A 64,315-nucleotide genomic window follows, 5' to 3' on the forward strand; every position below is an offset into this window, starting at 1 on the left:
GATATTGCATGTATTTTTATCCTTCCTCTCACTCTCTCATCCCTTTTCTCTATTTGAACTTGTTACTTTTGAAATTTACTTTTCTCTCCTTCAGTTCTGGTCTTTCCTCTCTATTTCTATTTCTATTTCACTCCCATCCCCTCTCTCTCATCTCCCTGTCTCTCTGTCTCTCTCTGCTCTCTCTGCCTCTTCCTCTTTCTCCCGTCGTCTCTACTTCATCCTCTCTGTTTATCTCTCTCACTTTTTGTCTCTCCCTCCTTCTCTCCAACTCTTTCTCTTCTGATGATGTTTCACAGTACAACATTCTTTAATTATCTGCCATTCTTACTGTCTAATGATTTCTATTTTGTTCATGTGCAATATGCTTATACGTGTACTGTATTCATGTCACACTTGTGATTACCACACTGCCAATATTCCAATTTTAATACTTTTTAATACTTGTTAATATTTATTACACCATCTGAATGAATTTTGTATTGCATTATATCACAGTTTTTCCTACGTTATATTTAATTGAATTCCCGTATCTGTATACATTTTATTTTATTTGTTTTGATTTAAACGTTTACCCAAGTTTGCTAGCAATATTTCATATCGTGTATTTGTTTTATTTTTTATTTTTTGTTTGGATACCGCTTCGATGTTTTGATGTACACATTTATTCATTTGTATATATTTTTTTGTTCCCATTTGCTGTTTTCTTTATATATATAAATATATGTTTTTGAATGCTTTTTTTTTTCTTTGGACTTTTTGACAAGTCGTGAATAAAACCTCATTTGAATCTTGAATGAATCTTGAATGACTTCAACCCCCCCCCCCCCCTCCCCGCCCCCATCCCAATATATCTATTCTTCTAGATTCACTCTGTAAAGAAATGAATGTGTGAGGAATTGTGAATGAACATTGTAAAGCGTGTTCACTAATCACACAACATAACTCTCTTTTTATTTTAGCTACGAGGAAACAAGGTTGCACTGACAATAAAATACATGAAAGAAAGTATTCCCTTTTCGTTAAGTTTATTGGGTGCTGATGAAGCTGACCGTACACTTGCAAAGTGAAGTCAAGCACAAGTCGATGACTCGGAATAAAAATGCATAGATGGTAAATGTGAATATTGCACGGAGTTACATTGGCCAATAGTAAATGAAATGCATGGTCATAATAAATGCGAAGGATGGACATGATTAATGCAATGAATAAATAGAGCTTACGACAGAGTGGAAATGGTGCCGAAAGTCCAATAAAGATGATGAGGATAGAGAACGAAGGAAGGGGCTCACGCGATGAAGATGCGGAGGCTTGATGGCGGAGATGTAGCTTCGTTGTCGAGGCTGAAGAGCCTTGAAGAAATCTCTACGCTGACGCTCATGATGAAGATGATGAAGAAGCTCTCAGGCGAGAAGAGAAGAGAAGAAATGTGGCGCTCGATGACGAAGCAGTGAATCACTTGATGTCGGAGGCCAAAGTTGAAAATGATGAAAACAAAGTCGGTGCCGATGCAAAGCAGTAAGTCGCTCGATGAGTCGGATGAGCCGAACTTTGTTTGATGTGAAGTTCATCAGAGCTGCGGTGAATCGAACTCGATGAACTGGCAGACGAACTACGGTGAGTCGAGCTCGTGTGTGGAAAGAGCTACCGGAACGAAGATACTGGCAGCTCCCAGCGAATAATCAAGCGCCATGTCGGGTCCTGATTTAAACGTTCCACTGGAAGGCTGCCAGCCCGTTGAAGACGGCAGAGAAAGAGTAGATGTGTCGTAAAATAGGCGAAAGGCACAGAACAATAAAGCCCGGAGAGGAAATCATGGAGACGTCTTGACTCGACCGATCGAGGTGGAAGCGGGAGTGAAGAAAAACCTCGTGGCGTTGAAAAACGCGGGTGAACGAGTGCGCGGAAACACGATGCGTGATTGGAAGGAATGAACACACGTAGTCCGAATAATGAATATAAATAAGTTCCGTCATGGAAAATTACTGGAACATGAATGTACAATAAAAGTAAGGCGAATGAATGAGTCGCTACAACTCGACCTCTATGAATAATGTTTACATAACTGTCATGACCACATATCAGTTGTCATCTCTACGCGTTTGGTATTAATAACATTGTTCTACTCATGCGCAGATAGTGTATACGGACTGGAAATGCCCCCCCCCCCCATCATACTCTGGATAAACTTTATTTATTACGTCATCCCTCCAATATGGGCAAGGGGGGATCCAATCCTCATTTTTATGACAGTAGAAAAATAAAACCAATGGGGCGAAAGTTTGAAATAATTCTAATCCATAATTCCTTAAAGAATCATTTGTTTTCCAGCCTCACCTTTTTGTCTTCCTTTTTTGTATCGTTGTTAACGCCGCATAAAAATCAACATCATATCATATTTAAATCATTAAATGAGTAAGATGTGTACTGTATTTGTGTGAATAACAAATGAAGCATTCTACTTCATCTATAGGGCAATCCCCATACATGATACAAGTGTCATCATAGATATATGATAGAAACAACTCGTATACACTCCAACAATGATCAACCATATATTTGTGTAAAATGCATATCAATACAAAATAAAATAATAAAAAGTAATAATGTTACTTGAGTTTCGTATGCACCTGTAAAGATGTACATAATGGAATTATCACTTACAAAAGCAATTACTATTACACGCAATTACTTAATCTTCCAATACATATATGCATCTTTTGTATGAGCTTCGTGAATTCTTTCTTCACACAAACCTATTTACAATAAATAGTGCTATTCTAGTAGCAATCTAAGGTGTAGATGTTAATATAATATATAATATAATGTGTGTATGTATATACATTTATACATATAAATAACATGTAAAACAAAAGTTGGTTCATAATAAAGAAATGTACATTTTCACAACAAGTAAATTAATTAGCTACATGCATTCCTTGGGACTCATTGGGTATATGTCTCACATTTAAATGGTGATGTGAATTACTGACATAATTTGCATTATTTTGATATAAATGTTCCGAGAATATAATGAATGATACCAAACGTAATACAAGGCCATTAACAAATGGAACGTTGTATTATGATATTATCCTAATCGAACAAGACCGAGTAAAATGAGACAAAACCGGGAAGACCTGTTGCCCTAAAATATACTACATGTATTATTTCACGTTCCGTTACCTTTTCCTTCATCTCTCCCCCAATCGAATGGGGGTGTGGGGGTACTCAGCGTTGAGGGCGTGTAAAATAACATATGTTTAAAGATCCACAATAGCTGTAAGCATGCATTTTCTGCAGTATTTCGCCATCAAAATAATCCCATATACAAGTATTATGTTTGTACAAAGATTAGGGAAATAGTACCTTTGCAGATTTAAGTTATTTTCACAAATCAAATAGCTTTCCCCCAAAATGGAAGAGGCAAAATAATTTTGTTTTAAAGGTAATTAATAAAAAGTATACCTAAAACCCAAATTCGTATGTTTCCAAACATTTCCAAAACAGCTGGGTTTTTTATGAATCTACATTGTCGATCATCATTACACTTAATTCATTAAAAGTGCAAACAACACATGATTTTTACAGAAGTGTTTCTATATCTAAATGTAAAACAACCTGCTGCTTAGATAATTTGAAACAAGGGAAACGCTCTTGGCGGTCTCGCCTGCATTACGCAATTCGATATGATGAAAAATTGAGGTTTGAACATTATTTATAGACAGGATGGCCCATTAGCAGACCCCAAAAAAGAAATCCTCTGAATATAATCAGCATTTTGAAGAGAATATTGACCAAGAATCATCAGAAGAATATTTACTATTAATTGTACCAGGATCGATAACTTGAATGAAATATGAACAACTTAATTTAAAAAAAGAGATTTAATTATTCTCATATTAAGATGTGAAAACATAATTCAAGTCTACTGACCTGAAATGACCTTTGACCTTGTGACCTGGAATTTGTGTCATATGATTTGTGATACTTGATAACCCTTGGGTGCAAGTTTCATGGAATTTGAACAAGCAATTTTGAAAATATGCTAACAATTCAAAATCTTGATGTTGATGCCACAACAAAGTCTAAGTTTGTTGACCTTAAATGACCTTTGACCTTAACTTAGTGACCTGAAATTCTACTCACATGATTGGGGATACTTGATAACCCTATAGTTTAAAATTCATTGACTTAGAACTTATACTTTCAAAATTATATCAAAAATTCAAAAACTTAACCCTAGGTCACCGGAAAAAGCGGCGCCTATGTCTCGCTTTTTGCTACGCAGGCGAGACAAAAACTGTAGTAAGAAGTGAAATTATTCCAAGTACGATGATGGAACTGAGACAAGAGTTACATTCAATAACATAATTACCAATGACAATGCATAAAGCTGGTTAGCAGGAGCCTATATTATCTAAACATGAAGATGAAATAAACTTAACTTCATTTATCCAGGAAGTTAACATGTTGACTACTGATTTAACATATTCTCCACAACACTAGCCCGGTTCCAGTAGGAAATGGGTTAATAAATACCAGGAAGTAGATCAGGTATATATCAGGTATGAGACAATGCAGCATGTCAACCTGACCGGGTAGAGTGTAGTCATCACTGGAACTCATCCAATGTGAGAATAAACAAATGATGTCAGGTACAAGGCAATGCACAATGTCAGCTGCAGCTGCACTGTGGCTCAATCAATTTGGGTAATGTAGTACTCATGAAACATACCGTTTTCCTGAACGAGAAAACATAATGAATTACGATAAGATTAATAACATTCAACGACATAGAAGCGCATTGTTTACAAATTCATTGGGTTATACATATAAATGATGAAATAAAGAGGGGGAGGAGGGGGGGGGGGAGCGAACACTTTTTTAAACTCAACATCCCCCCCCCCCTTGAGCACCGAAAAAAAGGGTAAATTTGTGGTAACCATCTTTTTCTTTAATTTTGTTTTTGCCAGGGATGGGGGCCCGTCTTTTGGGCCAAGGCCTACTCGACCCACCCCCTGGACCCGCGTCTGCTCCGACACAACAATAGGCTGAGATAGTCTAAGTGTAGAAATGAAAGATTCAGCAGTAGTGTCCTACCGTATCTGATGAGATCGATTTATCGTAATTGATGTAACCATTATTGTTAGCAGCATTAACATATACCCTGCGAAACAAATCTCATTTAATTTCGATAGAAATGGATACGATTGTATTTGATGCATAATGTATTTGATGCATCTATCTATATCTCACCCTCTGTGATTTTAATAACAAGGGTAATGAAAATAATGATAATAATAATATAAATAATAATAATGATAATAAAAGTCACATCTGTAGCGCTGAATATAACATTTATAATTGCATTTATAATTTACACTGTAATTATTATTAGCTCGCTATTGTATTAAATTGTTAATCCGCACATGAAAGTGCACACGCTCCGCTCCATGGGGATAATTCCAGCGCAGGCGCCATTTTACAAGCTCACATGAGCTACAACCACATTCACATTCGCTTTATACGGGCATGACCGTGTATCCATTTAGCACCTAGGTGGAGAGTGACAAATGTAGATTACTGCGGCAGCGAGACTTGAACCGATCCAAAGTCTGTTGCCGTAAACATTAGACCACTACACCTCTCCTCTCTCTCCCTCCTCTTTATCTTTCTCCCTCTCTCTCTCTTTATCTTTCTCCCCCCCCCCCTCTCTCTCTCTCTCTCTGCATGGAAGATTCGTGAACTTCGATTATCCTATATGTACTGTCATGGTCGCAAAATATATAATTGAAGATAATGTTTAAAAAAATACTCATCCAATTTTAATTCATTTACGGATTTAGAGTGATTTTCAGACGAATCGCATCGAAGAGATCCATCATGTCCCCAATCTTTCTTACTTTTATTTTTCCTCTTCCGTCCCCTTCCTATACCTCTCACTCTTCCTCTGTATCCTTCTAAATCTCTTCATATTCCTTTGCTAGTTTTTTCCTCTTCTCTCTCCACTTTCTTTGTTTCTCTCCTCTCCTTCTCCCAATCTATTTATTTAGTTATAATTCAATGTTACATTACGTCCACAAATTAATATATCTTTTTTTTAATATTCTTTGTATGAACAAAAATTATGAATGAATAATATTAATAACATGGCGAACTATTTATTCCTACGATATACCAATACTTCTTTCCTACAACTTTGTTTTTCTTTCTCTCTCTCGCTCTAGATTTATCTCCCTCGTCGCTTTCATCTTGATCTCATTCGATTCCTTTGCCAGTTTCCCCCTTTCCGCTTCTATCATTCCCGTTCTTACTTCACCCTATTATGTTAATTTCATTCCTATTTACTATTTAAGAAGAGTTGCAGTACCACACCTGCTATATACATGTATATCTATTCCATGTAAATAAAGACCTATATGTGATTTGTAAGAGCTTTGGCCAATGTATAAACCTATGGTGTACCTACCCTCTCCTATCAACCCTCTTTTACCTCTCTGGCTCTCCAATCTTTTTTCTTCCTCGGTCGGTCTGCTTAACTTTGTTCTCTACTCTTCTATTAATCTCTTCTCTCCTCTGACTTTCACTTCTTCTCTTTCTCATTAATATTGACAAATTGACATGGTTTATATATATTTTTTTTTACAATTTGCATATATTTTGTTTTAAACAAGTGCATGATTGTGTTTGTTATTCATGTCAATTTAGTTGTATGATTAAGATCATGGAATGTTCTCAATAAACCTATCAGCCAATCCTTACTTGTAAACAAGTCATTCACCAGAAATGAAAATGGGCAGTTATAAAAAACGGGGAAGAGGGAATTCATAAGAAAGGAAAAGGTTAATTTGTTAAAGTAAAAGGCACCTTGCAAATTTGATGAGGGGGAGATATAAAAAAGGAATGGAAACTTTTTGAAAAAGAACAACGGCACAACAAAAATGAACACTTTTCTTCCGTAAAAGGAAGCGCTTCGTGTGTACTTGACGGAAAAAGAGGGGGCATTGTGCCTCCCTCCCCGTGAGCGCCGACTCTGATGCACATAAAGAACGCCCCAAATATAGAGAAAGAGACAACCGGGGAGCAACATGTGGGGGGGGGGCAGTATTAAAAACCATACAACATTAAACACAGAAATAATCACTGGTACAATTAAGAAATGGTTTAAGAGTGGTAGCACAACTGAATATAACAATTTAATGGAAAACAAGAAGTAAAATGAACCAAAACACAGTAAAATAAGGATCAAGTGAATGACCTCATGTTATAACGATAGTAGCACTCTCTCCCCCCCCCCCCCAAAAAAAAAGAGCCAGCAATGAAGTGATTTAAGAAAGAAACTTCTCAATTTCATGCAAGGAACACAAATAATAAATCATACTAAAAATCGTACCATCGAAACAACACCGAAAACAAGGATAATATTTGATGAAATATTTGATTGAATGTTGAAGTGCAAATCCAGACAGAGGAAACAAAGCGAGGTACGTGTAAAAACGTAATAGGAACACATGGGAGAGAAGAAATATAAATTATGTCATTTAGCAACGTTTCGATATTCTGTTGAACATTTGGTGTCTAGGAAATGGGATAACAATCATCAACAACGATAAAGACAGAGACCCGGGACAGAGGCAAAAGAGTATGATACGAAAACTCAAAATATAAAACAGTTTGAAAAACTTACGAAGCAGAAGGGAATGATTTTACCAAAAAAAATATAACACTAAGGAAACGTTAACAAAGAAAATGGGCCAAAAATGGAAAGACAATTTAGAAATTGAATATTAAAAACGACAATACAGACCAATACTTGCATGATAGCGGTCATTATACAGATGAAAATAAGAAATAGTGAAAGTGTACAGTGCACACAACGTGGAGCGATACTTACATGAACAAGCGTGTTAACGATGTTGCCACTAAATGATTTTTGATCAAGACCTGCGAGATGAGATTGCAGTCTACCGCCCTCTTTAGATCCACAGCACTGAAACCTGTGTTCAGAAAACAGAGTGATGGAGGTAAGGGTGCGCTGGGTGTTAGACTAACGAAAAAGAAGCAGAGAGTGAGAGAGAGCGATAAAGGGGGGGGGGGATATATATATATATATATATATATATATATATATATAAGAACGAGGAATATATATAGTATAATGACATACAAAGAACAGAGAAATTAAGAAAAAGAAGCAGAGAGAGAGAGAGCGTTAAAGGGGGGGGGGGCATATATATATAGAAGAATGAGGAATATATATATAGTATAATGACATACAAAGAACAGAGAAATTAAGAAAAAGAAGCACAGAGAGAGAGAGAGCGTTAACGGGGGGGGGGTTGGGAGCAGCATATATATATATATATATATATATATATATATATATAAGAATTAGGAATATCTATAGTATAATGACATACAAAGAACAGAGAAATTAAGAAAGAAAAAAAAAAACAGACAGAGAACGCGTAAAACATGATACTATTAGTATTTTCATGTTCTGATTTTTTAAATCCCAGAGACTGTTTATTTCGGCAATAACAAATTAAAAAACGAGTATTTCAGCTTTCCTGCTTCAAATTTTGATTTGAAAGGAAGTATATTATATTTAATAAGCTGGTCAAATATCTAACAAATGTTTATACAATTATTCTGGTGTATAAAATTTAAAAACAAAACCATAAAAAGAATCCATGATATGATATGTGATATGTATTTAAACTTTGTTCAATTTCCTCTCAGTTTATTTGTACAGGGTTTCCCAGTAAACAGTTTTAAAACTGAGAGATTAACCCTCTTTAAATAAAAACTAATTAAAACGAAAAGCATCCCATTATTAATCCGATATGTTCAAGCATTGATTTGCTTGAAAGGCGTTATTGAAGGCCAACACTTTTCTTTAATATGTATCGGAGAATCGAGAATTTGGTACAAAATTAAAGGCCAATTTTTTGCCATTAATTTTCTATTTGTTGATAAATTTGTACCCTTATTCCATTCACATACTCTCTCTCTCTCTCTCTCTCTCTCTTTCTCTCATTAACACACAACCACACTGCTACCACAACTCTTTTCTGTTTTTGCTTTTTTAAGTGATTGTTTTGTTCTTTCACACCCCCCCCCCCCCAATAAAAAACAGTTTTAATAATAATAATAATAATAATAATAGTAATACTAAATAAATAAAGTAAAAAATATAAATAATAACCACTGGCTTCTAACAAAAGCATTGCTAGGTTATATTATCACACAAACAAACACACCATCATTGAATCACATATCATTGCCCTTTATCATCATTTCATAATTACTAGTTATGCGCTACTGCACAATCTCATCCATTCATTTTTTGCATAACCCCTTTTTTCTTATTAAATGACAAACAATACATTACTCAAATACAAAATAACATTAACATAAATTTGTCAAGCTTTAAGTCTTATAGCTATTCTTATGCTTTAAATGCATGCACATCTACATTTTATAAATGATGAGCAATAGCAATTAATTTCAAGGGATACAATAAGAACATTTTCAATGACACAAATGAAAGTACTGCTCTTTAAGTGACAACAGGTTGTTAAAACTATTGCAGCTAATATCTGCCACTGTCTAGTCGAGGTATTGGTGGAGATTAAAAGAGTAAGATTTGTCGTAATGATTGCTGTAACTAATATGGTTGTTAATATAAGGGTAATACACATTGTTATGTAAGGTCATGTAGTTGATGAAAATGGGTTTTTCTTGATACAACAGTTTGTCTATTGTCAAAATAAAATGCTTTGATTAATGGTTTTCCTAGCCGGGTGAATATTCATGCATAGCTTTCCATTTGCCCTCTGACCTCTCTAATTCTTATTCAGATGCGAAGTCTGGATGCGCGCATTCCTTTTCCTTTGTTCCGTCATAGGAATTTAGATATGCAAATTTAACACTAGCGCGCATGTGACTGGGTTACGTTTGGGAGAGTGTGAATGTGTACGTGTTATACGTTAGCGAGAGTGGTGGGAGAAGCCATTTTGTTGCGAGTAGAGAAGGACCTGCTGTGTCGCCCTTGGGGAGGGAGTACGTTTGACAGTGAAGGGAGGATTTTTGGGCTTGCTGTTCAGAGCGAGTGTGGTCCCCTTTTTATTGCTGCTTTTTCATTCTGCTGTTGAGAGCGGAAAGAGCAGACGACCGTCCTTCGGACACGATCCCTCCGGGAGGCAGGCAACGGGCTCTTCAATCTACAGAATAACTGTAAGTATTACCTCTAAGCTTATCTCTCGTTTTATTCACATTGATGACCCTGTTTTATGCCCTATAGTGTAAACGGATGCCTGGAGAAATGTTTCTAGATGTTGCATATGAATATTTGTCTTTAAGTAATTTAATTGGGATTTGTGTCATGTGAAACGACACAATACATGTTTGAAATATTTATTGTTTTTGTAAGTGCCTTTTTTTCGGCAGACACGGAAAGTCAGCCATTTTGAAAGTCAGCCATTTTGCATATTAAATGGCAGGTAGCCATCTTGAATTCTGATGCAAACAGAATGCATTAACTGTTTCTGTTATAAACATATTTCTAAAGTCAGAAATAATTTGAAATGTTATTAGCATTGTTTACAAAGGCTGGTATGAGATACTGGAAAGGAAGTTTCTGTCTTTAGATATGTTAAAGCTAACTGATTTTGTGTATTAAATATTAATGATGTTTAAGTCAACATTGTATGTTTATATTGTGAGAAAGTCCTTACATGTTAAGAACATTTGTTGATGTATTTTTGTATCAAACTAATATGATGGGATACAATGTTTATTATTGTTTATTGATTGTATTACAGCCGTTTAGGGTGGTGTTCAACCACATTCCATTGATTGACTCTACGAAGTACAAGAGACCGATTTAGACTGTTTTCTAGCTACCTGCGATATGGTGAACTCATCACGAGCCATCGACCCATTCGACCCAGTTCTCGTCCTACATGATTCCACGGTCATCTAACGCGGTGGACATTTTCGCGCACACAATCGTCTGACGCGGTGGACTTTGTCACGAACTCCAACGTTCGTAACGCGTTATCCTTTGAACGAACACCGGTTTAGTATAATGGCAGCCTTAATTTAATTGACCCTCTTAGGAAGTTATAAGCTGATATATTTTTGATTTGTCAACGCTCAATATTTGTGAATTTATGTTGCATCTCGTTGTATTGTGTAATTAAAATCCACACTATCATATTACAACTCACTCTTCGATTGATTGTTTTTATATGTGTGTATCGCCACTTAGCCAACCATAATCATGATTTTTTTTTTCTATCAGCTTTGAGAATTTTTTAAGGACAACATGAATCCAAGTTGATATATAATTTCTTGCCGGACATATTTTCTTTTGTATTTGTTCTTTTGCAATTGCTAAGAATATCCAATTCAGGTATCAACAGGTAATTGTCGACACAAATTCATACCAACAGAAACTCTACTAAGAGTTCCAAAAAGGCCCTCAAATTGGTCCACTGGTGCTCAGATGAATTACTACTTTAAAATTTCCAATTTGATATTTTAACATTCATCACCATGAACGGACTTATCTATAAATGTAAGTTTAGAAACAATAACCTCCATGACAGAATCATCGATTTTTAGATCAGCAACAACACTTAGCAAGATATTTCTCGAATGTGCAGGCTTAAATTGCAGAGCTATTAAACTTAATATGGATTATTACTTTAGTTTCATCTTTCATCTGTAATTAGTCATTTTCTTTTTTCTTCTGCAAGATTCTAAAATTCTATTTAAACTAATAGAATTCTTGGAAGTATCATCATTTGTTTTACTTCCTTTAAGACATTAATTGGTGAAATCTTATCAAACCAATCATCTCATACTTAATGGCAAATTTTAGTACACAGACTGGAGCTCTTTTAGTATTTTCAGATCATTTCATTTGAAAATCTGTTTCACTGCAAGACATTGTTAAATGAGAAAGCGAGCAGTCCACGATCTGCTTAGCATTGTGGTCCCTCTTGCTTAGAGCTGGACAAGGGAGCTTGTATCTGTACGCTGGCTGATGTTCCATGTGAAGCGTAATGTTGCAGGGGATTCAGGCTCTGCAGTCTAGAATTTGGAATTGAAAGTTATAACAACTAATTAATACTAGTGTAATTTTTCAATTGTTGTATTTCTGGTCATGTCAATTTCTTTGATTGTAAAATAAATAAGGTAGAAGGATAACAAATATTCTCAAAAAATATCGATACCAAAGCAGTTTTAGTTAGAAAAAATAATATATAATTGATTTTTAGGCTTTGGAAAAAAATTATCTTTTCATAATCATTTGTTGGTAAGTATCAAACAGAGATATACATATACCATAAAGAGAGCAAATATATTTCTCAGAAAAATAGTTGTCACTTTACCTAATCTAATGTGTTCAACTGGACAAAAGTACATTGACATCAGTGATTCTAACTGCAATTTAAATGTGTTTGGGTCAAACCACTATGTCACTTATCACATTGAAAGTTTTTAGAAAATGTGATAACTGTATCAATTGGACTATGGAACGTGGAACCTCTTTTTATAATACACATTTTGGACTCATCTTGATTTTGATTTTGATCCCAAACATTTCTTTAAAATATTGATTTTGAATGTGTGGATCTTAAACTTTTAGCTTTCATTTGTAATCTGACTCTACAGCAGTCTCATCTTATCTTGGATAATCTGATCTTGAACCAAACCCTATTGTACAGAGATTTGATAAAAAATTTCCCTCTGGTCAATAGAAGGGAAAGAGATACCTTAACTGGTATATAACAAACAGGTTAAAGCTTACATTATGCATATGCTTATTAGAGTTTGTTCAATCACATCTTTATACTTTAATTGCTGCCCCATGCTATGTACAATATTGATCAAATCTGGCTGATCTAGTAAATTATCTATGTTTTTTACCTGTCATGATTGGCTTCCTCTTAAATTAAGAACACATAATTTTCAGTTTGTTATTGTAAAATCCAATATCCGGTATCTTAACCCTTCATCATTAAAGAATATCAAGACTATAAACTCAACAACAAGTTAGTAATTCATATCTATGTAGATCTAGGTCTAGAAGAAAACCAACCTCACCGTTTTAATGTTGGTGTTCAAACTTTGCTAAGAAAATCACATCAAAAGACCAATTAGCACGGTAGAATCTGCAGTACCTTGAACTGGATTACATTATGCAGATCCAAACCCTTTCCTCGGGACCGAGGTAGGATGAGAAGTTAGTCCAAGACGTTGAAGACACGGTGAGAGAGAAGTCTTAGACTAGGGGTCTATTTCTTGTATATTATTCAAAATGTCCAGGTCCACTCCATCTCTGACTCTGAAAGAAAAACAAAATAGGAGAGCTTGATACATGAGCCTAATAGACCTACATAACATTCTACATCTAGTCTAAAATCTAACTTTTTACTGTTAGACGTAGACTAGATCTAACTCCTGTTAATTTAGATGTCACAAAAATTCAAGTATACCTCTAGTCAAGATCTAGGACTAAGGGACTAACTATAACTTCTAACTTATCTAGGTTTGTTCTGCCCAAAGGGTGCAGTGTGAAGACTAGACTAGGTCTACATCTATCCTAGATCTAGTATCATGTAGACTCAATCTACATCAAGATCTTAATCAAGATCTAACTTGGTCTTCGGTCTGACACGGTATATAGACTCTATAGAGTCGTATTTTCTTGCATAAAATGTTGAAGTTAAAGCAATGATCTCGTATATTGTTATTATTAACACAAAACAATGGCTACCGCACTGCCTACCGGCAACAAAACAAAGTAGTCTACTGTCTAGCCTGGATCTAGGCCTAGATTTGGAATCTAAGCCTAAATTTTAGGCACTTGACTTATCGACGAAACCATACAACACGATGATTCCTAAAGCCGTGGTAGACTTATTTTGTTATCAAATGCAAAAATAAACTATAGGTCTATTTCTTACATGTCCTAACCAAATATTCAACATCGTTAGACAAGTAGGCTACAGTTAAATATACATGAATGTAGGCTATATATGAAGGGGACGGAAATGCATGAACCGGTGCAATTCGAAGAATTAACTTAAGTTTAGCTCAGTTGGGGAATGCTCTTAGTTGATATTTATTTCAAATATCGTTCGGTTGCAAATGAGAGTAATACTTTCCTTCTACCAAAATAATAATTTTTGTATCAACAGAACATAATTTACTTACTTTTCGAGGACCTCTCTTGCAGTAGTTTAGCGACGCAATGTTACTTGTAGTTGATTGACCCGGAATCGACTAGCCTTGATTACAGAGCCCTTTTACATTTAACCTAAAAATTATCAAAATAAATTCTAGCCTAAATCTGATTCGATGAAACAGCTCACAGCATCAATTTTATCAAAGCCAAAAGTGATTCTGCCTTAAAAATTTATTTTTTAAAATCGACATTAATTTTTGTTCATGAAACACCCTCCAGGGGGAGAAAAGGGGAAAATTAGTCATTTCCACCAACTTGGCATTGCTTAAACTTCGAAAATCCACAAATTATGAGTCGAAGAGTAAAAGCTGACGATGGCCGGGGGAGGGGGCATACCTGCCACCTCATGGAACTTGATGATCTTTAGACGATGCATCCGAAAAACAATGTAGAATAATTTTGAAAAGGACAGTTTGCCTTTAACGGTTTATTGCAGCTAGAGCGCAAGACTTTTGAATTCGCTGCCGGTATTCGTTGATTCGCCATTCTGCCTAAAAATAAAAACACGTACTTGCAACCACAAATATTGTTACTGATTATAATTTTTAAGATAGTGACAATAATAACATGATGATGATATTAATAGTAGTAAACGCAATAATAATACATGATAATAATGATAATAGTAGTGGAAAATAACAATAATATTAATAATAATAATAACAATAATGAAAATTAATGATAATGATATTTGATTTTATCAGGATATGATTTTGTTTATGGTCAAAATGGACTTACCATATCTTACCCTCCGACGTTTCATAATAATACATTCAACTGTATATCAACATTTTTGATTTTCAATACAGGTATTCAAATTCTATTTATTGCGACTGTACATTGAACATTCTAAAATAACAATTGAGAGCAATAATAAACCAAAACCCATCCTACCTTGGATGTTAAGCCCCCGTTTTAACCTTTGCATCCTTTCACGCATTCGTATCATTATGCTTTTCACGGCAAACTAACTAAACAGGATCGTGTAGACTAGTAGGATTTTAATCTATTTTATACAAGATTTGAACAAGAACCTACCCCACATCTGACATCGTCTTCACATGTCTGCAGCACTCGATGAGGTAAACCAAGTCTTCCTCGTCTGTGCACTTCACCAAGTACAATTCTAGCCGCTGTAGGTTCTTGGTTTGTTCTCTGATCAGAAGACCCAGTCCTCTCATCGTCTCTCTCGATACTCTGTTCTTCTCTGATGATAGTGAGTACGGTGCTGTAAGGTGGATGCGTGTGAGCTGCTGTCCTCCGGTCCGACGAAGACAAGCCGTGATCTGAGGTATGTCTCTCTCTGCATCATCGATAGTGATATCGATCTCTCTCAAGCCAGGAAGCGATGAGAGCAGACCTTCATAGCTTTGTGACGTCACTCTCTCGGCTGATAGCTCTGTGACGAATGGAAGCTCAGGAGGAGATGGAGGGAAACTGAGAGAGGAGTCTGAGATGCTGAGATGGTTCAGTGAGGTGAAGGATCTGAGACAGGACAATAATCTGGCAGTCATCTCGGTAGATAGCTGGCATTTCTCTACGAGGAGTTGACCATTATCCTGGAATTAGAAAGTAATTTGATATGTTAGCCATATAACAAACAACAAATATTGGAAATGGGAAGAATTGAAGGGAAGGCACCGTGCTTTATGAAGTTGACATTATAATTCAGAAGCAAAAACAAAAACATTTTTATTATTTATATTCTCTTAAGATATTGCTGTACCTGTCAAGAAAAATGTCACTGCCCCCCCCCCCTCTCTCTCTCTCTCTCCCTCTTCAAGAAACGGGTCGTCTTTTTATAATTTCTCCAATGTTTTCATAATTCATTCACCCCTTTGAATCCTTATGTTAGATCTCTATCCTTACATACATACTAAACACAGGGGATAATTTTCAGGAGAGTGGTTGTTCTCGGGCGTACTTTGTCCTACACCCATACAAACAGTTGCTTTAAAACATTTGAGAGATGGGAGAAATATGTGCTCGGCATTTAAGTGATTCCCTTGTTACGTACGGAAATCCATTAGTACCACCATGTGAATTAAAATTTAAGAGGAATTAAGTGGCGGCTCCCACATACTTACCTGGAGACATTGCAAAGTAAAAGATTACTATAGCAATACATGTCCAGGAATATATGATCTCTCTCTCTCTCTCTCTCTGTCTTTCTCTTTCTTTCTCTGTCTGTCTGTCTCCGCCTCTGTCTGTCTCTCTCTCCTTCTCACTTCCATCCTCCTTCCCCTCCTCTCTCTTTTCTACCTCTCTCCCATTTTCCCCGTGTATTCTGTAGCGTACATGTACACTTTTCTAGGGGGAACAATGTTTGCTGACTCATGTTTCCTGTAATACCCTGGTACTCCATTGTTCTCCCTCCCCCTCTTCCTCTCTTTCTCTCTCCTCCCCTCTCGCTCTATCTTTACCAGCTTTATTTGCTCTCACTCAATCTATCTCCATTTAACATTCTCCAGTATATTACTTCATTTTGCTTTCAACGGCTGTAATTAGTATTTGGACAGTATTAGATAATTTATCAACTGTATGTTTTGATCATACTATGCTGAAAATAAGTAACACTTCACAAATTTATATTTATTTTATGTCTTTCTTTTGTTATTAATCTATGTTTTCCTGATCTTTGTTTATTATGCAATTATGAGTTTAATATGTACTTAGAGTCAAGTCCAAAGATATTGTATATACGTTGTTTTTATTGTGCAGGGCGCTCAGGGATAGCAGTTTATAAACTGAAGAGGTGAGCCTGCTTAAAAAAACGGTACAGATAATATACATAATTATTTATGGCCAATAAATCAATCTCTTTGTTTTGCATACATGTGAATCTGATCTGCGAATGGCTTATTTTCATTTAGACCGTCAACCTGTCATTGCATGATATGACGGACCGGTGGGTTGGTAAATGGCTCCAAACATACCGGTCATTCACGGTGTGTGTTAATGTTAATTTCAATTTTATTTTCAAGCTTTTGTAAATGTAGGGTCATCGGAAGCATAATCTTATAATCTTGTAGTTAACATGTACATGCAGCACCTATATCCAATATAATATAACAATAAACAGGATGCCACTATGTTTTTACAAACACGCTATTTTCAGGGTGGGGTAATTGTCCCTTTGGTAATTTGCCAGGGGGAGGGAGGTGGGTGATTGTCCAGGCGCAGGGGCGTAAATCCCGGGGGGGGGGGGGGGGTGGGGGGGGGGGGCTGCATCCCCCCTGGCTTGAAGTAGGGGGTGGCCTGTACAATCATCCCCCCCCCCCTGATATTACAAAACAAAGAGAGAAAAAAGGAAGAAGAAAAAAAAAATTGTGATTGTTTCAATTTCAGCATAATGCATGAGAAATTAGTTTTTTTTATTTGTATGTATGTACAACTGTATAGCCTACACGTATATAGTATGTCACGATCATTAAGAGTAGTTTCGCGACGTGCGCGAACAAGCACTTCATAAACTTCAGAATAATTTTTCGTTATTTTGCAAGGTATTATTATAGCCCAGACGTAAAGTGCGCCAGCGCGCGAGCGCTTAAAAAGTGCAATCATGTACAGTAGATGCCCGGCTCCGTGTTATTTAGGGTACGCGTATGCTCGTTCCTTCCCTTTGAAAGCACCCCCACCCTATCTCAGGACTGCCAACATTTCTGAATCCCCCTTTCGCCGGCTTTTCGCTGGCTTTTGCTGCATTGGAGACCCCCCCCCCCCCCCAAAAAAAAAAAAAAAAAAATTAATAAAAAAAAAAAAAAAATCCGGAACACTGCTAAATGTACCACACCCCCCCCCCCCCAATTTCAGGTGAGCTCTAGTCGATCGAGGGGGACTGGGGGCTAATGCTTTTACTTTTCAAAATAAAATAATCCTGAATGAGCTTTTAAAGCTAGCAGGAATTTCAGGAATTTGATCCCGGGATTTGATCAATTTTTCTATGATATTCGCAACGACTCAGCCAGCCGCTGAATAGGCGGGGGGGGGGGGGGGGGGGGGGGGGGGGGGGGGGTTAAGAGGTCACTTTTTTTTTTTTTTTTGGTCCCAAAAAAATCGCAACGACTCAGCCAACCGCTGAATAGGCGGGGGGGGGGGGGGGGGGTAAGAGGACACTTTTTTTTTTTTTTGGTATCGAAATTTGAAAATTTGACATTTTGCTCCGTTGGGGGGGGGGGGGGTAAGGTCATCTCTTTGAGGTCAGCCATGGGAATATTTTTTTTTTTAATAACAAAAATTTAAAATTAAAAAAAATCCAAAAGTGGAGGGGGGGGGGGTTTACACAAAAAAAAAATACCAAAGGGGGGGGTTAAACCCCTAAACCCTCCCCCTGTGTACGCGCCTGCTCAGGAGTCCAAAGAGAGATATAAAAAAAAAACACCCCCTTAAGAAATTAAGAGTCGAGAATGGTACAACGAAACGTCTTCTTTCTCTAATGATTTAATGAAACGTAAAAGCTTCCGCGCTTCGCGCGGGCGGGGAAGGGAAAAACTGAATTCAGATGAGGATTAAAATGCGAAAACGGTACAACGAATCGTCTTCTTTCTCTAATGATTTAATAAAACGTAATAGCTTCCGCGCTTCGCAGGGGAGGGAGGGGGGGGGAAGGGAAAAACTGAATTCAGATGAGGATTAAAAGTCGAGAATGGTACAACGAATCGTCTTCTTTCTCTAATGATTTAATGAAACGTTAAAGCTTCCGCGCTTCGCGCGGGCGGGGAAGGGAAAAACTGAATTCAGATGAGGATTAAAAGTCGAGAATGGTACAACGAATCGTCTTCTTTCTCTAATGATTTAATGAAACGTAAAAGCTTCCGCGCTTCGCGCGGGAGGGGAGGGGGGGGAACTGAATTCAGACGAGGATTAAGAGTCGAGAACGGAACAACGAATCGTCTTCTTTATCTAATGATTTAATGAAACGTAAAAGCTTACGGGCTTCGCGCGGGAGGGGGTGGGGGTCTGAATTCAGATGAGGATTAAGAGTCGAGAACGGTACAACGAATCGTCTTCTTTCTCTAATGATTTTATGAAACGTAAAAGCTTCCGCGCTTCGCGCGGGAAAGGGGGGGGGAACTGAATTCAGACGAGGATTATTTTCGAGAACGGTACAACGAATCGTCTTTTTTCTCTAATAGTGTTTGTTGTTTGTTCGTTTGTGTGTTTGCGTGTGTGTGTGTGTGCGTTGTGGTGCGTGTGTGTGTGTGTGTGTGTGTTGTGTGTTTGTGCGTGCGCGATCGCGCGCGCTTGCGTTAATTAGTTTGGGCGTCTGCTCGTGCTAGTATGTGATGGCTATCGCCGAGATCACCCCCCCCCCCCCCCCCCCCACTCCTCGGTACGGATTTACGCCCCTGGTCCAGGGGGTAATTGTCCTAGAACCCTTGTATTCATGTAGCAATCGATATACTTAGTAGGTAACTTACATGCAAGAAAATCACCCTGAGTGACTTCTTTGACTTGTTAAGACCAGTGATGTGATGTCTTAGTCTACCGTATGACTTTGTCCCACAGCCAAGAAGCCTGCAACATATAAATGAAGTGTAAATTGCGTATAAAAAGAGGAATGGAAAGAAGATGTTAATTGCACCCATTTGTAGATGAGTGTAGGTGATCCTTTTGCTTTGACGAAATACCCATTTTCTTTAGTAATAAATGCCACTTTTCAAGTGCGATAAGTGCCCCTGTTACTAGGTCAAGCAGAGGCGTTGCTAAAGGAGGGATGTGGGGGTGCAACACCCCCCCCCCCCCCCCCCACCCCCACCTGTGGGGATTTTGTCGGTAAAATTGCGCTGCCGTCGGGAAAAATGAGAAGAGGAGGAGGGGTAAAAAAGAGAGGGAAAGGGAAAGAAAAGAAAAAAAGAAAAGGAAAAGAAAGGAAAGAAAGAGAAAAAGAAAAAAAGAAAGGAGAGGAAAGGAAGGAAAGGAAAAGACAGAAAAAAAAGAAAAGGAGAAAAGGAAAAAAAGAAGAAAAAGAAAAGAAAAAGGAAACAAAAGAAATGGGGGTGAAAGAGAGGAGAGAGGGGGGTAAGAGCCTGTGAGAGGAGAGGTTGGAGTAAGAGAGAGAGGGGGTTGTTGGGTGGACTCGCCTCGTCGAGGGAGTGCGAAAGAAACGCATAGATATGTTGCTGTGTCGGGTCAGCTATGTCGGTATTCTTGCTCGATCATCGTGCACTATATTAATGCAGAAGTTTTAAGTCAGTTAGATGTATTACGTCGGTCAGCCGCCAAATTTGGTTTCCCTACGAACTGTGACTTTTTATCAGACAAAGTATAACTTTTTGAAATTCAGACAATGATTTAGAGTCGGAAACGGTAAAAACGAATCGTCTTCTTTCTCTAATAATTTAATGAAACGTCAAAGCTTCCGTTTGCGCGGTAGGGAGGATACTAAATTCAGACAAGGATTCAGAGTCGCGAACGGTAAAACGAATCGTCTTCTTTCTCAACTAATTTAATGAAACGTCAAAGCTTTCGCGCTTCGCGCAGGAGGGGGCGGTAATGAATTCAAACAAGGATTAAGAGTAATAATTGAATGAAACATCAAAGCTTCTGTGCTTCGCGCGGGAGGGGGGAAACTGAATTCTGACAAGGGTTACTGAGAGTCGAGAACCGTATACAACGAATCGTCTTCTTTCTCTAATAATTTAATGAAATGTCATAGCTTTCGCGCTTCGCGCGATAGGGGCTAAAATTAATTCAACCAAGGATTAAGAATAATAATTTAATGAAACATCAATGTTTCCGCGCTTGAATTCAGACAAGGATCAAGAGTAGAGAACGGTTCATCGAATAGTCTTCTTTCTGTAATGATATAATGAAACGTTAAAGCTTCAGCGCTTCACGCGGGAGGGGCGAAAATGAATTCAGACAAGGATTAAGAGTAATAATTGAATGAAACATCAAAGCTTCCGCTTCGCGTGGGAGGGGCGAGCAAGAATTAAGAGCCGGGAACGGTACAACGAATCGTCTTCATTTCTAATAACTTGATGAAACGTCAAAGCTTTCGCGCCTAAAGCCAAAAAAAAAAAAAATCGTAATGGACGACCTAAAAAAGATGACCTTACCCCCCCCCCCCCCCCAACAAAACGCAATGACGATCTGTCAAATTTTCAAATCTATTCTTTAAACCATGAAAAAAAGTTATTAAATCAATAGTAAACATCCAATAAAACAGGTATATTAAAAATAAATTCACAACAAAAATACAAATTAAGCGCCTTTAGTTAGTGTCAACTGCCCTTTGTAAACTAAAGCAAAAACACCATCTGAAATTCAAGATGTTTGATACTGTTAGCATTGAAATGAGGTTATCATCAATGGTTATTGCATTATTATAACTATTAATGTAAATTATATCATCATTGTTATCAATAATCAATGTTTGGGGGGGCTACCAACATTATGATTATTATTATTATTAATATTATCCACTGACTAAAAATGTGTACAATAAACTCACATTAGATGATTCATCATCTTCACATGTTTGCAACACTCGACGAGTTCAACCAAGTCTCCCTCGTCCGTGCCCTTTACTCTGGATAGACAAAGCCACTGCAGGTTCTTGGTTTGTTCTCTGATCACAAGACCCAGTCCTCTCATCGTCTCACTTGATACACTCTGCTTCTCTGATGGGAGTGACGGGGCTGTAATGTTGATGCGTGTGAGCTGTTGTCCTCCGGTCCGACGAAGACCAGCCATGATCTGAGGTATGTCTCTCTCTGCATCATCGATAGCGATATCGATCTCTTTCAAGCCAGGAAGCGATGAGAGCAGACCTTCATAGCTTTGTGACGTCACACTCTCGGTTAATAGCTCTGTGACGGATGGAAGCTCAGGAGGAGATGGAGGGAAACTGAGAGAGGAGTCTGAGATGGTGAGATGGTTCAGTGAGGTGAAGGATCTGAGACAGGACCACATTCTGGCAGTCATCTCAGTAGATAGCCGACATTTCTTTAACTGCAGGACGGATAACACAGAGAGACTAGATTTTTTACTTTCACGTAAATGCTATTATTCGAAACTGGGTACATAATGAGACCCCCCCCCCCTTTTTTTTTTGGATTAAAGCTTAACTGTGGACATGAAATGAATAATGATAATACCAGTATACATGACTGGTAGGGCGCACAGCGATCTCGGGAATATGATAACGCGGGAAAATATAACTCACTTGTGTGTTGTTGTTTTTTTTGTATTCTTTTATTCCAATTAGTATACTATACACTCTAAAAATAGAGTGCAAAATTTCGCTGTGCAAAATCGCTGTTTAAAAAAGTTGGGTAAAGTATTACCCAAACATGTGCCAAACACCAAGTCCCTTCGAAATTTCTTTACACTTACCATAGTGTCATATCAAAATTCGACTGTGCGCATTTCCGGGGTAAGAAAGTAACGATGCAGATTAATATTTGAACCACGCGTTGGGTAAACACAAGTTTTGACACCTAAACGTTGGTATTATGACACAACTGATGATAAAAACTACGATTGAAGCGCTAGCGTGGTCGGTCGTTCCGAATCAGCTGTTCATCGAATTAATCGTGTTCAAGATCGACAGAGGATGGACGACTTTGTTCGAAATAGACTACGATCATACACTTGTGTCTTTTCGCAGCATTTATTTGCATGAATGCGTGTAAATCTTCTCAATGTGGACATGAAATTCCTCATAATTCTGGACAACACATTATTCGTATGGAGAATGTCATCCGCGATGCAGTCACCTACTGCGAGTACGCCAAGCGAAAGACTGTCTAGAGAGAGAGAGGTCTGCTACTTATACACTACACTACATATAGCATGTACTTTTCCAGCCAACTCCTCGGACAAATTTTCTTTTATACCCAAATCTGTGTAAAAATAAAAAATCATACAATAAGGTTGGGTTAAAATTTAACCCGACTTTGGGGTAAAAAATTACACAAGAACAAAGTACCCAGGAAAATTACCCAATGTTGTGTCAAAAAAGGAACATGTGTAGCGGTTCAACATTCTACTGTGTAAATATGTTATAGTTCCTTCACCTTTCTGTCACCTTTTCATTGACATGCGTCCGCATTCTTTATTTATTTTTAGACGCGCTATTGTACTGTTGACGTCACAATGGTATGCAAATTCTTCAGTATGCTTGCGCGTTGCTGTTGTAAATTTATTGTGTTATACGTGCCGATCCCTTTTGATAGGTGTGTTTTGCCTATTTAGTAATGTGTTTTTGCCATTTTGTGTCACTTAAAGTTTAATAATATTCAAAATGATTGCTTGGGTGATAATCACATTTTTATATTGCTCTATATTCTTCAATTCAATAATAATTTTAAATCTGGAAGTTTTATTAAGATAGTATTCTAGTTGACTCCAGTAGCACAAATAGTGTGTGTTTTGTCATTCTTGGTTTTATTGGTAATTGTAAAAGTTTGCTGCCATTGGTCAGTGTTTTCTCTTCTTTGATTGGCTCTTTATATTGGCCAATCCCTTGGGGCTAAAGTTAATGTTTTGGCTTTGGCTAGTCAGTCGCCTTTAAACCTCGGACTTAAAAAGGTTCAATTTTTTGTCTGATTTCGAGCTCAGTTGTCCTTTACTTAATTTCACTTATTTACGTGCTTCAGTTGATCTCCTATAGACCTCTACGTTTTATTACGTTTATTTGGAAATTTTATTTTCCTGAGCAATTTTCACTTCAACAATACGTCAACCTTTCATTGATTACTTTTTGGCGACCATATTTTTTAGTAATCAATCTTCAACAAACTTTTGGACTTCAACTTCAATTCAGTGAATCAGTACAGCTCATGAACTGCAACTCTCAAGTCTAAATTTTTCCCGACTTAGAACAGTCGATTAAAGACAGTCATCAATCTTCAACTCCGACAACGTCTTCAGCATCATCAGCATTTTAGACTGAGAGTCTTGTGAACTGAGTCCAGAGTTACTTTCATCATTTAAGCATCATCTCGAAACTCGACTTGGATTTATTGTTCCACAATCAATTTATTGCAGGCTGAAATTTTTATTTCTCATCAAGTTCAATCATTCATCTCAATTGCTTAGTCTAGTTCAAACTGTCGCGGTTCTTCACTTAATCAACTAAATTAACGACTAGCTTCAAACTCTTATTCAACGATCACCAACGTCAGTCTACATATTCAAGAGTAGATCTAGCTCTTCCGAATGTTGATCATTCTACAAGCTACAGTCTACGCTGGATTCGTGAGTTTGGCTCGTCTACCTATTCAGCACTGATCAACGTCATTCTAGATCTCCATCATCTTTATTTCATCTCTTTGTTGGGTGTTTCGCCATTGCGTTGAAAAGAGTTTGTATCTTTAAATCAGGAAGTTTCTTTTTAATGGATCTATATTTCCCCCCTTGTATTTGACTTGGCAGTAAGGTAAAATAGCGGCGGTCTTTTGCTTTATAAATAGACCTTAATATTTTTGTTATCTGATGTAAAATAGCGGCGGTCTTTCGCTTTATAAATAGACCTAGATCTAGAATTAAGAAAATCTATTTCAGATTATTTATTATAATCTATTTATTAATATTAATTAATAGATTGTAACCAGTTGCATGCATGGATTATCTCATTTCTAATTTCGTGATTTTGATATGAACATTACAATATTTGGAAAGTGAATCTATTTATCAAATAAAAACAAACAAATCTGTGTTGGAACTTAAAGATTTTGCTTGATCAAAGTGTCTCTTATTCAGGAGTTATTTTCTTGTAAATCAATTTCATCTAAATTATCCTTACGTCCTTTTATTACCAAACATGGTTGTAATTGGGTAACATTTTACCTTTTACGTTGGGTCAAATATATTGCACATCAGTTGGGTAAAACATTAAACATTTGCTGGGTAAATTTTTACCCAACCACCCCTGTGTCAATTTTTACCCAACAAACATGCATGTTCCCTTTTTACCCTCGTAAAGTGTAAAATTTTACCCAATATTTGGAATCTTTTTTTTAGAGTGTAGCCTAGATTGCACTTCGGTAACATAAATAAATGGTAATCGTCATCTCATGCCTTGTGGGTTTTTTTCTCGGGCCGTCCAGCCTTAGTGCAAATTGACGCTGCTATGACATTGCAGACAATGGGTACGCGTATAGGGTTGTTTGGATAGGGTATGACGCAAACAATACACTAATTTCACTATAATGTTCACCATCGACAACTGACCGAAAGAGAAATATGCCAATTACAATCCTCACCATCGATATCACGTGAATAGCTGTGGCCCGATCACACCTTTGTATCTGTAAGAGCTATTTGTAATTGTTTAACTTAAACAAAAATGATATTTGCGTTTTCCCGTCAGGCACAAATATTACATTTCTTTCCCAAATGTGTGTAGTCGTATATTATTAGTTTAAGATATTTGCTTACCTGAAAACCCGATTCTCGATCGTATTCGAAACATGTACCATCAAGAGATCTATAGGAATTGAAAAAGAGAGTTGAAAGCGAAGACAAGAAAAACAACACAACAACTATGGGAATTGTGTTGGGGGCAATGGTGTATGCAGGATTCTTTTCAAGGGGAGGGTTTTACAATTTGAAAATCGCGCCGATTTGTTTGTTTTTTAAACTTTGATGAAACAAAAGCACACAAAAACTAATCTATTATTCGCCTTAAATAGTTTACAGTTAGACTTCCTGCTTGATTTTGTCCACTTTAATTTCATTGATAAATGTATGAACATCTACTCGAACTCACTGTAAATGCAGACTATCCAATGCTTTCAAAGTTGACGACTCGACAAGTTCAACCAAGTCTTCTTCGTCCAAGCACTTCACTCCGGACAGACATAGCCGCTGCAGGTCCTTGGTTTGTTCTCTGATCAGAAGACCCAGTCCTCTTACCGTCTCTCTCGATACACTCGTCTTCGCTGATGGGAGTGATGACGGTGCTGTAAGCTCGATGTGTGTAAGCTGCTGTCTTCCGGTCCGACGAAGACAAGCCGTGATCTGAGATATGTCTCTCTCTGCATCATCGATAGTGATATCGATCACTCTCAAGCCAGGAAGCGATGAGAGCAAACCTTCATAGCTTTGTGACGTCACTCTCTCGGCTGATAGGTTTGTGACTGATTGAAGGTCAGGAGGAGATGGAGGGAAACTGAGAGAGGAGTCTGAGATGGTGAGATGGTTCAGCGAGGTGAAGGATCTAAAACAGGACCACAACTTTTCTGTCATCTCAATAGATAGCTGGCATTGCTCTATCTCAAGCCGAGTATTCTGCAATGAAATGCAAGCAGACAAACTTGTCACGTTTATATACATCGATTTAAATATTAAGAATAAACGTGTGGACATACAGAATCCCACTTCAGTGAAGCTGAACTTACAAGTATACATACATATTCCGAGAATTAATTGAGTTCTTTTAACAACAACAAATGCAACTGTTTTGCAATTCCCTTTAATAGTAAAATTCAGAGCATATCCCTGTGTTAAATATTTCAAACTGAAATGCATGCACCCGTAAAGCAAAAGTCACTCACCTGGACGTTGTTGTTTTTTAGTAGAGTACCACCTCCACTCCTACAAAGAATATTTGAAAAGGAATGAGGGAAATAATGTGATTCTTGAAAGCAAATCTTGTGAAATGATATACATTAATAAAATATGCAAGTGAATTATGCATCCCCTCTTTACAGAGGTAAATGAAAGCAACAATACTAACAATAACAATAATGATGATAATCATATTATATGGTAATATATATAGTAACATAATATACAAATAAAAGTAATAATAGTAACAATAATCATGATAATGATATCAATAATAATAAGAACATCCATAACATACCATTTTAATTCATTGTTTAGTGTTCATGCCGTCTTAAAATTAAAAAGCGACATGAACACAAAGATCTGCAGTGACCAAAGTTCGCGGAGATTTTTGAAAATATTTGAAAATGTGATATTCGATCCATGATTTCTCATATTCTAAACAACTTTATTAATTTCAATTATTAGCAAGTGGACGACAAAGTTTTTAACTACAAATTGGAGCAACTACAAAATTCATCCTCAAAGGATTCCGGCCATCGCGATCTAAAATTCGATGTCGGATTGGCGTGTGCCCTGCAACTCACGAAAATGACCTTACTTCGTGCACGGGGGTTTAACATCTGATTTATCGAAAAATCAATTCGATCAAATGTAAGATAATTAAATATTTTGCAAGAAAAAATGTCATACAATCAGTTACTACCGGGGACGGTGATGTTTAAAGGGAAGGGATTGACCCCCCCCCCCCCCCTGGAAAATTTGAAAAGTGTTACACACAAAAATGTATTGCAAATACTGTCTAAAGACAGTCAAATACTGCCACACTTTTTCTTTGTTAGGCTCTGGAGGGCCGAAGAGTGCAGCGTTTGGACTAATTATGCAAAAATCTCCAATTCCATTTTAAAAAAATCGTCTTTCTGTAGAATCTAGAATTTTAGGTTTCTTTTTCCATTTGGGCCTAGACTCTAGTCTAGATCTGGTGATATCAGACTTTCGAAATGTTAGTGTTACCGATTTGTTGAGATAGCGAACTATGGTCACACCACCATAGACCCTAGGTCTACATGAATAAAGATCTAGGTCTATAGACCTATCTAGATCTACCTAGGTCTAGATCTAGGCCTAGTAGTAGTAGATCTACTAGTAGAAAATATACCTAGATCTAATGTAGACCTAACTGTTAGACCTCTAACTTACTAGTAACTTAGATCTATACCTACCCCACATTCAAGTACGTTAGTTGTTTAGTCTTGACAAACAGGTCCACCAAGGCTTCTTCGTCTCTGCCCCTCCCCCCGGACACATGCAGCCACTGTTGGTTTTCGGTTTGGTCTTCAAATAGAAGACTAAGCCCTCCAATTGCTGGTTCAATCTTCCTGTCTGCGGTGAGTGCTGGCAAGGCGTGTAGTCTGATATGAACGAAGAACTGTTCATTCATGTTGATAGCCTTAGTCTGATTCATAGGCCTTGATGCGGTGGTGATCTGAAAAGTGTTGCTCGTCTCTGTAACATCGATAGAGACATCGATATCTCTCACTCCAGGTATCGATGAGAGCACTTCTTTGTAGCATTGTGACGTCACTCTCTCAGCTGATAGCTGTGTGACTGATAGAAGCTCCGGAGGAGATGGAGGGAAACTGAGAGACGAGTCTGAGATGACGAGAATATCTAACATCAAAAAGTCTTTGAGGCAGGACCATAGTCCACTCGTCACGTCGGTAGTTAGAGTAGACCCCTCGAACTTTACTGTCCTAACCTGGTGTTCAGACAGAGAGAGAGAGAGAGAGAGATAATAGGAGAGACGCGGGGGGGCGGTGAAGAGAAAGAGAGATAGAGACAAATAGTCAGAACAGTTGATGAAAATATCTATTTCATCTCTAGTCCATAATCTGGCCTGTTCTTATATTTCATCTCTATAATATTATCTGCACTTACTTCGAGCCGCCCAAGATGGCGTTATCAACAAACTAGTATACCATGCCTTTTAGCCGGGGGTAGAAGTCCAAAGATCACGTCATAGATTCTGAACTATCTAATGTCTTGTTTTGGTGGTAATCATTAAAGCAAACAAGATTGCAGCCTGACCCTATCTGAAAATATTATTCGCTAAAGTAATGAAAGCTCCCTTCCCTACTCCTTTACATTCATAAGTTAAAGATGTATTTTCTTTCATGTTAAATATAGATTTCCTTTGTTTTACATAGGCTACTTGCTTTTAATGACGGAGTCTCATCATTTTCCCTATATGAATAGGCCCAGGACCTAGTAGTATTAATTTTGTTTGCATTATTTTTCTCGTTTTTGGAATGCAGTACCTTGACCAAGGCCGTAATTGGGCAAAGATAGAATAATTATGATAATGAATCATACGTCTTGATCATTTTATCATGCATTATTATTTATGAAGATGCCGTCAATTAATCAATAATCTATTAAAAACAATCTTACCCCTTTGACTTACATGTATAGTTATAGCGGAGGGATGGAAACTTAATCAATCTTTATGAAATTATTATTATTTTATTTATGAATTATTTTGTCAAATGAAAATGTGCATACCTGACGTTTAAGTTGCTTTGGAAGATTTTGCATCCCAACGACGGTGTAGACAGTCGGTGACTTTAGAACAATACTCTCTGCATGCACACATCTTTGAACCAACGAAGACACATTTTCTTGAGTACCCTTGGTCTCTGATGAGCAGTCAAGGAGAATGCGATATCGCTCGCTCTCATCCAAAAAGCGGTTGGAAAGGAGCGCCTCCATTATTCGTATGCAAATGCTGTTATCTGTGCCAGCAGCAAATCGGATGAGATTCTCATAGTCACCGATGTTTGCTTTGATGTTTCGTAGCACTCTGTCTAACTTAGAAATCTTCAGTCGTAACATATATTTCTTCGTTTTAGCAGCAAGGTATTTCCCAGCGGAGTGTTCCTGAACGAGTTTATGATAAAACTCAATGGTCGTGGATGTCGTATTGTGGGATAGTGGGAGCATTGTCGTTGGAATCGTCGTCTTTGATAAGATCCCAAGCTCACGTGCCCTATTAAGGATAGCGGGAACTCTTCGGAAATCATGGGGCGTGAAGACTAGTTTTTTAGAGTCGTCTATTAGACCACCTAGAGCAACCTTACCCAGCTTACGAATGATTTTGATTAGTTCTTCTTTTGTTATTTCGTCTTTTGATTTTGCTCGGGCATTGGCATGGTGCATCAGAAAAACATTCACGCTGTCTAATAATTCTGTTTGAGTTGCAATTTCAGTGTTCAAACGCTCTTGGCTCCATAAGTGACAGACCATGAGACAAAATAAAGGCGTTTTAGCAAGTTCATTAATCAGTGGTTGGTCATCAAGGTAAACCTTCAGACCATGTCCACGACAAGGATTCGAGGTCGAAGTAAAGAACTTGTCGATATACTCTCGTGAGCTCTCTTGCGAGAATCCTTCGATCCACATCTTAGTGTATACCCTCGGAAGTTCCGCTTGATTTTTTTTTTATATAAGTGCCCATTCTATTGATAAATCATGGTAACTTAATTTATATTTTCTTTTCACGCTCAAACGTTTAATAGCCCCTTTAAACTATCAATCTACTCATTTTTTTCTAAATGAGGCATCTTCCAAACAAAAAATATCACCTTTTAATTCATTTGCCCTTTTTAAACTTTAAAGAATGTCAAGGTAATCGTTTTCCCTTTAGTTTAAGAACGTACAGGTGTACGCAATGAGAGACTTTTACAAACCAAGGCAACTTCGCGGGACATGAAAATCGCGTAAAAAATCACAAATCGTGCCAAGCCAAGTTGTTTTGCCACGCTCTTCTCCCTCAAACAAATTATTTATCATAACCTCCGTCACATGTTCTTCTAATTCAAAGCAACTGAAGACATTTTTCTCGAATTTTCCTGAAGCTACCTCGCTACGTTCACTCGGAATATATATAAATGATATAACCTCAAAGCTAATATTCATTCGTACATGATATTCTGTTCGAACCCCATTTATATCTATAAAATAAGATTGAAACGCAAAATAATCTTCAAACCATCATACACAAATGCAAAGCGTTATGCTGAAGCAGTATCTCGGATTACGTGATGAGATAATCTTGAAGATGATCCTTTTCCTTTGTATTGAATAAAATGTAGGGTTATATACCAATGTCTCATTCATATTTCCCACCTCGAGATTACCTACGTAGGTGCCTATTTCCCACTAGGTGCCCCTTTTCTTGGTGCCCTCACCCCACTTTGAAAGATGTTCCACCGCCCCTGTGCATTGCACATAGATATTAATAAAGTTATCAATAATGTAATAATGAAAGAGCAAGGCTAGAGTAAAGCCAAACGAACAAAAAAAAATCATGTGTAAATAGAACAAAATCAAACAAACAATGACTAAAGGAGCCATTATTCAGAATTACAACAGGCGAGTACTCAATTCATCACAATCACTAGAACATTAAAGTGTTACAAATAATCAGACAGCCCTTTAATGATTTAAAGTGATGGAGTGTATCAGTTTAATAACATAATACCAATTATATTGGTATGAACAGTGGCGTACGCAGGATTTTTTTCGAGGGGGGGGGGGGGGAGTTTTAACATTTTAAAATCGGGGCAAAAATTTCACAATTTCAAAATTATGCCAATAGCAGACCTAAAAAAAGGTGACCTTATACCCCCCCCCCCCCTCCCAACTAAACAAAATGTTAATTTTTCAAATTTCGTGACCGCTCCTCCCCCCTCCCCCCCCCCCCCCAAAAAAGTCCTCTTACCCCCCCCCCCCCCCTCCGCTTATTCAGCGGCTGGCTGAGTCGTTGCGATTTTTTGGGGACTCAACAAAAAAAAAAAAGGGTCCGCTTACCCCGCCCCCGCCCCCCGACCCCCCCCCCCCCCCCGCCGCTTTTTCAGCGGCTGGCTGAGTCCTTGCGATTTTTTGGGGACTCAACAAAAAAAAAAAGTGTCCGCTTACCCCGTCCCCCGCCCCCCTACCCCCCCCCCCCCCCCCCCCCTTGAAAAAATCCTGCGTACGCCACTGACAAGCAATCAAAGTGCAACCTGACAACAACCCGCAGACCAGAATCAGCTGACCGGCATCGCTCTTCGAGCAGAACTGATTAAAGGTACTATGTCCCTTTTGCAGCCAACCTCAAATTCTGTAGAACTTTGCAGGAATTATGAATATGTCATGTATGTCCTATTTGTAAAATTTAAACGTCAGCAGTGTCATCATATTCAAATTATGCAAGGAAACCCGTTTACTTGCTAGACTTCACTGTCAGACACTATAGAGTGATTGACTGGCTTTTTTCCTTCTTTGGTAATAACATACATGAAAAGAGTTGTAAAGGATACATGAGCATTTGTCTACATCAATAACCCACTTCTTGTGATGGCCAAGAATTAAACTGATTGAATCTTTGCGCAGCATAAAACGTATGACCATTCGGTACAATTGTCTGAAAATCAAGACTATTACTTTTGGGCTCTATAGCCCTAAAGTCGATATGACAACTAATAGTCGTTATTTTCCCACTTGAAGACATTTTCAAGCCCCACCTTTTTTAAGGAAGTTCTAAATTAGTATTATCTTTCAAATGCAGTTGGAATTCAACTTTTTCATTTTTGGGGCCTGCAAATGGGACATAGTACCTTTCACAACTATTTTTCATTAATGTCAAAAATTTTCTGCAAGCACTATATAGTTAATTTACATTTTTCTCCCAGTAACCCTTCCAAACACACTATAGTTAAAAATGATGTAGTGCTAATATTTCGTCGAGCAGAACTGATTAATAAGTATTTTTCATTAATGTTAAAACTTTTCTGCAAGCACTATATAGTTAATTTACATTTTTCTCCCAGCAACCCTTCCAAACACACTATAGTTAAAAATGATGTAGTGCTTATATTTACGGTATATCTTTATAATTTAAATGACACAAAAAGAATTGTATTAAAATAATTCATTCTACTTTGAGCTTAACATCAACTTTTATCTCCAGTTCAGTTTTTTTCAAATCTTTGCGATGTTTAGAAGAAGAAAATGATTATCTCTTCTTTTTTTTTTAATAACGGGTCCTAATATTCCCATATTTACCTTCCATTCAATCTGTGTGAATACACAGAAACAGACAAGTAGGGATGAACAAATGTAAATGTATAGATATAATGCTGTATCTTATAACAACAACATACAGTAATCATAGACAAATTGTTCTGATCTCCTAACTTGTATTAATTTTAGTTGGTTTAAGAAACAAGGTTCTGTCAGGTGAGATGTTGACTTGTATCTAATTGGTCTATGGAACTTGCAAAATAGTGTAAGAATAAAAGTAAGTAAGATAAATTAAGAATAAAATACAATACATTTTAGGGGAAATGTGGTTAGACAGACTATTACTAAGCTTGGAAAGATGAAAACTGGTTGAAAAATAATTATCAGAAAACATTCCGCAAACAATTCGGCTTAAACAGTAGCAGTAAACCACAACATGCTCAGAAATACGAACAACGCCGTCTAGCGCTGATGAGTGAAACGTGAATATTGTCTTTTATCTAAAATAAACCGAATTGAATAATTCAATTACTTGATGCTTGGCGTATAGGATAATAACGCTTATTCATCCTTTTTCTTCAAAATAAATAAAATGAACGTTTAACTTCTGTATTATATATCACACCAAGCCAACCACCCCTTTAACACATCAGTCACACCGCCAAGCCGACTCCAAACCGACTGACTTTAATGTCAATGGGTGTAATGTAATTGTTTGATCGATCTGTTGTCGGCCTGTCGGCGGTCTCGTTAGTGTGAATGGGGTTTGTGAGATTGTGTAAGCATGAGTAGTGGTGTGTTTATGTGTGTATTAGTGGTCTTGGATGGGAATCACTTTTTTATGGAGTGGCGAGTATCAAACATCACCTCTAGCACCATTTCAGTTGAGATTGATTGTGTTCCCTTTATTTTAAAGACATTAACGATATCCAGACAAACAACAGTAATACATGTCTAAACTGTTAATAATTTCATAAATCATACAATACATGCACCAAAATACAAAGTTATGTAGCTCCATTCGTAAATACAATTGAAGAGCTTGATTCCAAAAGGAGCTAAATCCATATTTTATCAAAATTGAGTTATCTGCCTTAAAATAATGATTTCCCACATGGGGACAAAATGCACTCTATCATATTTGAAAATTTCAGCAGGAAGTATGAAAAAATTAGGTAAAATATCATGTTTTATTCCAAAAGGAGCTAAATCCAAATGGGTTTCATGCCAAAAGGAGCTAAATCCACTTTGGGTACTTCTGAGTATATCACCTTTTTTTTTATTTTTCCACTTTCCCTTTATCCATGTACTTTCATGTTGTTATATATGTTAAAGGTGTCGCCCTGGACCAATAATAAATGATAAGAAAACAAATCTACAAGATATTTCTGATTTTTACAACATATTTAGATTTTGTGGATTTAGCTCCTATTGAAATGAAACATGGATTTAGCTCCTATTGGAATGAAACGGATTTAGCTCCTTTCGAAATTAAACTGTGATATGTTGTTTACTTTCTTTTCAAAAGGTTTTTTATTTGTGATTTCATTATCATTATTTAAAAGGAAACGTTTGCTACTAATTTTAATAAATTTCAGTGACTTTATTGAGAAAATATGAAATTTGTCAGGTACAAAATCATGTTTCATTCCAAAACGAGCTAAATCCACGAAAAAAATAAATCTAAAATTTAGTAAAACTCGAGAAAAACTGGTAGATTTTTTCTTATCATATATTATTGGCCCAGGGTGACAACTTTAACATATATAACCAAATTAAGGTACATGGCGAAAGGGAAAGTGGAGAAATAAAAAAGGCGATTTACTCAGTAGTACCCAAAGTGTGTATTTAGCTCCTTTTGGAATGAAACTCTTCAATTGTTTTCGGGGGAAAAAATGCAGAATTAATAATAATTCACGATTTAAAGGGAGTTTGAGCCTTCCCCCCTTTCGATTCGCAGTTCAAGTGATTCTACTTTCACATCAGTTTGCTTAGGCAATCGTAAGTGATTTGATACAGTGTTATTAAAAATGTTATTACACATGTAATTACATGACCACTACTAAACTTGATCTTGAAGACGTACATTGTGATTCATAGTCGTTCTAGTTGATTGCAGGCAAAGTTTGTAAGGGGGTTTGAGCCCCACTCCTCATTCCTTCAACCCCTCGAAACAAAACTGCTCCTCTTGATTGCTGCTTTATTTCCATAATTCCATCCCGCCTCAACTGAAAAGTCTAAAGTGTGTTTAATTAGAGCTATTAGTTGATTAATAACACAATTATCAAAAATACACGCAGCACCTATTTGCATTATACCTGATAACAAAATATAAAAAACAAATGTAAATATCATTTCGTGATATCATTTAGTTGAATGAGGACAGTGGGATCCATACCAGTGCAATGTTGTAGGAGCCATTTAAAATCTTGGAGAGGGAGTGTGGGTGTTGACGGTACCACACCGAGGACACCCATAAGATATATACATTCATCTACATGACAACTTGCAAAACGTCCTAGTTTTCAGGACCATGTCAATTATCTAAAAGTTTGATGACCTCTCAGATATCGTGGACGTTTATTTAGATGCTCCATTTGCAGGCAAAAAATACTAGGTCCTTTTTTATGCAGTCAATTTTCAAATCGTTCTCAGAATACTATATATTCAGACAAACATAATGTCCTTCAACATGTTGTAACATACAAATGTGTACATAAAGAGTTCTTTATTTACGCCAGAAACGCATGTATTTGTGTTTGTGTGTTTGTAGTTATGCGCGGTTTGGCAAGGGGCAAAATAAATTATCAACAATATTCGCATTTAACGAAGGCGGTTATATTTAGACCAGGCATGGTCTACATTCCTTTATCAATCTTTATATTGGTCCAAACAAAGCGTAAATGAGTAAATTAACGAATATTACTACCACCTATTAGACATTGAGAAAAAAAAGATAAAACGAAAGCTCCACTTTCCCAAAAATACGGTGACCGTTAATTAATTAATTAATTAATAATAACAAAACAAGGACCGGCTGATTGTGCCTATAATCACTGGCGTACTGGTGGGGGGGGGGGGGGCTTGGGGCACCAGCCCCCCCCCCCCCCAATAAAATTGAACCATGACTTATTTTCAGAGGTGATGTATAAATGTTCGTGATATCACATGATTTTCAACAAAATGATAGTTTCTCCATTAATTCTTGCAAACTAACCCATTCCCAAATAGCCAGGAAGTCACTAAGGGCCTTATAGTGGCCACTAACAGTAACACTAGTAAAAAAAAAAAATCCTGCCCAGAAGCTACTGTGCAAAGCACTGCCGGGAGATAACATGCTACCCACCACTCGGGCTGATCATGCACAGATTTGCGAACGAGCGTTCCATACTTACATCATGTAACACTGCACATACAGTATAGTGGGGGGGGGGGTTGAATTCAGCCAAGATTAAGAGTAGAGAACGGTACAACGAATCGTCTTCTTTCTCTAATAATTTAAAGAAGTGCCAAGGTTTCCGCGCTTCGCACGGGAGGGGCTAAACTGAATTCAGACAAGAACACGATACAACGAATCGTCTTCTTTCTCTAATAATTTAATGAAACGTGAAAGCTTCAGCGCTTCGCGCAGGATGGGCGAAAATGAATCCAGACAAGGATTAAGAGTAATATGAGATAACATGCTACCCACCACTCGGGCTGATCATGCACAGATTTGCGAACGAGCGTTCCATACTTACATCATGTAACACTGCACATACAGTATAGTGGGGGGATTGAATTCAGCCAAGATTAAGAGTAGAGAACGGTACAATGAATCATCTTCTTTCTCTAATAATTTAATGACACGGCAAAGCTTCCGCGCTTCGCGCGGGAGGGGGGGGGGCGGTCAATTAAATTCAGACTAGGATTAAGAGTCGAGAACGGTTCAATGGTACAATGAATCGTCTTTTTTCTCTATAAATATAATGAAACGTAAAAGCTTCCGCGCTTCGCGCAGGATGGGCGAAAATGAATTCAGACAAGGGTTAAGAGTAATAGTTTATCGAAACGTCAAAGTTTCCGCATTTCGCGCGGGAGGGGGAGGGGGGACTAAATTCAGACAAGGATTAAGAGTCGAGACCGGTACAACGGACGTCTTCTTTCTCTAATAATTAAATGAAACGTCATAGCTTCCGCGCTTCGTGCAGGAGAAGCGAAAAAAGAATTAAGAATCGAGAACGGTACAACGGATCGTCTTCTTTCTCTAATAATTTAAAGAAGTGCCAAGGTTTCCGCGCTTCGCACGGGAGGGGCTAAACTGAATTCAGACAAGAACACGATACAACGAATCGTCTTCTTTCTCTAATAATTTAATGAAACGTGAAAGCTTCAGCGCTTCGCGCGGGATGGGCGAAACAAGAATTAAGAATCAAGAACGGTACAACGGATCGTCATCTTTCTCTAATAATTTAATGAAGTGTCTAAGCTTCCGCGCTTCGCGCGGGACGGGGGGGGGGGGGGGAATGAAAAAACAAATTAGTTCCTGGCCCCGGGTTTATAGGGTTAAAGTTGTAGGCATTCGGACATTGGCATTTTTATATTTGTTGGTAATTGGTGGCTCGTTTTGTCGGTTATCGGTGGCCCCTACACTCCCCCCCCCCCCCTCTCCCCCACTGAAAAAGATCTAGCCGCGCCCCCGAAAACGACAAAGTTTATACACTCGAGATAGTTTTTGCAAGTACTACGGTGAAGTACCGGACCACCGTCTTTGTGCATTGTGCGGCATCAAAGCATAATTTATACAACGTCTCACGACCCAGGAAGTGCCTGAAAATGCGTCTAATTTGGTTTTAAAATTGCAAATGCTTCTTACTCTGGGAGGGGGTTCTGACCCCCTCCCAGACCCATTCCCTGCTTGGTCGCTCCACTCCCTAGCCGTTAAAGCCTCGTTCTGTCGCTTCATCGTTTTACATATATTTCACCCCGTACCATTTTGTGCCCCCCCCCCCCCCGGTAAGAAATTCCTGGATCCGCCACTGATGCCCATACCCCTTGAGCTTCGGGGGCTCCGCCCCTTGACCCCTGCCGGGTCCCTAGACCCCACTTGACGAAACGCTCAGCGGGGACTGCATGTTAAAGTGGGGGTGATTCTGATTTTTTTTTTTTGTCAGCCCCCTCCCCCCCCCCCCCCAAAAAAAAAAAAAAAAAAAAAAAAAAAACAAAAAAACGTTTTTGCTCATTACGCCACTGCCTATAATAATCAATACTGCGCTGGGCTGGGCTGGGCTGATGGCTAAAGAGTTTAAAGCCCATTTCACCATTACAATTTTAAATAAAGGTTAATGTATTATGCATATCTGTTTGTTGTTCTAAAATCTTTCTAACTCAGTCTTTGTCATGTTTCTTTGTCTGCTTCTTTTCCACGTCCTCTTAAATTTCCTCTCCCCTCTCTCTCTCTCTCTCTCTCTATACTGTATATATATAATTATGTGATACAATTCGAGTTGTAAACTGACCCCTTCAGTATATACCAATAAATAAATAAATAAATACACGAATTAGTTTAATAATGTCATCATTAGTATTACTATTTATAGCTTGTAAAGGTAAATACTCTACATTCTAATTCTATGATTCCTGAATACAAATGATTATTTTTCTAAAATATGAAACAGTAAATGAACTACTCACGTTATATCAGAAGGCTTTTAAATGCAGATCGATGAGTCGTTTCTATGTAATGGTAATCGTGTAGAAGAATCCCTTCTTAACACAACGATGATTGCGGCTGAAGTTGATGTCAACTTGAAGAAAGATGAGACTAATTATTTAAACACGAATCTCCTGAAACAATTCCAGTCTTTTGATACTATTTAAGTCATGTTTTGACTGCCTGGACTCGCCTGCATTAGAATATGTTAATGTGCTAAATTAGCCTGCTTGATATAATTTCAATTTCAATTTCAGTTTCAGATTTATTCATGTTTCCAACAAAACATTACAAATAAATTATAAGCATTTAAAACAAATTTAAGAAATACATGTTGGAAACAAAGGGGTCCACTAAAAATGCTTGTACAGGTGTGAACACCTCAAATGAAACTTAGGAATAATGAGTAATTAAATTAACTAATCTGTAACTGCAAAAAGAACTACACTTACAATTATAAGAGTAAACTCGAAAAGTTCTCAAATTGCGCTACCCGGTTCCAATGAGACCACTTATTATGGCGGTTCACGAGGAAGAAATAACATGCATCGTCAGCAAGTCCAACCGAACGGGATCAAGTCGAAGTTTGTGACTGGTTTAACTTTGGCACGTGATGGTGATGTCATAAAACTCGTAGCACAGACAGTATTGTGAGTGGGTGGGTAGAGGTGCGGGGTGGTAATATATTTTGGCAGCCCGTCATAGGTAGATCCACGGATATTTGGTAGATCATTTCCCCTGGGATTTCAAACGCTTTAGTTTAAGGAAATCAGGCGAATACAATTTTAAAAGACGAAAGACTTCATGCATGGCTGATCGTCAACGAAACGTAGTTAAGTCTTTTATCAACTATGTATGTTGCTACAGCAGGCAGCCAGTGAAAACGAATTCGTTTTTTTTATCGAATTATGGAAATGCAAACATTACTTTATGAAACAAACAGACCTCTGTTATTCCTGGTGCATTTTTCCTGATTGAGGTGTCATAGGTAAGGGCAGACAACGAACGTTCTAGAAATGTGATTTTTCTCTTTGAAATTCAGATACCGTCCGCTCAATGACTTTTTAGTTTCGTCTCTTCAAAGTGCTTTAAATTACTCATGCATGAAATATGCAGGATACATTAAAGCTTTACAAATATGCGTCATTTATTAAATATAATTGTACTTAAGTTATAATAAAACATCGATAATTATTGTGTAGTTGGATATAATGGGTTAATTCATGACATCCACCACTTTATTACATGTATATCTTATATGTTTTGTCAATATACTTATATTAGGGGTGCTAGTAGTTGATGAATAACTGAATTATAACAAATTGTATGCATATTATATTAACGTAATGCGTGATAAAGAATATAAACATAAATGTAAACATCATTTCGTGCAATCCCACGAACCGCCTTCATGAAATTGGGCCTTGAGATGAAGATAGAGTGCATGTATATTTCTTTATAAAACTGTTACAGGATGTGACTGGAAGGCCATTTCAAGTTTCACCCCCTTCCCGGGCTCTGTAATTCACCTCATATCATTGACCATACGTCTGCTGCTATATGCTTGTACTTGCATTTGTTTTTATCTCGATTAGATATTGGCGATGCCCTTTTTTTAATATTACTTCACGCAATCTTGACAACCTTCAACATGCTCAGAATGCGGCTGACAGGGTTTCATCAGGGACATCTAATTATGATCACATTTCTCCTGTTCTCAAAAAGCTGCACTGGTTGCCAATTTGCAAGCGCATACAATTCAAAATCCTCACATGGAAGACTGTAAATGGAGTGGCACCAAACTATTTATAAAATGACCTTGTTATGCCTTATACATCAGCTCGTAGTCTAAGATCATCACACCAGCATCTTCTTAAGATCCCCAAGTCGTAAGTAGCCTGTGGTGAAAGGGCCATTCAAGCTGCAGCACCTTCTCTTTGAAATAAAATTGACCATTAAATTTGAGAATCATAACTTCCTAATAGAGACCTTTAAATCCAAGCTGAAATATCATCTTGTTAACAATACTTGTACCAGACACTATGACACTCATCCAAACTCTCTTATTCTTCCTATTTTTCTCGTGCGCCTCGGAATAGAATTGTCTAGATGGACGGCGCCAAATGCCTATTATTGTCATTATTATTATTTTTATTACTTTTATTATTATTATATCTAGGTTTAATCTTATAAAGAAAGGACCACAAATTGTCAGAATTCTACTAATTTTCCAACAAAAGGTTACGACATGGACAAGACAGATCGTCGAACCCCAAATCCAAAAACATAATTTGCTATTAATTTCAATTCAACTAGTTATGTAGAAAGATGTATCACTGTAATAAACCTCGTTTGTTGAGAGCCAGGAAGCCGTTATCAAAGTGCTATGAGATAATGCATTGGGTTTCAGCAGAATATGGAAGGGGTGTGCAATCATTTGAGCCGTATATTTTGAGCTTTGTAAAATCCTTAAGAAAAGGTTCTTAACTCCGTCATTTAACTTACTTCTTTTTTCCCATCACCCATTTTATGTCATTACGTTAATTCTAAACAATACGAAAAAGTTTACTAATGACTCGTTCCTTTTACCCCTTTTTTATTGTGATGTTGTAATTCATGTTTTAGATAGAGCGATAACAAAAGCGGGACATACGGACGGACGTACAGACGGACAACCGGCACAAATAACGCTTCCGGCACCACTTTCAGAGGGCAGAGGCATAACAAAGCTCAAAAGCTTTCACCAAATGTAGTTTTATATTCCACTGGCGATTTGCAGTACATGTGATTTTCAACAAGATTGATTCTAATATTTTCCTCATTATTTCAAAACTTCACAGTACACATCAATTCTTATTTTCTTAATCAGTACTCAACTATATGCTTGAAAGGTAAAGAATGCTTTATAGTAGATCTAGTTGATTGCAAGCAAAGTTTTTTAAAGGGAGTTTGAGCCCCCCCCCCCCCCCCTCCTCGTTCCTTCAACCCCCGAAAAACCACGTTCTTCTTGATTGCCGCCTTGTTTCTATAATTCCATCCCGCTTCAACAAATAAGTCTATGCTTATTGGGTGATTGCACTTTGTAGTTGATTAATAACAGAATTATCAAAAATAGTGGCATATTACGTTTGCGTTATACCTGATTAAGAATATCAAAATTAATGTAAATATCACTACGTGCAAATCCGCGTCGTTCCTGAAGGACCTTTGTAATTTGCATAAGATAACCAAGGTAGTACATCCCTTGGTATCATGTTAACAAATCACGGGTTAGAGGCACTATATTATAACTAAATTTTCTTCAAACGAAGTAACACATGCACCAATCATTTGAGTGGGGGAAAATGGGATCCATGCTAGAAGCGCGTTGTTCAACTAGCAGTCCGAAATCTTGGGGAGAGTGTGTGGGTGTGAACGGTACCAAACCGAGGACACTCATAAGATCTATACCTTCACATGCAGAACCACTTGCATAATGTCCTCGTTTTCAAAATCATGTAAATTATTTAAAGTTTGATGACCTTTAAGATATCGTGTACGTTTATCTAATGCTACGTTTACCCTATGTTCCCGGCGACCACGGCAGCCCCGTTTGCCCGAAACGTAGTGCGCCGTGGGAATTAGACCAATTTTATCTCTGGATTCAAGTTTTGTTAAGTCTTGCCAAGTTTTCTCACGGTCTACCACGGTATCCGTGACGGGCCGTGGGGGGATGGGGATGCTGAGTCCCAGAGGCTCCAAGGCGCACTACGGTCCCTCCCGGCCCGTCACTTTTTGATGGGGTCCCTCACGTTATGTTGGGGTCCCTCACGTTTCTCAAGTTCTGATCAAGTTCTGACACGTTTTTTTCACGTTCTGTCAAGGCTTTCTACGGATGAAACGTGGACGCCGGGCAGCTGTGGAGCACGGTTGTGCCCACGGCATAAAAAGAAGGCCTCTCAAGCACTACTGATGGTGGTGGTGGTGCAGGGCGGAGGGTTTTTGAACGACTTGGCTTCTTCGGTGGCATAGCTTGACCTTCTTTCTTCGTATTGTAGATGCAGTAATGTGTCGTCGATTGCTCAGACTCGAATGAAGCTCCTGCCGCGTCCGTGTTTTATATACTACCTCCCGACCGCATGCGCCGTGTCAGAACGCAACGCGCCGCGCCCGTAAACCGTCAGACGCCGGGATGCGCCGTGATGAACGCGACAAAACGGCTACCATGCACCCTGGCCTGCCATGAGAAACGTGGCAAACCGTGGCAAACCATGGCAAAACGTGGCAAAACGGGAGAAAATGCACAGCAACCGTGAAGCAACCGTGACAAAACGTGCACTAATAATTACAGTGCTTATATAGCGCCTAACACTTACTTTGTCAGAAGTCTCTAAGCGCTCTACAATAATGCAGCATAATTACCCTGGCTTTAGCAGTGCAGCTGTTACGCGCGCTGCGTTTCAAAGAATAAATTCCTACCAGGTACCCATTTACTTCACCTGGGTGGAGTGTGGCAAATTAGATCAATGTCTTGCCAAAGGACATTAGTGCAGCGGCGGGACTCGAACTGCGGACCTTGTGATCGACAGTCCGGCGACGTATCCACTCGACCGCAACACCTCTCTGCCACTAAACGTGGCAGACCGTGACAAAACTTTAATAAACAGACCGTACGATGCCGGGGAATATGCGGGCCTCCCGTCCCACTACGGACCACCTCCAAGTTTTGTTACGGCCTATTAAGGCCTTTCACGTTGTGTTACGTTCACCCCGTTTTACGACGGCCTACAAGGTTTCTCATCCTCACTGTGACTGCCGTGGCAAATTTGTTGACAGTTTAAAAATCTGGCCCGGTATCCACGGCAATTACGGCCTGTCACGTTTGCCCATACGGTCCCCCGCGTTGTGTCACGTCAATCCCGCTTTGTCCACGGTGGCCTGAAACGTGGTTGCCGTGGCCGCCGGGAACATAGTGTAAACGTAGCATTAGATGCTCCATTCGCAAGAAAAAAACTAAAAAATACTACGTCTTTGGTTATGAGTATATTTGTATATAGTTCACAAAATGTTATATTGAGACAAGCATAATGTCCTTGAACATGTAATAAAATGCAGATTTGTAAATGTAATGAGTCCTTTATTTACCCCTATAAACGTGTATGCCCGCGTGTGTGTGTATGTTTGTATTTGTTAGTATGCGAGTTTCGAGGGGGTTGGGGGGGGGGGGAGACGGGGCGAAATAACTTATGAACATCTGTCTGAATGTGTTGTCAAAACTAAAGAAAGGAGTTATATTTAGACCATGGTCTAAATTCCAGTTTAAATCTTTATTCTTAATAGTGGACCAAACAAAGTGTAAATGCATTAAGGAACAACAATACTATCACTTATTATACATTAAAGATAAACTTAAGTACTGGTAATGCGATTGCATTGTGAAAGAAAAGGTGTGGAAAGGATCAGAAACAGTTGATCATGTTGCATGTAAGTATTGGTGTGCACTGCAACGTTCTGCAGTCATCAAAATCATAATAAATTTGACCGAGTCTTCGTAAAGTAACAAGCACTGTACACAGAAAGCTATATATGGGACAACACACATGGTGTCGGGGCTAGTACTACCTTGATTTCCTTGTCTTTCTATGCTCATTACTCAGTCAGTATACATTTTCTTCCAAAATTGTTTGGCACATGTCATTTATTTGTAATCTTGAACATTCAGTGTAAGTTTCGTTTGATTCTGTGAGAATTAATTTTCTTTTTTTTACCAGAACTGGAGTTTATCTTTAAGAAAAAATCATATAAAGGTTCATAGAAGACCAACCAATTCGTAATTTTGTTTATACTTTTGACAGCAGTATCGGGTAATGCATGGCATTCCCCCTTATCGATTCTTTAGTATTCTTGCCAGATTTTAAGCATGGATGACATGCATTAACTCCGAAATACCATGGAATCTTTTTCTTGAACCTTTTTTATGTTTGGCTTGTATACTATTAAATCATGAATCAATATAAAACCCTCTTGGGAATTTCGATGTGTAGAAAAGGAAAAAAGTTTAATTTGTACCAGAAGTGGCCAGGAAGGCCTTTTAAGATGGAAAAACAATTGAATAATAAGTTTTAGTTCCAGGCCATAATAACTACAAAAGGGGGATAATTTATCCGACTTCAAGTACCGCGTCAAAACAGGTTACCTGGTTAATCATGGACACGTGACAAGTCTATGTATATTGGGTGCTTGTAGGTAATGAATACCAGAGTTATCTCAAATATATGCAGATTATATTTGCCTTATGCTTGGTAAGAAAACAAATATATAAATGTAAATACAATTTTGTGCAATCCCGCGTCGTTTCTGAGCGACCTTTGTAGTTTACGTGAGATAAGTAAGTATATGCATCTCTAATACAGCATATTGTTCAGAAACACAGTATCAATTATCATATGTATGCAGATGACTTACAGCTTTAATTTAATTGAAAACCTGTCCAGAAAGAAATAGATGAAAATGTGAAGAAAATTGAAAACTGTATAGCTGATGTATTAACCGTTTACAATATGTAGGCCTATGTCTGTGAATTCATGTATAATTAATTCTTTAGAATAATCATGTAATTTATTATATAATTGATTGTTGTAGAGCGCATAGAGAATATATTATTATTCGCTATATAAAAATGACTTTATTATTTTTATTATTATCACTCCTATCTTGAAATGTCTGCACTGGCTCCCTGTTCCACAGCGTGTGAGTAGTGCACCTAATGATCTAGCTCCAGAATATATTTCATCCCTTCTATCACCCCACTCCTCAGGTCGTTCTGGTTTACGTTCATCACATAATATTTGGCTTAAAGAAATACGTTCCAAAAGAAATTGGGGGATAGAGCATTTGCATCAGCAGCTCCTTCTTTGTGGAATAAGTTACCTCTCTCTATTCAGACGGCCAACACTCTTTCTACTATAAAAAATGGGCTTAAAACTCACCTGATGCTCAATGCATAGTGTTAAATGTCAATGTTCATTTTATACAATGCATGCAAAACGAATAATCACACTGTGCCACATTGTATGTACCAAGGCACCATGAAGTTGTGTGATCTAACGTCAGTTTACATTTAATATGTCGTTAATCTTAAGTATGTTGAATATTAATTTAAATTATTTGTATGCGAATTGAGCATCTCTAGAGATGGATATGTTGCGATTCATGAATATTGTTATTATTAGCATTATTTTTAGTGAGTTAAAAGCGTCACGACCATTGTTTTTTTAGAAGAAGTTACCTCTCTTTAAATACATGCATGCAATGAAAACAACTAAATGAGATCCATACTGGAATATAAACAGGTGATGTTTAACACCATCTGGTTTTCGCTTGTTGGAGGGTGAGCGGTTGGTGTAGGCAAGTTAAATAATGCGAAATGTTCTTAATCTTTTTTCTAAATTCACGAATGTGGCTCTATTGCTACTATCATTATGACCTAATAAAGGCCACATTTCTAACTGTAAAACACTACTTCCCCAAAATATGCATTTTGTGTTACAAATAGTAATAAAAGAAGCTCACAGGTTGGGTAGTAGAGTTGCCAATGTTTATTTAGTGTGAGCTAGGATCTGTAATATTGAACTTAGAAAGATGAAGAAATCATGAGTTTCGAGACCGTAAAGATCTCGACGGAATAGTTAGGTTTAGGTAATTTTTGTTGTTGGTCTTAACATCATGATTACATTTTTAATTAAAGCGATCACATTTATCTTATATTCGATCTTAATACATACTGGATGTAGGCAAGGGGTCTTGTAAAAAGCAGTTTTGGAACTGAAAATGCCTCCCTTACTTGAAAAACACGCAGTTGGTTACATCAATGAATACGCCTGAACCACAGATATGATATTCCTGCCTCAAAATGATAAATTTACGCTCAAAGAATAACAGTACTTGATGAGAAAAATAACATGTTGATTCTGTTTGCATATACTATACAGTGCGTCCCAGAAAAAACGAAACCGAGAAGTATCGATGTTCTATCATAACTTAATCACAACTATAATTAATGAATGATACATATTTGGAAAGCTTAGAGTCTCCTCTTTCAGTTGATGCTACTCAGATGATGCATATTTCACGCATGAGTGATTAAAAGCAATTTGAAGGAAGGAAACCAAAAAGACATTTGGCGGGCGGTATCTGAATTTCGAAGAAAAATTCACATTTCTAGAAAGTTGAGTTTCTGCCCTTTCATATGACACCTTAATCAGGAAAAATGAGCGAGGAATGACAAAGTTCTGTTTGATTAAAGTAGTCCTTGCATTTACATAATTTTATTAAACGAATTCGTTTTCACTGGCTGCCTGCCGTATCAATAAACGAAATTAACAAAAGACTTAACTCCGTTTCGTTGACAATCAGCCGTAGACGAGAGTCTTCATGCATGGCTGATTGTCAACGAAACGGAGTTAAGTCTTTTGTCAAATCTGCCTTTTGGTACGGCAGGCACCCAGTGAAAACGAATTCGTTTGTTAAAATTATGAAAATGTAAGGGCTATTTTAAGCAAACAGAACTTTGTTATTCCTCGCTCATTTTTCCTGATTGAGGTGTCATATGAAAGAGCAGAAATTCAACTTTCTAGAAATGTGAATTTTTCTTCGAAACTCAGAAACCGCCCGCCAAATGTCTTTTTGGTTTCCTTCCTTCTTTACCAAATGTCTGACTATACCCATATGCATTGTCCTCAAAATTAATTAATGGAATAACAGAAAAGACCCTAATGGCAAATAATGCATTTAATTGCATTTTTTTAAAACTGTAAAGGTGTGTTGCATTTCTTCCCCCTAACATTCTTAACTTGAATAAACATAATTCGAATACGAATGACAGGTGTTAATTTGAATGATAAAAAATGACGCCTCGACAAGTGACGGTTAATTTGATTGCTAGTTGAGCAGTTTCTAAATTAAATGATAGTTATATGAAACCTTTCGACCAAAATTTGAAATTGAATACCAAAACGGGAAAATTGAATGATAATTGGCATGGCAAAGCCGATCTGCGCTAACTTCAATGCAAAGTAAATGAATTCGAATAACAAACTCGTGAATTTTGCCGGGAAATCCTATAATATATACAATATTCAAAAAATTATATCAATTTTGCAAAGTTCATAGAAGAATGTGAAATCTCATGCATGCAATAACAATCATAGACCTGGGCAAAGGCATGGGGAAATCAAGTCCTTTGGGATAAAATGGGAAATTAATGGGACTGGTACAAGTATATATTCTAAAGCAAGTGAGGTAATGGCGTCACAAACTAATAACCAGTTTAGCAATTTGTGTAGTGATTTTCATTGCTCTATATTTTGTCACACTTTAACAAAAAAATCATAACTTCCTTATTTGTGATCCGGTTTTCGTGAAACTCGTTTAGCTCGGTTTTCCTGTTTTTCTGCATCTATTGAAAGCAAGTTATTTTTGGAGTGGACTTAGCCTTTGTACTTTAGTTTTAATTTCCTTCTTTAACCCTATTTCGTGAAGTAATATGCCAGGTGCCAGCAATTTAACCCACAATGTTCATTTACCAAAAAAGCGCGATTATTTGAAAAGAAAACATTTATGCTGGAATTCGATTTTTGAAAACGTGGAATCTGTCGGTCCGCATGCGCATTATGTCTTCCTGAAAATGTTCGTCCATGGTGGCACGCAGAAAAAAAATCCTCCTTGTTTTGCCTTGCAAAGCTCTTTGTGAGTTAAACCTAAAAAGGCCGGGCTATTTGAGGTCTAAATACGGCCGGCCTCCTCCCCCCCCCCCCCCCCCCCCACCCTCTAAGATCTCGGCCGTAAAACGGCCGATCGCCTCGAAATGTGCACGCATGTCAAGTAAAGTGTATAAAATGGTAAATTCAATTTTTTGAAAAATTCACTCAGTTGCATATTCATGGTAATTTATGCAAATAAGGTCATGAAATCCACCTTTTTACCCATGAGTAATATTAGGTATAGCACACCATAAATAAGTACAACAAACACATGTTATTTGATGATTGCAAATGATCAAGCTTCATGAAAGCTTCAAATAAAAAAAAATAAAAAAAAAAAGTCCGCCTAATTAATACGCGCATATGTAATCAAATCAAAACCGAACATGAAACATCCGTGAAACCTATGTATATCAGACAGGTATGGAAATATATTTTATTTGAAAAAAAAAAATTATGAATATTCATCAAATATGCAAATTAGGTCATTTCAGCTAATTATACGTTCGCGCACTCATCATGCAAATCAGGAAAGTCAAACTGTTAATTTTGTTGGCATTTTTTAAATCATATATTTATAGATCATATTTACACCAAATATTAACATTAAATTTCAAATATTTTAGCAATGCCAATAAAATATGGCGATGGAAATTACTTGGATCACCGTCATAGCTATTTCTCCCTGTGTTTTTTACAAATTATTCAGAAAAACCGATCAAATGATAAGAATCTGCAGACTTTCAGCTACATCACAGTATATTTGTCTTTTTGTTACACTCCCTGCTATGTAAATTAATGTAAATCGTTGCTCTCGTATTTCAAAGGGTCTTGAGAGGATTCAATGAATTGTCACGGACTAGCAAATGATAAGAAAAGAGAAGATGTTTTGTTATATTTGAAATCCAAACAATATGATGTATGTTGTATTCAAGACACTCATTTCACTCCTGACATAGACACAGAAATATGTCGCAAATGGAGAGGCATGTGTTTTTTTCTCTTATCATACATCCAGCTCTAGAGGAGTAGCAATTTTGTTTAAGGATACTATTCCGGTCAAAGTTAATAAAAGTAGAGTAAACAATGGTGGAAACTTAGTAGTTTTAGATTTGACATTATATGAGTACGACATTACACTGGCGTCTTTATATGGCCCGAACACTGATAATCCAACTTTTTATACTGATTTACAACGTATCATAACAGAGTTTGAAAATCCACAAGTTGTTATTTGTGGAGACTGGAATTTAGTGCAGGACCAGACCCTTGATACTCATAATTATGTTCATGTAAATAATCCTAGGACGAGACAGCAGGTTAAAAATATGAAGGACAAATTAGATCTACAGTATGTGAACCATGGAGAATTAGATATCCTCTGAAAAAATATTACACGTGGCGCCAGCCGAACCCTTTTAAACAAAGTAGATTAGACTTTTTTTTAATATCATCAGAATTACTACCATTAGTTCATAAATCTGATATTTTATTTGGTTATCGAACAGATCACTCATTAGTTCGTCTTAGCTTGACTTTAAATAAAATTAAACGGGGTCCGGGAATTTGGATATTTAATAATTCTCTATTAAAAGATGAAAAATGTGTGTCAAAAATTATAAAAACTATAAAAGAGACAATTACATTTTATGCAAAAGATGAGGTAGAGTTTGATGAAAACGATAACATAGTTGTGATTTTTTTATCAATGACCAATTAATTTTTGAAACTTTGATAATGCTATTGCGGGGTAAATCTATATCTTATGGCTCGTTCATTAAGAAACAAAACATTAGTCGGGAAAAGGAACTGGAAAGAAATATCGAAGTACTGGAACAAAGACTAGTAACTTCGAATGATCAGACCGCATTGCTAATATAATTAAATGTCAAAAAGTCACAACTTGAAACCTATCGTTTAAAAGTAAATGATGGAATTATCATGAGATCTAGAATCAAATGGATGGAGCTTGGAGAAAGGTCATCAAAATATTTTTTAAACTTGGAAAAACAGAATAAAGTAAATAAAGAAATACGGCAATTTTCAACAGAAAATGGAGATGTTATTAGTGGACAAGATGGTATATCAAACGAAATCTTTAAATTTTATTCAAACTTATATAAGAGGAAATACACTGAAGAGGTAGATATAGACACATTATTAAACTATCCAGATATTCCTAAGTTAACTCCAGAATTATCCAAATTATTAGTGGGTCCTATGAGTGAAATTGAGGTTTGTTTAATGCTTAAAAGTATGATGGCTTCACCGTTGATTTTTTTCGTTTCTTTTGGCAATATCTTAAAACGTTTATGATCAGATCTTTGAACTTTGCTTATTTTACAGGAGAATTGTCGCAATCACAAAAATTAGGAATAATCACTTTAATTCCTAAAGGAAACAAGCCTCGACATTTATTAAAGAATTGGCGTCCTATTTCACTTTTAAATGTTATATACAAAATAGCATCTGGGTGCATAGCTAATCGATTAAAGCAAGTATTGCCCCACTTGATACATGAGAATCAAAAAGGATTTTTGAAAGGCCGTTTATCGGAGAAAATATTCGTTTACTTTATGATATATTATTATATACCGAACTTAATGACATTCCAGGCATGTTGTTGATGATTGATTTTGAAAAGGCCTTCGATTGTATATCTCACAAGTTTCTAATCAATGTCCTTGACTTTTTTTCATTTTGGGCCATCGCTGAAAAAATGGATTCATCTATTTTATCAAAATGCTTCTTCTTGTGTCACAGTAAATGGTTTTTGCACAGACAGATTTACTATAGGACAAGGGTGTCGTCGAGGAGACCCATCATCTCCATACCTGTTTTTACTTGTAAGCGAAATATTAGGAATTTTGATTAGACATTCCAATGGTTTAATTGGCTTGCATCTACAGAGGAAAAATAGTAAACTACTACAATACGCAGATGACACCAATTGACACTTAACGGTACAAAAGAAGATTTACAGAGCTCACTAAAAATAGTGGGTGATTTTGAAGAAATGTCAAACCTAAAGATCAATATTAAAAAAACTCATGTGATATGGATTGGGAAAAATAGAGCCTGCAAAAAACAGCTAATGCCAGAGCACAAATTAAATCGGGTATCAAAAGGTTATTTGAGTTACTTAGGAATAGATTTTTCAGTTAACTTAGTAGAGATGGTAAATCATAATTATACTGACAAAATTAGAGATATAAAACGCCAAATTATTTCATGGTCTAAACAAACCTTAACTGTCCTCGGAAGAATAACTGTAGTCAAATCGTTGTTGGTTCTAAAATTGAACTATTTATTCCTTTCACTTCCAGAACCGAATTCGCAAGTTATGAAAGATATAAATCGTTCTTTTTATGCATATTTTATATGGGGTAACAAACCTGATAAAATCAATAGAGAACAAATGGGTCAAATGTATAATAAATGTGGGGTTAAGATGATTGATATTTACATTCATGCTAAATCCCTGAAAATATCATGGATTAGAAGATTTGTAACTGATTCTCAGATAGAAAGTTTCACTTTTCACATGTTCAATTCATTCTTGCCCCAAACCTGTATATGGGCTCACATTATTTTAGAAAATTAGCAGACTTGACTCCAAATCCATTTTGGAAAGAGATACTTTTCGCTTGGTCAGACTTGGTCGAACTTCTTATTGACGACATCAAGTATCAAGTATCAAGTTTATTTGTCTTCCAGAAAACACATGTGACAAAATATAATAGAGTATAATCATAACAGTACAATGTAGAACAAAGGAAGACGAGGAGACCTTGGTTGAAGCACAGCTTGTTAAGTTAAGGCCCCCTCATATGATGTGACAAAGATAACTTATTTATGAATACAACAACAAATATGGAATATATAAAACTATTTACAAAATACTCTCAGAGAACAACTACCCAACGTTGCATCTAATATGATCTAATATGGACAAACCCAAGCCGACACCAAGTCGAGACATCAATGAGTTATTGCTCTCTGAGTGCAGAGGTCAAGTAGGAATATATGGTATATGTAGTATGTACAGATGAGAAAGAAGAAGAAAAAAGAAAAGGGATAAAGGGGGTTATATGTCAAAGTCAAGAATTAACGAAAAAAAGATCAAGAGTAGAGTTAAATATGCTACAGTACACTAACAATAAAGCTTGATAACACATTCATGTGTCATCGACATACTTGTCAAGAAAATATGACTTAAGTCTACGTTTAAAAACTGAGATACTTGAAGCATTTGTTATGGTAGTATCAAGTGAATTCCAGAACCTGGGGCCAGTGGACATTAGTGTATTCAAAGTGAAGGTTGTCCTTGCATATGGTAAATGGAGAGCAGAAGCCTGTCTAGTATTATAGCTGTGAATTTGGTTATTTCTTCTAAAGATTTGAGCAAGGGCAGGAGGGAGGTCTCCAGAGTGAATGCTAAACATGAGCATTCCAAGTTGCATTGAATAGAGATCTTCTAGTTTTAGAATACTGTTTTCATAATAAAGTAGATTTGTATGTGCACGATAATTTGCTTTACAAATTATTCTAATAACCCGCTTCTGCACAACAAAAAGCCTGTGGATTTGAGTTTTGGATGATTTGCCCCATGCCAACATACCATAATTGATATATGATAAAATAAGAGTAGAGTACAAAATGAACAATACCTCTTGAGGTATACATGATCTCAACTTATAAATAACACCAGTATTTTTTGACACCACTTTACTTAATTTGTCCACATGAGTTTTTCAATTCAGTTTCTCGTCTATGTATATTCCAAGAAATTTCGTTGAAGTTACTCTCTCAATTGGGTTATTATTGAAAGCCACTTCGCCTGGCAAAATATTAACTGAATTACTGAACAGTATATAATTAGTTTTCTGAAGATTCAAGGATAACTTATTAGCATTAATCCACTTCATTACTTTTCGAAACTCTTCATTAACAGTTTTCAACAATGTTTGTGGACATCTATGAGAAAAAAATACACTTGAGTCATCAGCAAAAAATATGAATGATAATACACTTGATGAGCGTTGAAAATCATTAATATACAAAATGAATAAAAGTGGTCCCAAAATGGATCCCTGGGGAACACCACATGTTACTTTTTGGGGACTAGAGTCAATTCCATTTAAGGACACATATTGCTTTCTATCAGTTAGATAACTTCTAAACCAATCCAAGGCGACTCCCCTGACACCATAATGACATAATTTACTTAAGAGAATTTCATGGTCTACAGTATCAAAGGCCTTGGAAAAGTCTAAAAATGTACCAATGGTGTGTAAGCGACTATCTAAGGCAGAAGCAAGTTTATCTATAAGGTGTAAGATTGCATGTGTTGTTGTATGCTTCTCCCGAAAACCAAACTGATAATTACTGAAGACACATGTTTTGTTTAAAAATGTTATAGTTCTTACATAAATAATTTTTTCCAGAATTTTTGAAAAACAGGTTAACAAAGAAATCGGACGATAATTTGTCAGTAATTGAGAGTCACCTTTGTTAAAAATTGGTACAACTTTTGCGATCTTCATGTTTATCGGTACAACTCCGCTTGACATAGACAAATTAAAAATATGAACTAGTGGTTGAAGGATACCGACAATAACTTGCTTAATAAGTTCGTTCCCAATATGATCATACCCAGGACTTTTCTTGTTCTTGAGGGCTCTAACAATACCAAGCAATTCTTCTTCATTTGTGGGCACCAGAAATAAACTTTGCATGTTAGGTTCTACTAAGTAATCATGAAAATCAGTTTGACTGTTAGGAATATTTTTTTTCAGATTCGGACCAATATTACAAAAATATTCATTAAACTTTTCCACTATAATATTTTTATCTTCAACCATTTGGTCATCTATATTCATTTGTATTATACTTGTTACTTTAGATGCTTTTTGAAATACATTTCTTATCACCTTCCACGTGCCCTTGATATTATTGTAAGTTGCTTTAAACTGTGCTAAATAGTATTGTTTTTTGGCTGCACGCAGCACAGAAGTCAGAGTATTTCTGTAAACGGAATATTTCCTTTTTAGAGCTACCGTCCCTGCTTTCTTATACTTATAAAACAGCTCATTTTTCTTATTTATTGATTTCAGCAAAGCATTGGTGACCCACGGCATACGTGGAGTTCTTCTACGGTTGTTTTTACTCTTTACTACTGGAATATTAGCATCATACAACAATAAAAACCTATTCATGAAAATATCGAAGGCACTCTCATCACACTGATTCAAAAGAACATCACTCCAGTTTGTCGCCAATAACGCCTCTCTAAACTGATTAATATTTTCTGGGGTGTTTCTTCTAACATAAATGTTCTTATGGGTGACTACAAGTTTTTTTCCCAAAGGAATTACAGTATACACAGGAAAATGGTCAGACAAGTCCGACACAACAATAGTAGATAAGGGAAAAGGTTGTAAGTTACTAAAGATATTGTCAATTAGAGTAGCAGAGGATTCAGTTACTCTTGTTGGTTTTGTTATCAAGGGCAACAAAGAAAACGACAACATCAAATTCAGGAAATCATCAACATGAGCATCAACATTGTGCTGTAAAAGGTTTATATTATAATCTCCAACCAAAAATAAGGATTTACTGTTAAGTGACCGGCTTTCCAAAACTCTCTGCATTTCGTCCAAAAAAATGTTCAAAATACCATTGGGAGGTCGGTACACGACTCCAATTACGATATTATTTTTACCAGAAATAAAGACTTCAACAAATAAAGCTTCTAGATTTTCAGTCATAACATTAAGCTCGTGACATACTCGATAATCGAGCCCAGACGGAACATAAAGGGCAACACCACCACCACGTCTGTCTACTCTACTATTGCTTAACAAGTTATAACCTGGAATAACAAACAAATTTGCATCATTTTCATTGGTGAACCAAGTTTCAGTGACACCAATGGCAGTTAAGCCTGAGCTGATTTTGTTCACAAATGATGTCACATGTTCAAAATTTCTACTCATGCTGCGGATATTAAAATGAAGAAGGGAAAGCTCTTTATCTGTGGCATTTTTAACTGACTCAAAGAACTGTTGTTCTGTAGAATAATTACATCTTAAAGAAATATTTTCAATGCTGTCACTGATATCACTCAAGCTAGCTTCAAGAAAATTGCAAATATTATGGTCATCTATTTGAGCCATGATCGGTCAAGATAGGTGACAGGATAAACACGAGTACTGATAACATAGACATAAGGAAACGGCTAGCTAACTTAAATACAACTAGAAAGATAAACACTTGAGACATATAGAATATGAGACAGCAAGTTGGAGAGGAAAAAGGAAGGTATAAACAGGGAAAGGAAGACAAAAAAGAACAGAATGGAAAACATATATATAACTGCGCACAGGATACATTGCGCAGATAAGTAAAAAGACAATTCATATGAAGAAAAAAAAACAACAACAGTACCAATAGTGTAGTAAATAAAAAGAGATGTTTTAAATATCATGTGGCAAGAGCTATCAAGTTATTTATAGACAAAGGTTGAATTTAGAGCCTGACCAAGTCCGCTTCAGAAAAGATGGTTTTCTTCATTTCTTTGCCATCGGTTGCTGGCAACAAGGCGATGACTCGACCATCCCGTGTCCAAGCAGCTTTTACCCGTTGATGGTCACGGGTCATCTTGAGGAGCTTGGCGTTATCGCGCGTGAGGTCCTCCTGGATGGATTTTCTCGTACCCGCGAGCTTGCGTCGACTCCCGAGGACCTCGTTCCTCTTCTTGAACGACAGGAACTTGACAATTATGGTGCTTGGACCCTTTGGACCAGGCTTAATAGCGGAATTCACCCGTTGAATATGGTCTATGTCCCCCTTCTGGAGGTGAACGCCAAGGGAGGTGTTCACCAGATCAACTATTACATCTTCTGAAGGCACCCCTTCAACCTCGGGGATACCAAAAAATCTGAGAGAGTTTCTCCTACTGTATTGCTCTTGGGAGTTAACATCCCTTCTCAGCAGACTGAATCGTTGACCCGTGCCATCATGGCTTTCCTTCAGCAGCTTAATTTCTTTTCTATTTCTTTCTTCAGAAAGCTCAAGGTCAAGGATCCTTGCCTCCTGCCTTCCTATTGACTCCTCGAGCTTTCTCTCCCTCTCGGTGGAAGCATCCTGAAGATGTAGAATCATGGCCGCTTGCTCATCAATCTGTTTTTGAAATTTAGCTAGACTTGAGTCAACATGTGCTGAGACTAGCTGCATAAATTTCTCATCATGAAGTATATCGGTCATGACTGCCTGAATGAGAGAGGCAGTTTCCTTCTTCTCCCTAGCCGATCTTGTTTTGTCAGCCATAGTTGTAACAGGTTGATGGTAGAAGTAGAAGTAGAGGTGAAATAGAGGTTGAAGTATAAATACAATAGCTGCATACACAAAGCCCAGAGTAGAGTCACAGATCCACTACTTTGCACACATTACACACGAGTTACAACAAAATATTGAGTTAGTGGGGCTGAAGATAAGATTCTTACCACATGGCTCAATACAAAAGTTGAAACAGTCCGTTAATTCCTCAGTTTCCTCGTTTTTTAACACATTCCTCTCATGGTACCACTATTAACTTGTGGCAAATTACATATCGCTTTGATTATTTGAAGCTAAAAAGATGAATAACAGAGCAAAGTGTCAGCAACAAAGCCAAGATACACGTGCTCTACGTCTTTCAACAAGCTTTGTAAGCAAGACATTGCAAGTCAACCTCTCTGGAATAACCCCACATTAAAATGAATGACAAAGTGGTATGTTTTGGGGCTTGGAGGTGGGTAGAGGTGCGGGGTGGTAATATATTTTGGCAGCCCGTCATAGGTAGATCCACGGATATTTGGTAAATCATTTCCCCTGGGATTTCAAACGCCTTAGTTTAAGGAAATCAGGGGAATGCAATTGTAAAAGACGAAAGACTTCATGCATGGATGATCGTCAACGAAACGGAGTTAAGTCTTTTATCAACTATGGATGTTGCTACAGCAGGCAGCCAGTGAAAACGAATTCGTTTTTTTATCGAATTATGGAAATGCAGACATTAACAATAAAAACAGACATACCTCTGTTATTCCTGGCTCATTTTTCCTGATTTAGGGGTCATATGAAAGGGCAAACAACGAACTTTCTAAAAATGTGAATTTCTCTTTGAAATTCAGATAGCGTCCGCCAAATGACTTTTCGGTTTCTTCTCTTCAAAGTGCTTTGAATCACTCATGCGTGAACAAAGCAGGATCTATTAGGGGAGCCTTCCAAAGTTGCGACTGTGCCCGGACGGGTCGGGGCGCGATGAATAGAACAGTCGCGTCTCAAGAGACGCATTGAGGCGCAGAGGGGCGCGAAGGGGCGCAATAGTCACCCTCATCTGATTCTTGCATATGAAAAGAAACTGTCTATTGTTGGTATAAACCCGCTCTATTCTTCTTGCGCCCTTTTGCGCCCTACCAGGCGATGGAAGATTATCTTTCGCATCATTGTTCTCGCTCGGGATGCGCGGTACAGCTTAAACTTGATATATAGCAAGTATTTGTCGGCCAAAGCCTGTCTTCCCCTCCTCCGGTTCTCGTTCTGATAAACATTCCATTGTTTGTAAAAACTTGATGTATTCTTCTCGCGTCGCGATCTATTCTTCTCGCGCCGTTTTGCGTCGTAACGGGCGGGGTATTATCTTTCCAATCATTGTGGAAGCTTTGCGATGTACATTGCTACAGCACAGCATGAACTTGTCTGGTGGGAGCGTCTTTGTTTCGGGGGGCAATCAACACACATTTTATTTTTGTTGGGTTTAATACGCCTTTTAATTTTTGTGACGACTGTATGAAATGTGAAATAAAGATGACTATGTACCATTACTGGCTGTTTAATTGCGAGCTTGATTGTTCCCAACAACAAAAAAATAAAAGGCGAATGATGTGAATGAATACATGTATGCGGTTATAGTCGTTAAATTGATTACTGTTTAGGACGCTTGTTATGTTTGTAATTTGAATGATTATCAACATATTTGTATAATTCCCACATCGCGATATTATGCTAGCGTCCTAATAATGGACAAAGGAATTATCTTTCTCTCCCGTCATTCATATTCACGCTACGCGTTGCCACAGCCTGAGCTTGGAAGAATATATATTTTGTCAGTCAAATCCTCTTTTTTTCTTCTTCTCCTCCCTTGACTTGGTTCTAATAAATTGAAGGTTTGCTTATTAGGGATAAGGAGGATAACATCAAACAAAAGATCTACTCAAGATGACGCTCTTTTCATTTCACCTCGCTGTTTGATAAAGTAGAGTTCTGTATGGAGCGAATACAAAAGAAAAGTTCGCTCTAAAGGAAAAAAACATAAAATGCTGTGGCAGGATATCACGCCAGAGATTTGCCTTCGAAAATTGCCCGTCCATAATGCGTTTTAAATCATAATAATTCCATAGCTCTTTTTAAAAGTGGAATGAATAGAAAAAAGAGTCTAGGAACTATATCGAGATTATAAAACATGTGTGTCATGAAGATGTAAACAAAAAGCGTAGCTTGATGGCGATAAAGTTGAGCAGCAAATGGAAATGCCATACAAAACATTAAGCAGTTCATGGTGATAATTTATCATTCGACTTCTACTTTGCGCTATATGTACTAAATGATCGCAAAACGGGCAGGGACACAAATACAAACATCGATTTCTGCTCTAACATTCGAATCATTTATTCGTAGATTTGTATAATTAAGTGGCGAAAGTGAAATTTTGAAATCATACTGCACAGATACAAAAACATACCAAACATGTTTTGATTCTTAATCCAAAAAAAAAAAAAAAAAAAAAAAAAAAAAAAAAACCCAAATTTTAAAAGATCTTTTTAAAAGGAGGGAGGCGCTTTAGCCCAGTGGTAGAGCAGACGGCTCGTAACCGGGAGCTCCCTGGTTAGAAACCAAGTCAATATGCTAGTGCCCTTTGGTAAGGCAAAACTCAACATTACATTTCGTTCGGAGAGGTCTTAAAGCCGCCGGTCCCCTGTTTGCCTAATTCAGAGCATATGCTTCATGTAGCAGTCAGGTAAAAAAAAAAAAAAAGCAAACGGTACAGGAAGCTACTTTTTATGGATAGGCCTAAATTGAGGTTTGACTTAACTAGGGAGAAGAAGGATAACATCAAACAAAAGATCTACTCATGATGACGCTCTTTTCATTTCACCTAGCTTTAAGATAAAGTAGAGTTCTATGGAACGAATACAAAAGAAAAGTTCGAATGCTGTGGCAGGATTTCACGCGGCCGAGCAAGGCTATTGTTTGATCGCTATAATTGTCCGACTTGCTATAGATTCTTGTTTAGGTACACGTACTATTAAGGCTGCGTATTATGTGTGTGTGTGTAAGGTAGGGGGCGGCGAAGTGAACGGCCGGACGTAAATGGCAGAGGCCCATCAGGAGGGCTCCGCTCGCTAGTTATAAGGACCGCTATTCATTGGACAACTATTCATGAAGACCGCTATTTGTAATTTTAGAACATGGTCATTATGCATAAGGGTCATGAATTCGTAATACGATATCCCCCTCCCCAAAACTAAATAAATAAATAGAAAACTAATGATGCAATAACAAATAATGCCCGGTAATTGGTGATAGCCGCCTATGAGCGGAACAATGGGCGCACCAACCACTATGAACATGACTGACAATGAGAGCGGACAAAATATACAGTTCCTCAGGTAGACAAAGGAACATCCCTTACTGCTATTATGTAAAAATGTGTAGAACAGGTGTCACATGCAAATTCACCTTTTTACATAATAGCTGTGAAGGGATGTTCCTTTGTCTACCTGAGGAACTGTATATTTTGTCCGCTCTCATTGTCAGTCATGTTCATAGTGTATTAGCTGCTCAAAGAGCTGTCTTTTGTCATTGCGTTGCAATAACAATGTCCTTGTAAAAGTTACATGTACTATAATATCCGTATGCTATATAACACCCAATGTAAACATGACGTGTTCAGGCCTTACAACTAAATACAGTGCACCAATGCAGTGCACGTTAAAACAAAAGACTTTACTAGCGCTAGCTAACAAATATGAAACGTCAAAACCTCACGAGCAATTGATGACAACAAATTGTTACGTCAAATGCCACCACCAATACAGTTTCTTCGCGAAGAAATATTCAATCAAATTTCATGTTTGGAACATATATAGGCGATTTCGAATGGTTCGAGGTAAAAATAACGAATATCGTGTCCGATAAACACTCCTTCCTTCTTCAAGGTCCCATACGATTCAAACATAATTTACAATGTTTATTTGCAAATAATAATCTCTCTGGGAGTATATCGATTTCCCCGATAATGCAGATATTCGTTTTTTTTCTCGTAAAATTAGTTTTATAATTTTGCAGGGAGACGGTGTTCCTTATGATTCGAGCAGAATTTTGGTGAGTGCATTTCGAAAAAGAGCGTCTTCCATCTACCGAAACGTTTTGATAATGCAGGCTCCCGACAATACGATTATCATTTCTGTAATATCTTTAATTTGCAGATGTTTGTTCGTTTCGTATGACATATTTATAAACGCCCTATAATCTTATTTCAAGCAGAATCTTACAGTGTCTTTGATTATAAGTATCATTTTGAAATCACGGTGTTAAAATACAATAGCTGATTTTGCGAAGATTTAGAGAACCTACGTTTCTATTCTTTAAATCGATCTTGCATGAGAAAGAACAGATTGATGATATAGATATATGACCTATTTCGATCGGATGACAGAACAAAATAATGCAATATGAAACAATAATATGCCAAAACATACAGAAAGAATACAATTATACATATCGTTTCTGTTTTGTTCGTGAACAAATTAATATAATTGAAGTATTGAACACATTGATGAACAGAAATGAACAATCATGCCAACGTCAATGCCTAAAACACTTCGATGTTGGGAGGGAAATTAACAATCAGAAATAGAATCTAAATCAATGTAATGTACGGAAAATAATAATGAAACAAATCAGTAGCCAAAGTGAACATTTTAGAGTCAAATCTTTCAAGACGAGAGCGGACACACACGCGGGGATTACATGAATAACTAATGCGTTGGAACGGGCGCGAAAGCTTTTCAAAGTTAAGCTCCCATTCACAAATTCACAATTCACAAAGAGCGCTTCGCCGTTAAGCGCACCGCCCCCCCCCCCCCCCCCACTGAGTGTTATGTAGGGTACGCATATGCATGTTCCCTCCTTTTGAAAACAGCCCCCTAAGTCCGGTGTGTAAAGTCAATACGGGCCGGACTTTTGTGTACTAGACGAGCCGGACTTTGGTGCGTGAAAAGTACCCCTTTATAACAATAAGTCTCCAAACAATAGCCAGATTTGAAATTCATATTGTGAGCATGTGCTTAAATAGTTATATCGGGATTTCCTGGTTATATTGAAGACGTGGGCTAATATTGTGTACATGTGTGCCCAGTATTTCTCCCTGATTGTTCGACCAACATTAAATTGCTATTGTCCAGCTGACTTTTCTATAGGCTTTTCTACCCTCGGCGCTGAAGGGCAGTGGCGGATCCATGGGGGGGGGGGGGTTATTTTTTTCCTTTCCTGGGGTTTGCCCCCCCTGGCGCTCAAGGGGGGGGGGGGGGGTGCAAATTTTAAAATTTTCGAGGGCCACAAAAAAAATGTGCTCACTATCCCCCCTCCCCCCCCCCCCCCCCCCCCCCCCCCCCCCCCCCCCCCCCCCCACTGAGCGACTTTTCGGCCGGCGCGATTTTCAAATTTTCGGGAGCAAAAAAAAAAAAAAATTGTGCTCACTACCCCCTCCCCCCTCCCTCCCCCCTCCCTCCCCCCCCCCCCCCCCCCCAACTAAGCGACTTTTCGGCCAGCGCGATTTTCACATTTTCAAGAGCAAAAAAAAAAAATTGGGCGCCCTCCCCTAAGAAATCCTGGATCCGCGCCTGCTAAAGGGATTGCGGAAAATTTAAACACTATTTGTGTTTCGTGATGACCCAGTAGAAAAAGAATAAGGGCTAGCCCCCCCCCCCCCCACCCCTAAAGAAAAAATGGCCCAAAACAACGCAATCATTATAAATTCCGTCTACTACTTGATACCAACACGCGCATGATGGATCATTATTTAGACATCTAGTGAGACAGTTCTGTTACGAGAAGCAATTGAACGAATTGCCATGGCTTGTATTATTTGTTTTAGAACGCACTATGCTCTTTCGATACCACGTGGCCCCAATTAAGCACAATATATACGTATTTCAGTTCTTCTCAACAATGACCTAGATCTAAAACTGGCCGCGGCTGTAACCCCCCCCCCCCCCCCCCCTTCTTCGTAAAGAAATATTCGTTAAAATTCCTTGGAACAGAATGATAAACTAATTTCTTCTTGAGATAATATCTCAAGAAGAAATTAGAAATCAAGAAGAAAATTTCACCTCGAACCTATTATGTTCGAGGTAAAATTTCAAACATTATTTCCTGGTAACGCTCTTCTTTTTTGATGCATGTTCTATTCTTACGATTTAGGCATAATTTACTATGTTGATTTGCGATTGATAATCTCCCTGGGAGTTTTGCGATATCCCCGATGATACAGGTACAGTGTATTTAATTTTGTTCGTAACATTAGTGTTTTGCAAAGAAAGAACATTCTGAAAATGAGCGTCTTCCTTCTAACGAAACATATTGATGATGTTCCCGACAATACGGATATCATATGCATAAACAAAAATCGTAATACAGATAAAACGCTTTTTAAATCAAATTCAAGGAGAAACTACGACATTCTTGATTAAGTATCATTTTCAACATCAAGGATTTAAAAATACGTTATCTAATTTTAAGAAGATTCAAAGGATCTATGTATTGAAATAACAGACTGATGATATAATTATATGATTTATAATGATCATACGACAGAACTGTTTACAAGATTCAACGAAAATTAAAGAAAACAAAACATGCGATAACATCGCTAGAGGAAATATACACAATTTTAATGTAATATGAATCAAATAAAGTGTCAAAACATTTACGAGGAAAACAATGTCAGAGAGAGTGGGGTAAGTATAAAATAAAGTTGTTTTTGTCGTGAACAAATCAATTTGTATTAAAATTAATATACTGAACACAATCATGAACAGAACAGGAGGAGATGAAATAATGAACAATCATGCCAACGTTAACGCCTACAGAACTCTGATGTTGAGAGGAAAATAAACAATCAGAACAAACATTGTAACCAATGTCATGTACGTAAAATAATATTAAAACAAATCAGTAGCCAAAGTAATGCTTTTCAGAGTCAAATCTCGCAAGACGAGAGCGACACACAAGCAGGCACTATACATGAATAACTAATGCGCCGGACCGGGCGCGAAAGGGCGCGAAAGCTATTCAAAGTTTAAGCTCCCATTCACAAGTGTCCAGTGCTTCACCGGGGCGCGCCCCGGCGGTGTAATTTCGTAACAATAATACTCCAAACAATAGCCAGATTTTAATGAGCTGGGAACCATCTGAAGTCCTCTCGTATCCGACGCAAAAAGGCGCAAATGGGCGCAATAAGGCGCCTCCTTTGTTCTCATATCCTGCTCTGCGCCCCGACGCGTCGCGGCACAGTCGCAACTTTGGAAGGCTCCCCTTAAAGCTTTACAAATATGCGTCATTTATTAATTATAATTGTAATTAAGTTATAATAAAAACATCGATAATTCTTGGTTTCTTTTTTGTTGGACGGACTGTATAAGAGAAAGGGATTTAGTTATAGTGAGTTGGTGATAGAGACAGATTAATTGAGGGAAGGAGGGAAAAAAAATGACTGTGTATGTGTTGTGTGGTTGGATATTATGGGGTAATGCATGACATCCACCCCTTTATTACATGTATATCTTATATGTTTTGTCATTATACTTATATTAGGCGTGCTAGTAGTTGATGAATAACTGAATTGTCAAAAATATATGCATATTCTATTTACGTAATGCCTGATAAAGAATATGAACATAAATGTAAACATCATTTCGTGCAATCCCACGA

General features: G+C 37.5%; 1 protein-coding gene across 1 annotated transcript; it reads right to left on the minus strand.

Annotated features, from left to right (window-relative positions):
* Window positions 1-1,285: 1,285 nt before the first annotated feature.
* LOC115927775 lies at window positions 1,286-30,242 on the minus strand. The gene is made up of 9 exons (XM_030994042.1): window positions 29,345-30,242; window positions 28,006-28,541; window positions 26,770-26,809; window positions 25,983-26,503; window positions 25,652-25,700; window positions 21,720-22,093; window positions 19,684-19,780; window positions 15,302-15,678; window positions 1,286-1,397 (listed from the first exon to the last, which is right to left on the minus strand). The coding sequence occupies exons 1-9, from the start codon at window positions 30,239-30,241 to the stop codon at window positions 1,286-1,288; spliced, it is 3,003 nt and encodes a 1,000-aa protein (XP_030849902.1). The 5' UTR covers window position 30,242.
* Between the last annotated feature and the right edge of the window lie 34,073 nt (window positions 30,243-64,315).

The sequence above is a fragment of the Strongylocentrotus purpuratus genome, unplaced genomic scaffold, assembly GCF_000002235.5.
Source record: "Strongylocentrotus purpuratus isolate Spur 01 unplaced genomic scaffold, Spur_5.0 spur5_scaffold_20, whole genome shotgun sequence".
Lineage (NCBI taxonomy): Eukaryota > Metazoa > Echinodermata > Echinoidea > Camarodonta > Strongylocentrotidae > Strongylocentrotus > Strongylocentrotus purpuratus.

What these genes read in the sequence shown, in the direction of transcription:
- LOC115927775 (XM_030994042.1), bottom strand. Translation starts at nt 30,241, where the DNA reads ATGTGGATCGAAGGATTCTCGCAAGAGAGCTCACGAGAGTATATCGAC. An exon ending in TTGGATAGTCTGCATTTACA is followed by an intron (nt 25,701 to 25,982) that starts GTGAGTTCGAGT and finishes CAATTCCTATAG; the next exon opens with ATCTCTTGATGGTACATGTT. An exon ending in TCAGGGTGATTTTCTTGCAT is followed by an intron (nt 15,679 to 19,683) that starts GTAAGTTACCTA and finishes TCTCCTCCTGAG; the next exon opens with CTTCCATTCGTCACAGAGCT.